Below are 72,089 nucleotides of genomic sequence, written 5' to 3'. Positions count from 1 at the left end.
GGGGAGTGTCAGCATGCTGGTGAGAAAGTGTGTTGATTCAGGAGTGAATCTATAAGCAGCAGCCTGGTGTGAGAAGTCAGAGTCTGAGAGGTGAGGAGGGCACCTGTGCAGAGTGGGGAAGTCACCCACACATAGCTAGGATGGCACCTGTCTAGAATGAAGAGGGAACCTTGCATGGTGAGGAGGGCACCCATGCATGATGTTGGCTCCATCGTGGGTTGGGATTCAGAGACACAGAGGTTGAAAGGAGTTTCCTTGGATAGAGTAGACCAGACAAGGGTAAAGTGTGTGTGTGTGTGTGTGTGTGTGTGTGTTTATGCATGTGCTGTTTGCATATTCGGTGCATGGAAACAGCTAAAGGAGCTTCCAAGAAGGGGAGTGTTTGGAAGAGTTGACAGCTGAGCATGTGGGTATGAGCTGGAAGTCTTCTGTGGGAGGGATTCGAATGATCCCATGTGTAGTAACTCATTTATTTCCCCTCTCCTATATTGTGATTCATTTTAATCCTCCCAACAGTTGACAACAGTGCTGTAAACCTGCAAAAATCATGCTGAGCAGGGCAGGGATCCAGGAAGAGAAGCACAAGAAGAGAGAGAGAGAGAGAGAGAGCCTCCTCCCATAGCTGCTAACCATAGTCCTTTCAGGATGTGGCCAGGGGCACAGTGAGTGGAGTGGCCCATGCAGTGAGCTATGAACTGCATGAGGAAGCAGAGGGCTCAGAGGAGCAGCTTTAGAAGCAACAGGCTGCACCCACAAAAACACAGGCAACAGATAACCTCACACCTCACATCAGCAGACCCCAAAGAAAGGAAACACACAAACACTACCACCAAAAAAATAACAGGAATTAGCAATCATTAGTCATTGATATCTCTCAATATTAATGGACTCAATTCCCCAATAAAAAGACACAGGTTAACAGAATGGACATTAAAATAGGATCCATCCTTCTGCTGCATACAAGAAACACACCTCAACCTCAAAGACAGACATCACCTCAGATTAAAGAGTTGAGAAAAGGTTTTTCAACCAAATGGACCTACGAAACAGCGGGTGTAGCTATACTAATATTTAACAAAGTAGACTTCAATCTAAAATCAGTCAAAAGAGATGGAGAAGGACACTTCATACTCATCACAGGAAAAATCCATCAAGATGAAGTCTCAATCCTGAACATATATGCCCCAAATACAAGAGCACTTACATATATAAAAGAAATATTACTAAAGCTTAAATCTTACACCAATACCCACTCATTAATAGTAGGAGAATTCAACACCCCACTCTCACCAATGGACAGGTCTGCTACACAGAAACTTAACAGAGAAATAAGAGAGCTAACATATGTCACGATTCAAATGGACTTAACAGACATCTATAGAACATTTAATCCTAACACAAAGGAATATACTTTCTTCTCAGAACCTCAATGAACCTTCTCTGAAATTGACCACATACTCGGAAACAAAGCTAACCTCAACAAATAAAAAAAAAATTGGAGTAATCCTCTGTATCTTATCAGATCACTATGGTTTAAAGTTAGACTTCAACAAAAACACTAATTGCCTACAAACTCATGGAAATTGATAATTCACATATGAGTCACCAATGAATCAAGGAAGAAATAATGAAATTAAAGACTTCCTAGAATTAAAAAAAATAAATGCACACCATACTCAAACCTATGGGATACTATAAAAACAGTCCTAAGAGGAAAATTCATAGCACTAAATGGCTACATAATGAAAATGGAGAAATCTCACACTAGTAATTTAACAGCACACCTGAAAACTCTAGAACAAAAAGAAGCAAACTCACCCAGGAGGAGTAGATGACAGGAAATTATCAAACTGAGAGCTGAAATCAATAAAATAGAAACAAAGAAAACAATACAAAGAATCAATGAAACAGAGCTGGTTCACTGAGAAAATCACTAAAATAGACAATCTCTTATCCAAAATAACCAAAGGCAGAGAGAGAATATCCAAATTAAAAATATCAAAAATGAAAAGGGGGACAAAACAATAAACACTGAGGAAATCCAAAGACTCATTAGGTCATACTTTGAAAACCTGTACCCCACAAAAATAGAAACTATAAAAGAAATGTATAATTTTCTGGATAGGTACAACATACCAAAATTAAATCAAGACCAGATGAAAATTTAAACAGACCTATAGCCACTAGGGAAATAGAAGTCATCAAAAGTCTCCCAACCAAAAAAGACCAAGGCCAGATGGTTTCAGTGTAGAATTCTACCAGAACTTCAAAGAAGAGCTAATATTTATACTCCTCAAATTGTTCCATACAATAGAAACAGAAGAAACATTGCCAAACTCTTTTTTTTGAAGAGGACATAGTCACCCTGATAACAAAATCACAAGACTCATCTAAGAAAGAAAATTTCAGACCAATTTTACTCATGAACATTGATGCAAAAATACTAAATAAAATACTGGCAAATCGAATCCAAGAACATATCAGAACCATCATCCACCATGATCAAGTTGGCTTCATCCCAGAGATGCAGGGATGGTTCAACATATGAAAACCTGTCAACATAATCCACCATATAAACAAACTGAAAAATAAAAAACCATATAATCATCTCATTAGATGCCAAAAAAGCTTTTGACAAAATACAACATCCCTTCATGATAAAGGTCTTGGAGAGAACAGGGATACAAGGAACATACATAAACATAATAAATATACAGCAAGTCAACAGCCAACATCAAACTAAATGGAGAAAAACTCCCAATGATTCCACTAAAATCAGAAACAAGACAAGGTTGACCACTCTCTCCATGTCTATTCAATATAGTTCCTGAGGTTCTAGTTAGAGCAATAAGACACCAAGAGGAGATTAAGGGAATACATACCAGAAAAGAAGTCAAACTCTCACTGTTTGCTGATGATATGACAGTTTACATAAGTGATCCCAAAAATTCTCCCAAGGAACTTCTACAACTCACAGACACTTTCAGTAATGTAGCAGGATACAAAATTAAGTAAAAAAAATCAGTATCCTTCCTGTACACAGATCACAGATGCTAAAAGGGCTGGGAAAGAAATCAGAGAAACATCACCCTTCACAGTAGTCACAAATAGCATAAAATATCTTGGAATAACTCTTACCAAACAAGTGGAAGACTTGTATGACAAGAATATCAAATTTTTGAAGAAAGAAATTGAAGGAGACACCAAAAAGTAGAAAGATCTCCCATGCCCTTAGGTAGGCAGAACTAACATGGTAAAAATGGAAATCTTACCAAAATCAATCTACAGATTCAATGTAATGCCTATCAAAATCCCAGAAAAATTCTTCACAGACCTTGAAAAAATGGGACTCAACTTCATATGGAGAAGCAAAAAAAAAATCCTGTACAACAAAAGAACTTCTGGAAGCATCACAATCCCTGATTTCAAACTCTACCACAGAGCTACAGTACTGAAAACAGCCTGGTATCGGCATAAGAACAGACAGGAGGACCAATGGAACTGAATAGAAGACCCAGATATTAACCCACACAACTTCAGGCACCTGATTTTTGACAAAGAAGAAGCAAAAAAAAATCAAATGAAAAAAGAAAGCATATTTAACAAATGGTGCTGGAACAACTGGATATCAACATATATAAGAATGAAAATAGACCCATATCTATCACCATGCACAAAACTCAAGTCCAAATGCATCAAAGACCTCAACATAAAGACAGCCACACTGAACCGTATAGAAGAGAAAGTGGGAAGTACACTTGAATGCATTGGCACAGGAGACCACTTCCTAAACATAAACCCAGCAGCATAGACACTGAAGGAAACAATTAATAAATGGGACTTCCTGAAACTGAAAAGCTTCTGTAGAGCAAAGGACATAGTCAACAAGACAAAATGACAGCCTACAGAATGGGAAAAGATCTTCACAATATACAAAGAACTCAAGAAATTGGTCACCAAAAGAACACATAATCCAATAAAAAATTGAGCTCTAGCTTCTTATTGGCTAACTCTTACATATTAAAATAACCCATTTCTATTAATCTGCGTATCACCACGTGGCTGTGGCTTACCGGCTAAAGTTCTGGCATTATCTCCGGCAGGGCTACATAGTGTCTCCCTGACTCCACCCTTCTTTCTCTCAGCATTTACTTTAGTTTTCCCTGCCTAACTAAGTTTTGCCCTGCTATAGGTCCAAGGCAGTTTCTTTATTCATTAATGCTAATCACAGCATACAGAGGGAAATCCCACATCACATCCCCTTTTCTGTTTAACATAGTAAAATTACATATAACAAACAAGTATCAAGCAAGAATTACAACCACAACATTTAATCTACTTCATTATCTATCAAAACTAAGGAAAACTGTAATTATTATTATCTACTCTTCAACTCCATCAAAGACTCCAGAAGGATATAATATTACCTAAGTAAACAGGAAATGTATTGTAAGCAGCTTCCCAAACTTCACAATTGACAGAGACATCTTGCCACCTGGACACTCACCCAAAGATCTTCTGTACCATTGGGGCATCCATCTTCAGCCTACTGGTTCATAGTATCCGGAATACTTTTCCATGAAGAAGGAAATTTCAGTCACTTTCTTCTGTGTCCTGCAGAATGTCTCACAGACTCTTTCATGAGGCAGGAACCCCAAAGGATCTTCTCACCTTTAGGCAAGTTCAGCAGTCATTTCTCTGTGGATCCTGCATGTTCAGTTAAGCAGTTCAGGCAAGAGCAGTTAATTGCCCAAATGGCTAACAAACTTCATAAGGAGCCTCTTTGATGCTCATCTTCCTCTTGAAGTAAGATTGGTGTTGCCAGGATCTCAATGTATCTCACTGTCATGAAAAGTCCTAAATTCTTAAACATTTTAAATGTTATATTCTGTAGTCTTTGAAAGGTTTGAAAAATATCTATCTGAAGTATATTTCTGTACATCTAGATAATCTAACTAACATGGCTACAAGCTTGATTAATATAGATAACTCTCTATTAAGTTGTATTTCTTAATTATACATTACATTTTTAATTGAACTGCACAAACACAATACCTTAATCTTGATATATATCAAGATTGGCCTTAAATTTGTATCAATAAACCAAGATCCATACCAATGCAAAGCTCTATAGCATATCCCCCTTTAAATGTAAGCAAACATTTATAAACAATATCTGTGAGTATGAGCATAGTTTTTAAACTCTTTCAGGTGTTACATGGGTTTAGTCTACCACATTGGCTCATGAATTTGTAGTAGGAAAGCGCCACTTCTTGGTTCCCACTGTCCTGAACCAAAATAATCACACAGAAACCACATTATTTAAATCACTACTTGGCCCATTAGCTCTTGTTTCTTATTGACTAACTCTTACATATTAGTTTAACCATCTCCATTAATCTGAGTATCGCCATGTGGCAGCAGCTTACTGGAGATTCTAACCCGTGTCTGTCTCAGGTGGAGGACCCATGGTTTCTCCCTGACTCTGCTTTCTTCCTCCCAGAATTCAGTTCTGTTTTTTTCTGCCTACCTAAGTTCTGCCTTATCAAAAGGCCAAGGCAGTTTTCTATATTCATTAACCAATGAAAGCAACACATAAACAGAAGAACCTCCTACACCAGTAACTCAGACCCTGAAAGACAGCCATAGTATGCACTCACTCAGTGGTGGATATTAGACTCGAAGCAAAGGATAGGCAGCCTGTAGTCCATGACCCCAGAGAAGCTAGGTAACAAGGAGAACCCTAAGAGAAATATACATGGATCCCCCTGGAAAGGGGAAATCGAAAAGATCTTCTGAGAAAATTTGGAGTGTGGGAGGGAGGAAGAGGAAAGGGAGGAGAGAAGGGGAGGGGGAGGAGAACCGAGGAAACAGGATGGTCGAGATGGGGAAGGACAGAAAGGGAGAGCAAGGAAAGAGATATCTTGATTTTGGGAGCCATTATGGGGCTAGAGTGAAACCTTGCACTACGGAAATTCCCAGGAATTCACAAGGATGACCCCAGCTAAGATCCTAAGCAATAGTGGAGAGAGTGCCTGAACTGGCCTTCCCCTGTAATCAGATTGATGACTACCTTAATTGTCATCATAGAACCTTTATCTAGCAACTGAAGGAAGCAGATGCAGAGATCCACAGCTAAGCACTGGGCTGAGCTTCTGGAGACCAGTCAAAGAGAGGGAGGAGCAGTAATATGAGCAAAGGGGACACCCTCAGAAACTAGTGGGAACTAGTAGGAGCTCACTGACTCTGGACTGATAGTGGGAGAACCTGCATAGGACCAAACTAGGCCTTCTGAATGTGGGTGACAGTTGTGTGACTTGGGCAGTCTGTGGGGCCACTGGCAGTGGGAGCAGGTTTTATCTCTAATGTTTTAACTGGCTTTTTTGAGCCCATTCTTTCAGGAGGGATACCTTTCTCAGCCTAAATAAGGGGGAAGTGCATTCATTGGTCTTGCCTCAAAGTGATGTGTCAGACTTTGTTGAGTCCCCATGGAAAGCCTTACCCCCTGAGGAGTGGATGGGTGGTGGAGTAGGGGAAAGGTGAGAGGAGCTGAAAGAGGGGAGGGAGTGGGAACTGGGATAGGTATATAAAATGAGAAAAGATAATTTTTGAAAACACCATCCTGAGTGAGGTAACCCAGGCCCAAAAAGATGAACATGGGATGTACTCACTCATAATTGGTTTCTAGCCATAAATAAAGGACATCGAGCCTATAATTCGTAATAAATCCTAGAGAAGCTAAATAAGAAGGTGAATCCAAAGAAAAACATATAGTTATCCTCCTGGATATTGGAAGTAGACAAGATTGCTGGACAAAAAATGGGAACTTGGGGGGGTGGGATGGGGAGATGGGGGGATGGGGAGAGAAAAGTGTGAAGTGGAGGATGGGAAGAGCTTGGGGAAATAGGATGGTTGGGATATAGGAAGGGTGGATATGGGAACAAGGAATTATATATCTTACTTAAGGGAGCCATTCTAGAGTTGGCAGAGACTTGAATCTAGAGGGGTCCCAGGTGTCCAGGAAGACGCCCCCAGCTAGTTCCTTGGGCAGCTGAAGAGAGGGTGCCAGAAATGTCCAGATCCTATTGCCATACTCATGAATATCTTGCATATCACCATAGAGCCTTCACCTGGCATTGGATGGAGAAAATGACAGAGCCCCACACAGGAGCACCGGACTGAGCTCCCATGGTCCTGATGAGTAGCAAAAGGAGGGAGATCATGAGCAAGGAAGTCAGGACCATGAGGGGTGCGTTCACCTATTGAGACGGTGGGACAGATCTAACAGGAGACCACCAAGTCCAGTTGGAATGGGACTGATGGATCAGGGGACCAAACCGGGCTCTCTGAATGTGGCTGACAGTGGAGGAGGACTGAGAAACCAAGGACAACGGCGATGAGCTTGAACTCTACAGCATGGATGGGCTCACTGTGAGCCTTGTCAGTTTGGTTGCTTACCTTCCTGGACTTAGGGGGAGTTGGGAGGACCTTTGACTTAACATAGTGAAGGGAACCCTGATGGCTCTTTGGCTTGGAGAGGGAGGGAGTGAGGGTATGGGTGGAAGGGAGGGGAGGGAAGGGGGAGGAGGAGGGGAGGAGATGGAAATTTTTAATAAAAAAATGAGGAAAAAAAGACAGTGTAAATAAAGTTTTCGCACACAGCAAAAAAAAATTAATTAAAAAAGAAACCCACAAAATAATGTGCCTAATGACTTTGAAAACATATAATGATGTTCAATGACAAATTATATATCCCCCCAAGGCTCATAGGCAAATAAACATTTTGGTACTGCAAACATGGTCTGTTATCAGATTCTGGATAAACGACAGAGGAACTTTATAAAATTGGACAGGGGCCTGATGAACCATATCAAACTTTTGTTTCTCATTTTTCATGTGTGGTCAGTCACCACAAGGGTTGATGGAGACACAAAAATGATTATTGCCAAGCAACTGGCATAAAATATTATTGCTGCATGTCAGACTGCTATCCATCCCTTTAGAAAGAAAGGAGATATTAATGATTGCGTCTGCTTCTGTGCTGATATTGGGCCTTTATCTACTTAAGGGTTAAGTAGGAACTAACAACCTAAAGAAAAAATACTAAAATCTTACACACACTTTCATCAAAACACTTTAGTATAAAAAATAAAAACAGAAACAAAAACAAAACCCTCATAAAAACAAAATAATGGTTTTCACTAACTAAAGAACAGGCTTACTTAATAGTTATGGAATGCCCTTCAAACATAAAAGTTAGTATCACACCTCTTCTCTCTTATGTTATAGCTTCCAGGGAATTATTGCCAAATTGCATTTGGCACATAAAATCACTTATGTCTCCAGTTTTGCAAAGGTCGAATATGTGCATGGCATTGTATATACCTGTACATTGCTTATTTTAGCTGTTTGCTTATCATGAGAATCAATTAATGATGTCAGCCCCTTTTACACAGAGCTTTTTCTGTTTCAGGCCTCTGCAAAGTATTAAAAACTGACAATGTTCCTTGATGGAGGAGTGTCTATGTGTTACTTTCATTGTTAATAAAGATACTGCCTTGGCCCTTTAAGAGACAGAAAATTAGGTAGGCGGAGTAGACAGAACAGAATTGTGGGACAAAGAAAGCCAAGTCTGGCAGACAATTCAGGCAGTCGCCATAGTGAGTCACCATGATTCTCCTCTTTGAGATGGACACAGGTTAAGATCTCTCCTGGTAAGCCACACCTCGTGGTGCTACACGGATTACTAAATATGGGTTAAAGGAAGATGTGAGAATTAACCAATAAGAGGCTACAGATAATGGGCCAGGCAGTGTTTAAAAGAATACGGTTTCCGTGTAATTATTTCGGGTGTAAAGCTAGCCGGCGGCCGGGTGGCGGGACGCAGCCCCGCTGTTCCTTCTACAGTTCCTGTATACACTTGACAAGGCTTTTCAGAGATTTTGCCAATAGTAAGCTGTGGCCAACATCATTACAGGCATTCCATGTAAGACTCAGGGTTAATCTTTAGTGGAAAGAGCTATTGGACAACTTAAATGTGATTTTTTTAAAAAAGGAGGGGGCTATAGGCATTATGGCTCCTCCTCAAAATATTTTCTCTTCTACTTTATATACTTTAATTTTTAAAAAAATTTGAGCAAAGATGGGTATACTGCTGCAGAATGTTTTGGGGCCCCTTTGAAACGATTCAGGGCTATAGTTCTGTGAAGAGATATGTCTGATCAACAGAACAGCCTGGACCCAGCAGTTCACTGGAGCCAAGGCTGTGTTTCTGTCTTTCCTCAGGGTGCTGAAAAACTTGTATGGATCCCTGAAAGATGGACTTGACCTGGGGAAGATGAACGAAGGAGCTCTAAAGCATCGACAGGGGCTTCTCCTGGAGAAAAGAAAGTGACCAGAACAACAAAATTATCAAGCAAAGAACAGAGTCTCTCTACTAACAGTGGCTCAGATGAAGAAACTAGTGACTGGGGGAGAAGGTTGGGTGAAATCTACGTGGGAAGCTGTGGCTGCAGAGTTGCAGTTTCTTATATGTTGTCTGTGTTACATGCATCTGTTCCTGCAGAGATATATTTGGCTTCTGTACCTGATGCTTTTGTATCTTACTTTGTTAACGGGGAAGAGAATAACATCCCTGTTTATGTCAATGATTCTCAGGTCTTGGATAGCTCCACTGCTGATCATATTGTTCCCCAGGCAAGGAAGGTCACATGACAATCTGGGTATTGATGTTCAGGACTTACATGAAGAAATATTAGCTATTCAGTATTCAAAGTTAGATCCATTACCCTGAACAAACAAGCAAAGATTTTTGGTCATTTCTTTTGTCTCTAATTGAACATCTAAACTGTGGTCCATAGGAGTGCTTCTGGAAATTTTGTTATTGGTTATAGTGGGAGGCATTATAGCCTTAAGATAAATTCCCTATTCCATGTCTACTTTAAATATTGACTCACATTATTATAAAGAGTTGTAATATTGACTTGCATAGCCTGAAATTAAAAAATAAAAAGAGGAACCATGAGGAGTCATGGAGTTGGCTTTGCCTAGCTACCTGGGAAGACAAGTGTTATATGTTTTTCAGGTTAGAGTCCATGGCTCCAGGGGAACTGTGTGCCTTTCTGTTCCTGAGAACCCAAGGCACTTCCTCAGACAGCAACACATTCAGGCCACCTGTGTTTCTCCGTGTTCCCTAGAAGTCAGTGAGGCATATAGCAGTGTGACAGACAATTAGTTTTAGACATTAATCTCGAATACTTCTAAATGTCATTGTATTCCTACAGGGAAAATTATATTTTTCTTGGCCCCTGGCATTATATTCTGTTTCAGATAAGGGTATAATAAGTCTGATTGCTTGTAATAAACCTGTCACAGCCTCAGTCTTGCTGTGACCCCTCTGACCTGTGCCTGATAGATGACATTTCCTCCGACTATAATTAGGTAACCCTGGCTCCGTAAGTAAGGGCTGGAGCTTACAATTATGGTCCTGGGTGCATTTTTGGTCTGCAATGTTCCCTTTGCATGTCATGGGACTGGACTTCATGGCCTCATGCTTAGGACAGCTCTCTATGAAGAGCTTCTTATCCTGCAGCTTCTGTGTAACCTTTGGCGGGAGCACAGACCCCAGCTGTGGTAGGACCATGGACCCAGACATGGTTCTTGGAGGCAGCTGGGTCTAGATGTCATCATTGCTCCAGGTGGCAGTACAGGTCACTCAGATGTGCAAGGCCCCAGCAGCGGCATGGCCCTTGGACAATAACATGGCCCAGATCTCAGGTATCATATGACCTTCAGTGGTAATAGGAACTTCAGACATCAAAGCAGACTCTGGCTGTAGTAGGGCCATGGACCCAAACATGGCCCCCAATTGCAACCCTGGCTGTGTCAACACTATGGTAACACCAACCTTGAAGATCAGCATGGCTCTGGTGGTGGCACAGCTTTGAACCCCTACATGGCCACTGGTGACAGTCCCAGACACTAGGCATCCTTATGGCATTTGGTGGCAACATAGGCCATAAATGACCAAATAGACGTTGGCTGTGGTAGGTCTACAACCCAGACATGACCCTTGGAAGCATCCCAGGCTTGAAAATCATCATAGCCCATGCAGTATAAATGTCTCCCACCTCAGCCCACTCCCCGCTCCACGTTCACATTTTTCCATTCTGTCTCTTTCTACAGCATACGAACCATTCAACTTCTCTTTCACTCTCATTCCTCCATCACGGACTTGCTCTTCATGATGGGACCCACCTGACTGGCTCCATGAGGGCCTGGGTGGGCCAGTGGGCATCTTCTCTCCACCCAAGATGGCCTCTGGGTGGCTTGCAGCTGCCTGAGCCAGATGGCCAACAACAATTCTTCTTTTTTATCTTTATTATTATTATTATTATTATTATTATTATTATTATTTTATTAAAAAGTTCTGCCTCCTCCCTGCCTCCCATTTCCCCCCTCCCCCCACTCCTCTCCTCCTCCCTCTCCAGTCCAAAGAGCAGTCAGGGTTCCCTGCCCTGTGGGAAGTCCAAGGTCCTCCCCACCCCATCCAGGTCTAGGAAGGTGAGCATCCAAACAGGCTAGGCCCCCTCAAAGCCAGTACATGCAGTAGGATCAAACCCCAGTGCCTTTGTCCTTGGCTTCTCAGCAGCCCTCATTGTCCGCCATGTTCAGGGAGTCCGGTTTTATCCCGTGCTTTTTCAGTCCCAGTCCAGCTGGCCTTGGTGAGCTCCCATTAGATCAGCCAAAGGTTTTTGACATTTTATTTTTTTCTTTTATTGAAAAGAGATTCTGTTCTTATACAATAGACCCTGATTGCTATTCCCCTCACTCTCCTCCTCCCAGTTCCTCCCTACTTCACCTCCTGTCTTGATCCACTCCCTTCCTGTCTCATTAGAAAAGAACAGGCTTCTAAGAGCTAGCAACCAAATAAGACAAAGTAAAGTATAATAAGATAAAACAAAAATCAAGATATCGAAGCTGGGCAATGCACTCAACAGGAGGAAAAGAACTCAAGAGCAGGAAGAAGAGTCAACGCCCCACTCATTCTCACATTCAGGAGTGCCGTATTAATACTAAGATGAAAGCTACCATACACATGCCGAGGGCCTGGGGCAGACTCTGCTGGTCCTGTGCATGCTGCTTAAGTCTCTGTGACTTCATATGAACCTTGATCATTTGATTAAGAGGGCCTTGATTTCCTGGTGTCTGCATCCCCTCAGGTGCTTAAACTCTTTCTTCTGTGGGGTTTTCTGAGGGCAATGGGTATTCTTAATATCAGGAATGAATGATTTTATATATTGTAATATTTCTATAATAAACATGAGTTTTTCCTATTTGCATTTTCTGATTATTTCAAGCATCATGTTACTAGTGTTTATTGTGTACAAAAAAAGGAGAAAGAAGAGGAAATGGGAACAGAACTCAAGACATGAATTTAGTTTGTCTTTCAGCTCTCCAAAAGAAGACCATGTCCAATGAAAGGTGTCATATATTATCCAGAGTGCTCCTCCCCTCATTCACAATATGTTTCCTGCTGCTGAAAATCTTACTCTTTATTGTTCTGATAGTAAGTATGACTGTGGGAAAAGTAGCAATGAGAAGGAAAGGACCGATTAATGAGACAACTACCCAGAAACCTGAGACAGGAAGATGGGTGATATTGGGAATTTTGTTCTATTTCAGAACAACTCTTCTGTAAAAGTCATTCATTCTCACTAGAGAAGCAAGTGCTATTTTTGGAGATACAAAGTGAAATCCTGGGCATCTGGGTTAGACTCCAGTACTGAGGGTGAAACTGTATTTGCCCAGCAGCATTTAGAAGCCAGCCCCATTGGACACATAAACATTTATATATTGGAAAGAGCAGGGTGACAGGGATGACAGAGCTACTCCAGGCACAGAGCTCCAGGGGATTTCCTTCTAATCATTCATTCTTTGTTCTAGACTGTGTGAGACCTGAAAGCTAATTTAGAAAAACAGTGGATTTCTCTTTAGATAGACTTTCAAATTAGTTATAATAAAAAGCATAAGCTATGTTTTATGTAGGTGTTATATTAATTCATTCAATAATTATTACTATCCATTTCCTATATACTGGGCAGCATGTCAGAGTCCAGAAAGAGCTACAGCCCCAGTCTCAGGAAACGTAGAGAATAGTCATGTGAAGCAGCGCTTAAAAGCTCGCATGGGAAATGCTGTGCAGGTGAGAAGTGAGCCCAGGAGGCTAAGGAAAGCTTGGAGCAGATGACACCTAGACCTGTGTGCCAGCAATGCCATAGACATGAGGGAGCATGAGGAATACAGGCAAATATAGGTGTGCATTACTGTACCGTGTAGTGCTGCATGGAGAACTGAGCATGAAACTGTAAGGGGCATACAAAACTGGACTCAGATCATAAAGTTGTACATATCATATTTCACAGATATTTTATTTAAAAGTTATTTTATTTAGCAGCTGTGGCTGAACCCTTAGCCAACTTAAAACTTACTAGGTTAGTTGAGCTATTTATTTAATTCTTCCTTCTTGGCGTCACCAAGCCTGGTCTCTCTTGGGAGATTCCCAGGGTCTGAGGTGAACTTACTCATCCTCATGGAGTCATGAATCAGTTCAACTCAGCTTCCTGTGACAACCTCAGACTTGCAGGACAGATGGTGGCAGTAAGCTAATCTCAATATGGAGCAAACACACATTTGCTTTTGTGTATTTTAGTGGCCAAAGAACATCTTAAAGGCAGCTCATATCAGGTGGTCTAGAAATAGACCCAGTTTTTTTGAGTACGGAACTGGGAAGGCATAGTCCAAGTGGATATTCATATCAGGAACGTTGAAAAGTGTGTGCAGATTTGCAATGTGCCACAGTCATGGAGACCCACTGAAGAATCTGCAGCAGGACATGATAAAATTAAAACTGTCCTAGAGAAGCATCCTCTTACAGAGGTGTGAAAATGAAGGGAGGGAGAAATTAGGAAGCTAGCCCAGAATCCATTCAAGCAGCACTGGAGGCTTGATCCAAGGATCCTGCTAGTGATGCACAGGAAAGAATGGAGCTTTGGCTGTAAAGGGGGTGATGTTTTGATGAACACTAACAGCTGGGAAACAGAGGACACAGAGGAGTCAGGTGTTGGGGTCATATGAGAGGAATAGCAAGCAGCTTTGGAACCCATGGAAAATGGCCCACACCACAGGTCAGCATAAACATGATAGGTGAGCCTTTGAGAGGCAGAGCCCCAAGGGCTACCTTTTCTGAAGACCTTATGCTGTTATTGAGCTTAGCTCTGATTGTTGCCCTTGCATTTCCCTCATAATCTAAGAGTTGTATAAAAAGTCTAAGGGGGCTTCTAGCTCCTCACTGGACAGCATCACTGGAACAGATTAATGAATCAGCCACCATCCTCAGAAAGAATTTAGAGATGTAGATTATTGATAAAGTTAGGTTAAGATGTTGATAATGGCTTTGATGTAGAAAATCTTGGGGGGGGGGATTTAAACTTTAGAAAAACCTACTTTTGATAGTTGAGCAAGGGACTTATTGAGGTCAGGGAACAAGAACAACGGCAGCCTGGCTGTTGCTTGCTGACGTACCTTTCTTGCTAAGGAAGGGCTGGTTATCAAAGGTGACGATTCATTTCTTGTACCCATTTTGTCCTCGGCTTCCTGTTATGACCTCATAAAAATCATTGATCAGTGGGTATGCAATCTGAGGATTTAAAGTAGAAATGTCTGATTTTTTTAAATATATAAATGTTTAGTTTTGTCATTCTTTTAAGAAAAATATTAAAAGAATTAATAAAAATAAATTACCTTTTGAGATAAATAATAAAATAATAAAATGATTTCTTTGTAACTTGAAATGCAGCCTTCCAGTAAAAGAACTGGCTGAGGGGAGTGGACCTGGGGAAACAAATTCCACAGGAGTGGGACTGAGCCAGCTACCTAAGCTGGAGTGGGCCTGAGGAAGCAAGCTCCATGGGAGCAGGAGCAGATCCACTTCAGGGACATTGGTGAACCAGGACTGAGCCAGGGACCTGGGACAGAGCAGACCTGAGACAGGGAACTCCACAGGAATAGGTACAGGAGAGCAACCACTGAGTGAATTATCCAGAGACAGAGACTGCTGAGGATCTGAATGTGAATCTGGGACCTTCAAGGGAGTAGACCTAAGCCAGGATCCCTGTAGGCCTGGGCATGAGCCTAGGACTTCTGAGGAACTAGGCCTAAGCCAGGTCCCCTGCAGGTCTGGGTGTGAATCTGGGAACTCCAAGGGAGTAGACAGGAACCAGAGATCTCTGCAGGGCCAGGCATGAGTCTGGGATCTCTGAGGAAGTAAGCCTGAGCCAGATCCTCTGTGGGTCTGGGAGCACCTGAGCCTGGGAACTTTAAGGCAGTAGACTGTAGCCAGAGACCTTTGCAGGACCAATTCCAAGCCAGGGACCTCTGCAGGAGCTGATCCAGACCAGGATTTAGAGAAACAGGTCAAAGCCGACAATTTAGACTAGAGAAGGCCTGAGACAGCAAACTCCAAGGGAGTGGAACAAAGCCTGGGAACACTGAGTAACCTCTAGGAACACAAAGTGACCAAAGGGGTAACTAGAACAGTGGCACTAACTGTACTATGAGGAACAACCATCTGATCCTTGGATTTATTGGCACCAAGAAGATTAATCAACAGAATCTCAACAGTCCCAAACACACCTATTAGAGGAAAAGATGAGTAGAAAAGGTAAGAACACATGCAACACCACAAGGAGCAACACAACACCAGTAAAACCTAAAGACCCTACAACAGCAAGACTTGAACAACCAAATATAGATGAAGTAGAAGAAAATGACCTAAAAAATAACTTCGGGAGAATGTTTGAAACTCTTAAAGAGGAAATGAGAATTTCCCTCAAAGAAATGGAGGAAAAGACAAACAAAAAATTGGAAGACATCATGCCTATGAAGATACAAGAAGCTTACAGAACACCAAATAGACTGGATCCAAAAAAAGTCCTCTTGCCACATAATAATCAAAACAGTAAACATATAGAGTAAAGAAGGAATATTAATAGCTGCAAAGGAAAAAGACCAAGTAACATATGAAGGCAGACCTATCAAAATTATACCTGACTATTCACTGGAGACAATGAAAGCCAGAAAGTCATGGTGAAGAGTTATGCAGACATTAAGAGATCATGGATGCAAGCCCAGAATACTATACCCAGCAAAACTTTCAATCACCTTAGAAGGACAAAACAAAATATTCCATGACAAAACCAGTTTTAACCAATACCTAGCCACAAACCCAGCCCTACACAAAATACTAGAAGGAAAACTCCAACTCAAGGAAGTTGACTACATTAACAAAATGAAGATAATTGATGGTCTCATAGCAGCAAATCCCAAAGAAGGGAAAAACACACAACTTAGTATCCCCAACAATGAAAACTAAATTAACAGGACATAACAATCACTGGTCATTAATATCCCTTAACATAAAAGGACTCAACTCACCTATAAAAAGGCACAAGCTAACAGATTGGATATGAAAACATAATCCATCCTTCTTCTGCATACAAGAAACACATCTCAATCTCAAAGGCAGACATAGTCTCAGAGTAAAGGGTTGGGAAAAATATTCCAATCAAATGGACCTAAGCAGTTGTAGCTATCCTAATATCTAACAAAATAGACTTCAAACTAAAATCAATCAAACAAGACAAAGAAAGACATTTCATATTAGTCATATTAATCTATTAAGAGGAAATCTCAATACTGAACATCTATGCCCCAAATACAAGTACACCCTTATATGTAAAAGAAACACTTCTAAAGCTTAAATGATACATTAAACCCCACACACTAACTGTGGGAGACTCCAACACTCCACTCTCACCACTGGACAGGTCAGTCAGACGAAAAATGAACATAGAAATAAAGGAACTAACAGATGTTATAACTCAAATGGACTAAACAGCAATCTATAGAATATTTTATCCAAACAAAAAGAATATACCTTCTTCTTAGCACCTCATGGAACCTTCTCGAAAATTGACCACATACTCAGAAACAAAACAAACCTCAACAAATACAAAAAAATTGGAATAACCCAATGTATCTTATCAGATCACACCATGGTTTAAAAGTAGAAGCCAACAGCAATACTAATTTTCAGAAAGCCCACAAACAATTAAACAATGCTCACCTGAATCATGAATGTGGCAAGGAAGAAATAAAGAGAGAAATTAAAGACTTCCTGAAATTCAATGAAAGTGATTACACAGCATACCCAAATTTATGGGACACAATGAAAACAGTGTTAAGAGGAAAGTTCATAGCACTAAATTCCTACATAAAGAAGCTGGAAAAATCCCACACTAGTGAATTAATGGAACATTTGAAAACTTAAGAACAAACAGAAGCAAACTCACCCAAGAGAACTAGATAGTAGGAAATAATCAAATTGAGAACTGAAATCAACAAGATAGAAACAAAGAAAACAATACAATGAATCAATGAGACAAAGAGTTGGTTCTTCAAGAAAATCAACAAAATAGACAAACCTTTATCCAAACTAACCAAAAGGCAGAGAGAGAAAACCCAAATTAACAAAATCAGAGCCGGGCAGTGGTGGCGCACGCCTTTAATCCCAGCACTTGGGAGGCAGAGGCAGGCGGATCTCTGTGAGTTCGAGGCCAGCCTGGTCTACAAGAGCTAGTTCCAGGACAGGCTCTAGAAACTACAGGGAAACCCTGTCTCAAAAAACCAAAAAAAAAAAAACCCCCAAAAACAAAATCAGAAATGAAAAAAGGGACATAACAACACACACGGAGAAATACAGAGACTCATCAGGTCATATTCTGAAAACCTGTACTCCACAAAATTGGAAAACTTAAAGGAAATGGACAACTTTCTGGATAAGTATCACTTACCAAAATTAAATCAAGACCAGATGAGTAAATTAGACAGACCTATAACTGCTGAAGAAATAGAAATAGTCATCAAAAGTCTAGCAACCAAAAAAAAAAAAAAAAAGCCCAGGACCAGGTGGTTCCAGCTCAGAATTCTACAAGATTTCCAGAGAAGAACTAATACCAACACCCCTCAAATTATTTCACACAATAGAAACATAAGGAACATTGCCAAAATCTTTTTATGAGGCTACAATTACCCTGATACCCAAATCACAGAAAGACATTACAAAAAGAGAATTACAGTCCAATCTCACTCATGAAAATTGATGCAAAAATACTCAATAAAATAATGGTAAATTACATTCAAGAATACATCTGAACTATCATCCACTATGACTGAGTTGCCTTTATCCCAGAGATGCAGGGATGGTTCAACATATGAAAATCTGTCAACGTAATCCAACATATAAACAAACTGAAAAATAAAAACCATATGATCATCTTATTAGATGCCATAAAAGCTTTTGACAAAATACAACATCCCTTCATGATAAAGGTCTTGGAGAGAACAGGGATACAAGGAACATACCTAAACATAATAAAGGCAACACAGAGCAAGCCAACAGCCAACATCAAACTAATTGGAGAAAATTTTCCAGTGATCCCACTGAAATCAGGAACAGGACAAGGTTGTCCACTCTCTCCATATCTTTTCAATTATAGATCTTGAGGTCTTAGCTAAGGCAATAAGACACTAAGAGGAGGTCAAGGGGATACAAATCAGAAAAAAGAAGTCAAACTCTCACTATTTGCTGATGATATGATAGTTTACATAAGCTACCCCAAAAATTCTACCAAAGAACTTCTACAACTCATAAACACTTTCCGTAATATAGCAGGATACAATATTAACTAAAAAAAAATCAGTAACCCTCCTGTACTCAATGATAAAAAGACTGAGAAAGAAATCAGAGAAACAACACCCTTCACAGTAGTCACAAATAGCATAAAATATCTTGGAGTAACTCTAGCCAAAGAAGTGGAAGACTTGTATGACAAGAACTTTAAATCTTTGAAGAAAGAAACTGAAGAAGACACCAGAAAGTAGAAAGATCTCTCATGTTCTTGGGTAGGTAGAATTAACATAATAAAAATGGCAATCTTACCAAAAAGCAATCTATGGATTCAATACAATGCCTATCAAAATCCAGCAAAATTTTTCACAGACCTCAAAAGAATGGTATTCAACTTCATATGAAAAAGCAAAAAAACCCAGGATAACCAAAACAATCCTGTACAATAAAAGAACTTCTGGAGGCATCACAATCTCTGACTTCAAACTCTACTACAGAGCCATAGTACTAAAAACAGTCTGCTAGTGGCATAAAAACAGACAGGAGGAAAAATGTAACCGAATCGAAGACCCAGGAATTAATCCACACACCTTCGAATGCCTGATTTCTGACAAAGGAGAAAAACATATCATATGGAAAAAAGAAAGTATATTTAACAAATTGTGCTGGCATAACTGGATATCAACATGTAAAAGAATGAAAATAGACCCATATCTATCCCCATGCACAAAACCCAGGTCCAAATCGATCAAAGACCTCAACATAAAGCCAGCCACATTGAACCTTACAGAAGAGAAAGTGGGAAGTACACTTGATCGCATTGACACAGGAGACCACTTCCTAAATAGAACCCCAGCAGCACAGACACTGAGAGAAACAATTAATAAATGGGACCTCTTGAAACTGAAAAGCTTCTGTAGACCAAAGGACACGGTCAGCAAAACAAAATGACAGCTTACAGAATGGAAAAAGATCTTTACTAACCCCACATCAGACAGAGGTCTGATGTCCAAATTATACAAAGAACTCAAGAAATTGGACACCAAAAGAACACATAATCCAATAAAAAATGGAGTAAAGACGTAAACAGAGAACTCTCAGCAGAGGAATCTAAAATGGCTGAAAGACACTTAAGGAAATGTTCAATATTTTTAGTAATCAGAGAAATCCAAATCAACTCTAAGATTCATCTTACACCTGTAAGAGTGGCCAAGATAAAAAACCCTGATGGCAACTTATGCTGGAGAGGTTGTGGGGGAAAGGACACTTCTGCATTGCTGGTGGAAATACAAACTGGAACAGCCCCTTTGGATGTCAGTGTGGTGATTTCTCAGAAAATTAGGAAACAACCTTCCTCAAGACCCAGTAATAACACTTTTGGGTATATATCCAAAGGATGCTCAATCATGTCACAAAGACATGTGCTCAACTATGTTCAAAGAAGCATTGTTTGTCATAGCCAGAACCTGGAAACAACCTAAATGACCAAAGAATGGATAAGGAAAATGTGGTACATTTACACAATGGAGTACTACACAGCATAAAGAAATAACTACATCTTGAATTTTTCAGGACAATGGATGGAGCTAGAAAACATTATTTTGAGGGAGGTAACCAGAAAGACAATTATCACATGTATTCACTCATAAGTGGTTTTTAAACATAAAGCAAAGAAAACCAGCCCACAAATAACAAGCCCAGAGCACCTAGACAACAATAGGGACCCTAAGAGACATACATAAATCTAATCTACATGTGAAGTAGAAAAAGACAAGATCTCCTGAGTAAATTGGTAGCATGGGACCTTGGGGGAGGGTTGAAGGGAAAGAGAGTGGTAGGGAGGGGAGCAGAGAAAAATGTAGAGCTCAATAAAAATAACTATAATAAAAAAGAACTGGCTGAGAAAAATACATTTCTTGCTTGCACTTTGTTAATCTATGACAAGTTTTTAGACATGAATGTATGCACTTCCTTGGTAATAATTTGTTTTAACCTGTAATATGTAAAATGTTTAATCATGCAAAGGTAATGGGGAACATGCTGCTTTTCATTGTAATCATTCACTTGAAGAAAAATTGAATGTAACCACATTGCCATTTTTATTTTGCTTGAAAGATTTTTTTGAGGGGGCATAAAAGCTAAAAAGAGAAAAATAAAGGAGGTAGAAGGAAAACAACAGGGTAGATTAACAGAACAAAGAAAGAGCAGATTCGGAGCAGCAGAAAGAGAAAAATAAAATAAAGAATGAAGTTTTGACCCCTCAGATAGTCTCCTGTGGGGGGGGGGCAGTTTCACAGATTCCACATCTCCTCCTCAGTACCTGATCTACTAAGGTTCCCTGGGCAGTGAGGTATGACTTTAACATTCTGACTGCATAAAGTCAGCAGCCAAGAAGTTATTGGAAATGAACAGGTGTGTAGGAGTTTCTTTTGGTTGGAACACGATGGTTTAAGTTTGTTTCTATACATCGAAAGCTCAGATGCATAGATTTATTTGGGTTCATATAACATATTTTAGGAAAGGGTGTTCATTTTAGAGGAACTTTGCAGCAGATAAAATAAAAACAGACTAAAAAACAAAACAACTACTCCCGCCCCCAACAACCCAGGAAAATGTAATATCATCAAGGAAGAGGAATTTGGAGGCAAAAGAGGAATAAAGAGAGAACTGAGTGATTGTTCCATTGGAGGAGAGGTGGGTGCAGAACGAAACAGGTAGCAAAGTGCACAGGAAACAGCAGCAAGCAGGGCCAGGCAAAACTGAGGAAGCCATCATCTCCCAACAGTTAGGAGGAAAAGAACCAGCAGGTTTGGGTAATATGCCAAGTCTCATCAAAGATGACTGATACATGGACAGAAGGAGCCGTTCATATCCATTTCAAGAACACTTTGGTAAGTTAGCAGAAGTGAAAGCCAGCATCTATTGATTCTAGGAACTAGTGGAGATGAGGAAGAGAAAAAAGGGAAATTCAATTTCTAGAGGCAAGGTGAGTTAGTTTTAAGTTAGGGACACCATGAAAGTGTGGGGACACCGAGAAGTCAGAGCTTGCTGGGGTTGAGGGAAAGGAAAGGAAAGAACGAAAGCAATGTCCTTCTGATCAGTGTCGGGCTCTTTTATGACTTCCATGCTCGGGGAAACCTGGAACTGCTCTGAATTAGCTCACTTCTCCCTCCCCGTTCCTGGGCTATGCACATATTTCATCAAATTTATCACCTAAGATGTAGTCTTTAGTGTGTCCTCCATTAAATGCTGGAGAGTCCCCAGGGTCATGGATCTGTCCTGTCATCCAGCTCTTCCTGGGGATATCTGTGGTCATAAAATCACTAGAAGTGGGATTATATTGGTTGTTGGGTGATGGATTGTGTGCGTGTGTGTGTGTGTGTGTGTGTGTGGTGGGGGTAGGGTCTCATATAGCCCAGGTCAACCATGAACTAACTAACAAACCAACTACACTAACTTGTATAGTTAAGGATGACCTAAAACTTCTGATCTTCCTCATCCTAATTTTCAAGTACTAGGGCCACAGCCACCACACCTTATGGTGATGGAGAATCTTTTCTAGGCAGCCTCTAACTACTCAGGTAGTTGAACATTAATAGACTTGGTTTCTGCAAAGAATGTAAGAAGGTAAAATAAAATTGAGTCTTAGTACTATCAGGAAAATGAATGGTTTTTATTCTGTGTTACATCTTTGTTTACAAAATATTTTTAGCTTCTTGAAGAAAAAGCAATCATAAAAGAATTGATCTTTACAGGATTGGAGTGTACAAAATGGCATTCACTCTTGAAAGGTAAAACTTAGCATGCCTCAAGTCATCATTTCCAACAAGATTCTTGGGTAGATCCATCAGCAATGTGAGGACACAACATCACACCACATGCTCAGTACCAGCTGCCTGGGGAATCCTTTTCAGAGGTCTCCAGTCAGGCAGGATTGGGATGTGTGGACCCCTAGTGTCAATGAAGAAGAGTTTCAGGGAGAGAGAGCCAATGTCAGCATAAATAGATGTTAATTAGAAACAGAAAGGAGCTTCAGACAGTACAAAGCAGATTTGATGGTGTGAATGTGAGCATCTCCAGGGAGTCATCGCAAGTGTGTGTTTAAGATTTTACTTTTTAATTAAAACACACATATATGCCTGTGCGTGTGTGTGGGTTTGGGTACGCGAATGTAGTGCCTGCGGAGTGCAGAAGAGGATGTGGGATCACTGGAGCTGGAGTTATACGTGGTTGTGAGTGAGTGATAGGAACTGAACTCCAGTCCTCTGCGAGAGCAGTGCACACTCTTAACCACTGAGCCTTTTCTGCAGTCCCTCGAGTGTTTTCATTGTGTGTGTGTGTGTGTGATCTTTCTCAGTTACAGTGTTTACAGAGCATAATTTACTCAATGTTTTGGTTTTTGTTGTGTTTGTCAAGACAGGGTTTCACTGTGTAATAGTCTTGGCTGTCCTGGAAGACACTGTAGACCAGGCTGGTCTTGAACGCACAGAGATCCACCTGTACCTCTGCCTCCCAGGTACTGGGATTAAAGCCCGTGTCACCACTGCCTGGCAATATATAAAGCATGTTTTCAATCCCAATTGGCAGATGTGTTCAGGTGATTTTCATTGGTCAATAAAATGAGAATGAATCTGATTCTCTAAATACAGGAGGCTACTATGTGTTCATCTTACAAGGAGCTGTTACTTTCTATGACCTGGCTCCAAAATGATAAATTTGGCAAAAGTTGAACAGAATTATTGTGACCCATGGCCAGACTCTTAGGATATGTACAAATGAGAAATATTTGTTGTTGTAAATTACTTGAATATTGTGCATGGCTTCTTCTAGTGTACATGAGATATGATAACTTTAGAAATATATTTTGGTGGGAGAGTAAAACCTCTGAGTATCTGTGACTGGAATCAAGTGGTATGTAGGAATATTTATCACCATGGAAATACTCAATAGGTTTAACAATTACACAGGATTGTATATACTCCATCATATCTGGTTTCCTTTCTTGAAGTACTCAGGAAGTTACTGAATAAAGAATGATGTGGGAAGGGGAAGGGCTGTGGAAGGGTCAGGCATGGGGCAGCAATGGTCTCTTTGAGGGTGTGAAAATCCAAGCTGGGTGACCGTGCAGAGCGCTGTCTTGACAACAGAACTGGAGCCCAGGTATTGAGGGGAATGCCAGCTTGCTGGAGAGAAAGTGTCTGGATTCAGGAGTGAGTCCATAAGCAGCAGCCTGGTGTGAGACATCAGAGCCTGAGAGGTGAGGAGGGCAGCTCTGCTATGGAATTGTCACTTGGAGGGAGTCTGTGCTCAAGCATAGCGAGGAAAGTAGCAACCCATATGTCCCATCCTGTGGGGAGTCAGAACTCCAAATAGGTGGGGGCGGGTACTGATGGTGGAACTGGGCATTTGAAAGGATGAGGAGGGCACCCGTCAGAGTGTGGAGGGTACCTGTGTGTGATGAGGAGGGTACCTGTGTGTGGTGAGGAGGGCACCCGTGCATGGTGAGGAGGGCACCTGTGCATGGTCAGGAGGGCATGCAGGCATTGGTGTTAGCTCCATTGTGGGTTGGGATTCAGAGACGTAGAGTTGAAAGGAGCTTCCTTGCACAGGGTAGACCAGGTGTGGGTAAAGAGGACGTCAGTGTGGGACCTTAGTGTCTAGTATGGTAAGAGAATACTTGTCTGGTAGGGGATATCCAGGGATTGGGTCTTGGTGGTTAGATAGGCCAAGGACGGTGTCTGTGCAGAAGGCAGAGCTGGTATGGGTTTCAGAGACTGGTAAGGTAAGGATGCTGTCTACCTGGGGTATAGCTCTGTTTGGCCCCTCAATACCTTCCAGGGTGATGGGGGCTTCTGCCTATGGAGGTGACCTTGGCGGAGTGCTAAAGCCTCAGAGGGAAGTGGAGACTCCTCAGGGATTAGCACCAGGAGTCAGAGGACAAGCCTGATGAAGGAGGCTTTCCTCAGCCATGGGGTGAGAACTTCAGCAAAGGTGTCTGGTCCTGAGAGGGAACATCCAGCTTAAGGAGGAAGACATCAGTGCGGGGGACATAGGCTTGACCTGAGGCTGGAGCCCATCCTGCAGACGCAGGCGTAGTGGAGGATGTGGGAGGGGGATGGACAACATCCTAAAGATTACAGCTTGAGAGCCAGCAATCTAGATAATGTACATAGTTTTGGTTTTTTTTTAGCCACAGATCTAAGTTAGAAATGCAGAAATTTGGGAAATAAAATGGAACCTGTGGCATCACATTAAAATGGGGGTAATAGTGTCAACTCATGGTTTTTAGTATGTTTGGATACAAACTGGAGAGAAAACCTAGAAATACAAACTAAGTGAATGTGTGTGTGTGTGTGTGTGCATGCACACACACACACACACACACACACACACACACACGCGTATGCACCTGCTGTTTTCTTGCTATGTATGTGAACATGGGAGTAGCTAGAGGAAATCCCAAGAAGGGGAGTGTTTGGAAGAGCTGAAGGCTGCGCATGCGGGTCCGAGCTAGAGGTTTTCTGCAGGAGGAACTCAAGTGATCCCAATTTTAGCAACTAGTTTGTTTCCCCTCCCATGTATTGTGATCCATTAATTCTCACAATCCATTAATTGTCCCAACAGTTCAGTGAACCCGCGAAGCTCCTGCCGAGCAGGGCAGGGAGCCAGACAAGAGAGGCACCAGGAGAGAGACCGCTTCCTCCCACAGCTGCTACCCAGAGCTCTTTCAGGATGTGGCCAGTGGCATGGTGGGTGGAGCGGCCCATGCAGTGAGTTATAACTCACTTAGGTGCTCAGGTGCAGCTTCAGAGGCAACCGGACTGAGCCTTGCCTTCCCACTGCTGGAGGCAGCTGAGGGGGAAGTGGGAGCCCACATAATGGTGAGGAGACCAAGAATGTGGTATCAGAATTTGCCTGTTCCGTCAAAATGGATGTCTTTGTGCCTTAAGCATTTGCTCATGCTGTCTGGTTTCGTCCGAAATCATTTTTTGCTTATAGTCGGGCATGAATTTATGTTTGCTGCAGAGCGTTTTAGGACAGAGTTCTCTGAGGGCATGGTTCCTCTTCTCCCCTCCTTCCTGTTTCTTTCCTTCCCCCTTTGAGTTCCCACTCTATAGATTTGCATAGTGTGCTGAGTAGGTTTGAACGCTGCAATTCTTATTTTCTTGTTTTAAGATGTTTCGTCTCTGCGTGTGTGGCCCAAGTGATTCTGTGTTGGGGTTTCTCATCCTCACGTGATATATCCCAGCGGGAAATACCTCTTCTCTTATACAATTGTGTAATATGACAACTTATCACCGTGTTCGGTTCTCACATACCACAAGTTTTTGGGAGGAGACGAGGTGCGTTACCTGAGGGAGGCAGGTCTTTTCTTGATATGGCTTCAGAAATCACGTATGCAGAAGTGAGATTCAAGAATGAATCCAACTCCTCAGGCCCCTACTCAGATTCTGCTACAGGTAAAAAATATTCTGGACTTAATGGAGGGGGAAAGATGAAGGAAGGGTGATGTTGGTTACTGATTCTCTGAGTGCTCTTGACTGGGATTTGTCTGGAGTCGCAGTGGGTTGAATTGTTTGCGGAGTGACTTTTAAGGACGGTAGAGCTGTCTACTAGGAAAGAAAAGTTTTTTTGGCATTTGTTTTGCTCTTTCTGTTTACAGAAATTATTCCTTGCATCTCGCTGCCTTTCCAGCTATATAAAAATGAACAGAAAGCGAAATAATACTTTTCAATATTGAGCTCTCCCCTCTATGCTTGACAGGATATTACAACTTTATGTAAACTGTTTCTCTGTTTGGAGCTTTTTTTTTTTTCTTGAAGGAATTTTATTATTTTATACTGTGGATCAAAGCAGAGCTTCTCCCTCGGTAGGCAATTGCTCTGCCACTAAACTGTACCTTCATCTAGCAACTGTTTTCCAGCCACAAGACTGGACTAGCAGACTAACCTTATGCTAAAGAAGTAGAATACAATTAGAAATATTCAGCCCTTATTGTACATGTGTCTTTAACGTTTGGGCAGTCTAGAAGTTATTTGAATACATAGTGCTGCAACCACAGGAAAGAACTCCAAGAAAACATGATAACACGAAAATTCACTTATGCTGGGTGGTGGTGGCGCACACCTTTAATCCCAGCACTCGGGAGGCAGGCAGATCTCTGTGAGTTCGAGGCCAGCAAGGTCTACAGACGAGTTCCAAGACAGCTCATACTGTTACCCAGAGAAACCCTGTCTTAAAAAAATGTACTTATGATACTGTGTAAAAGAGAAATTGTCGGCCAGACGGCGGTATTGATGTTGTGTTGCCATGTGCGACAACACAGTATGTGTGCATCCTTTCACATCTGCTGAAAGGACCAGTGTGGTGTAATTCCAGCACTCCTGAGGCAGAGGCAGGAGGATCACTGCGGACTTGAGGCCAGCCTGGACTACATATGAGTTCTAGACCAGCCTGGTCTACGTAGTGGGAGCCTAGCTCATTACACCTCCCACCGCCAAAGGAAAAAAAAAAAAAGAAAAAAGAAAGAAACCCATCAAAGTGTTTTTGTGAATATATTTGTATTCAAATTATAAAATAATTTCAGATCTCAAAATACTAATATTGGTTATTTCAATAGGGTGTGTGGATTTATTCTTTGTAATGTTTTTACAATGGACATTATTTTTCTATTATTTAAATAGCCACACTTTAGTAATTGTGAGATGTGGAGGAGAAGGGAAATGAGGAGGGAGGATGGAACTTATTACTCATGAAATGAATGTGGTTCTCTTTCCAGCTCCCAAAGTGAAGCCCACCCTGCATCTAAGTAAGCCCGGTTTTCCTTCACTGCTTTTTACATCGCTGATGGCCCTTTTCCTGCTGCTGGCCGTCGCATTCTTAGCTGCTTTTCTTTGTAAGTATCCCAAGCAAACCACTGGGCGATGTCCGCCTCAGATGAAGGGAGGCTCCGCTGTAGCACTTGACATTTAACAGAATACGAAGAAGAGGTATTCTCCGAGGAAAAAAATAATTCAAGGGATTGAATTGTGACTTTTACTTTGCCCTTGGATTTAGCTACTGTCTTGGGATAAAAGGTATTCTTTCTCACTAGGGAAACTGAAGGGTATTTATGAGTGTATGTGGGGTTGTGGAGTGAACTCTGCGGAGTGTTGTCTTTGTTAGGCTGGGAGATCAAATCTATATTTTCTCATTGGCATTGAGAAGTCGAAGTTAAGCTGTGTGTGCAGACAAGCTGTGTGTGCAGACAAGCTGTGTGTGTAGACAAGCTGTGTGTGTAGACAAGCTGTGTGTGCAGCAGACGAGCTGTATGTGCAGACAAGATGTATGTGACGAGGTCTCCTTCATCTTGGGATGAGCTTGGGGACAAGAAGGAGCCAAGAAGTAATTAACCAAGAAATGTTCTTCAGCTAATTCCTAATTGCTTCTGTCCTGTGCAGGATGAGTAAAATCTACAAGCCAGCCGAGCAAATGTGTGAATTTCTGCTCATCAAAGATTAGAGACTCTCCGAAAAGTTTAAATGCATGCAAACTAGTTTATTTAGGATGTTTTACTCACTCATTTCATCAGTCAGTATCAAGTAGTAGCCGTTTACTGTGTGTCACACAGCGAGTCAGACAGAGTCCAGGAAGAACCCGGACTCTGATCTCCAGAATCAGTGGCAATCAGGTGCAGTCACACATTCGTACCAGCTACTCGGGATGTTGAGATAGGAGGACAGCAAGTGCGGGGCTAGCCAGGACTGCGTAGAAACTCTGTCTCAAAAAAAAATAATGAAGCAAAACTGGGCTAGTGTCTGCAGCACTGTCCAGGAAGTCTTGTGGAGACATAGATTTCCTAGAAGAGGCGACATCTAGAGCTGTATATCAAGAATGTCACAGAACTGTGTGAGACAGAAGATTGAATAGCTGAAGCACACAGTGCTAAGTGAAGAAACGACATTTCCCTAGGTAGACAAAGTAGGATCAGAGCATGTGCGGTGCTCCTTTATGAAAGACTTAGTTTTTACTCCTAATAATATATTTTTATTATGTTTTTTGCTAAATAAATTGGCATAAAATTAATGAGCTAAGATGACTTATTTATCTTATACTTTTATGGTATGGCAATTTAGGCCGATCTCCACTGAGTGACTCTTCTGGTCCTAGCTGAACTTAGGCATCTATATGTGGTCAGTTACAGGTCCGGGCACCTTTATATGAGTCCTTGGGATGGCCTGGGCTTGTTTACATAGCAGATTGCAGACTTCCAAGATTGAAAGTGACCATGAGCCAGGCCTCTCAAAAATTTTAATGTGTAGGCTAGAGAAATAGCTCAGTGGTTAAGAGCACTGGCTGCTCTTCCAGAGGTCCTGAGTTCAATTCCCAGCAACTACATGGTGGCTCACACTCATCTATAATGAGATCTGGCCTCTCCTCTTCTGGCTGCATGTAGACAGAACACTGTATATATATAATAAATGAATAAATCTTTAAAAAATAACTTACAAGTAGATCAGAGTGGACTTTGCAATTCTCTTGGCTAAAGAAAGTCTGTGTGAGGCAGCTCACACAGAAGACTTTACCTTTTTTCACATTTTCTTCTTTCTTTCTTTCTTTCTTTCTTTCTTTCTTTCTTTCTTTCTTTCTTTCTTTCTTCACCGGGAAAATTTCAAAATCATATTGCAATGGTGTGTAAATACAGAAGTTAAAAGTTGTGGTCTTTTTTTTCAAAGCCTCATAGTCATAGAGAACCATTGCAACATTCCAAATATAGAACCGATGCAGCTAAATTTAGATTATCGATGGTATTGATGGCACTTTTGCAGAAATCTGAAAATGGAGCCATTAGAAGAGAGAAATGGGAAGGGCGTTTGTAACCTGATAATGCAATGTGTCTGAAGGACACAAGAGGAGGTGGCATGAATGGTAAAGGGCACAGGACCAAGGAAATAGGTTCTTAATGAATATTGGGATCCAGGGATTAAGAGGTCCAAGAAGTGCAGTGTGACTTCGATATTCTGATGATGTGAACTCTGCAACAGCAACCATGAAGTCATTCAAAGAGGTAGACAGTAAACAATAAGTCACAGGTTTAAGTTGGTAGGTGCTGATTTGCATTTTGGGCATACTGAGTCAAACCTAATATGTTTGTGTTTAGTGAACACAGGATTCTGCCCACATAGGTAGCAGGTAAAACCATAGCAATACATGACATCACTTAGGAAGATTCTGCACGAAGAGAAGGCACAATAACAAGACTGAAAGAAGTGTGACATTTTATAGGGGTGGATGGAGGGAGAAGAGAATATAAGAAACAAGAAGTGATGGTAAAAATGGTGAGCCAAAACCAAGACAGAGCAATGGCGTTAAGAGCTGAGAAGGAAGAGAAGTGGGGTCAAGTCCAATAGCAAGATGGCTCATAAGTGCCCTGGGACATTATTGAAGATTCATTTCAAACTTGTTAGTGAAATGGAGAAGGCAAATGTGGCAGGGTGAGGAGGATGAGGACACAGGAAGGAAAGTGAAGAAATTCAGCTCTAGAGAAGCCAGTCCAGCTTCAAACCAGGAGAGAGCAAGAATGTGTGCACAGAAGAGTGAGTCTGTCGAGATGAAGGAGGTTTAAGAAGAAAAACATGGATCCATAGATACATGCTGGGTTAGTCTTTATTTTACATTCTAAAATACCTAGAGTTACCCAGAATTAGCTAACCCCCTTTCCTCCCAAAGCAAAGGCAGTTTACATCCTTAAATATGAGTATCTATGTCTGCTTCCCCTCCCCCAAGAGTTTGCATTTTCATCTTACATTAAGCACTGAAGCGTATGGGTCACTCCCTTTAGAGCCATGACAACAGACCTGTCCTGCCTTTTAAATCACTTGTCTTTCTATGAGCCCTGGAAGGACCTGTGATTTCTAAATAGGAGGCTGAGGACTCCACTGACAGTGGGGTTATGGGGATTGTAGTCAAGCCCTGTCTACTTAGGTAATCAGGACTTAATAGATCTGTGTGCCAGTAAGTAGAAAGTAGAGAGTCACAATTCTTTCATGAAAATGAGACATATTTGTTCTGTTTTTGTTTGTTTGTTTTACAGTTTATTTTCAAAAGTACTCTCAACTTCTTGAAGAAAAAAAAGCCATAAAAGATCTAACTTACACAGGATTGAATTGCACAAAAGATGGTTCACACATAGAAGGTAAGAATTAATGTGCCTAAGAGTTTGGTTTCTGGCTATAAAGTGTAATGGTTCCATATAGATCTTCCTTCCTTCCTTCCTTCCTTCCTTCCTTCCTTCCTTCCTTCCTTCCTTCCTTCTTTCCCTCCCTCTCTCCCTCCCTCCCTTCCTCCCTCCCTCCCTCCCTCCCTCCCTCCCTCCCTCCCTCCCTCCCTCCCTTCCTTCCTTCCTTCCTTCCTTCCTTCCTTCCTTCTCATCTCTCTCTCCCTTTCTTTCTTTCTTTCCCCCTCTTTCTTTCCATTTATTCTTCTCTCATCCATTACATCACAGTTCTCCTTCTCTCCACTCCTGTCAGTTCTTTTCTCCACCTCCACTCTACCTTAGATCCACTCCTCCTCCATTTCCCTCCAAAAAGGAGCAGGTCTCTTAGAGATATCAACGGAACATGGCATAACAAGTAAGACTAGGTACATACCTTCATATCAAGGCTGACTGACCAACACAAGCCAGTAGGATGGAAAGATTCCCAGGAACAGTGAAAGAATCAGAGACAGCCCTTTTCCACCCTTAGAAGTCCCACAAGAACACCAAGATACACAACCATAACAAATGTGTGCAGCCTGGTATCCTTAACCTCTCTGGCTCCTACAAACTTTTCTCCTTCTCTTCTGCAGGGTTTTCCAAGCTCCATCTAAAGTTTGGCTGCAGGTCTCTGCATCTGCTCCCATCAGTTGCTAGATGAAACCTCTCTGATGACAACTGGGCTAGCTACCAGCCTATGAATATAGCAGAATATCATTAGGAATAATTTCCTTGACTTTTGCTTTTATTTTGTATTATTTTTGTGTTTGGTTCTACCATAGGTCTCTGAACCATTCAGTTTCAGGTTCCTGATCATCTAGGCAGTGTTGGGCATGGGCTCCCTTTTGTGGCTTGGGCCTCAAGTTGGTCCAGTCACTGGTTGGTTACTCCTACAAGTTCTGTCACACTTTTACCCCAACACATCTTACAGGTAGGGTAAATTATAGGTCAAAGGTTTTGTGGCTATGTTGGAGTCCCAGTTCCACCACTGAAAGTCTTAGCCTGGTTACAGAAAAATGGCAAGTTCAGGCTTCATATCACCCATTATTAGAAATCTTTACTAGGGTCACCCGCATAGATTCCAGAAGTTTCTCTCGGTACTCCCTCTCTCCACCCTCATACTTTGATCCCTCTTGTTCCTATCCCCATTCACCCTCAGTCTACCTACAAATTTATTCTATTTCCCCTTCCCAGGGAGATGCCCCTTGGTACTTAGCTTCTTTGGGTCTATGGATTGTAGTAGCATGATTATCCTTGAAACAATAGCTAATATTCACTTATAAGTGAGTAATGTCATGTTTGTCTTTCTGGTCAGGGTTAGCTAACTCAGGATAATTTTTCTCTAGTTCCATGCATTTGCCTCTAAATTTCACAGCATCATTTTTTAAACAGCTCTACTGTGTACATGCACCACATTTTCTTTAGCCATTCTTCTGAGAAACATCTAGGTTGTTTCTAGTTTCTTGTTATTATGAATAAAGCTGCACAAACATAGTTTAGCAAGTATCTTTGTGGTAGGATGGAAAAAGGTGTTTTGCCTTTTTTATGTTTTATTGATCACAAACTTTTAACCTATAAATTTAGTCATACTTAAGAAATGTAGAATAGTACATGAATTCTTTGCCTCCTCCTTATATTTCTCTTTGCTTTAGTTTCTCCTCTTTGTGACCCCTTCCCCTTTATGAGAAGCTGAAGCTTTTTCCAGCCACAGCTGCAACCCTGGGCCATAAAAAAGCTGACAAGTTATTGCTCTGTGTGTCTCTTATTGTATCTACAAAGAATGTTTTATGACCCTGAGAAATAGCCTGGTGACCTCTCTATTGCCAAAGAATTGCTGTTGTATGTGTATTTAAATTGTAGATCTTTGAAACTCAAGGAAGAACAATAAAGGACATGACCAGAATAGCATGTGTGAGTTTATTCTGTATTCCTCAGTTATAAAACCCTCAATCTCAGTTTTGCTTTGCTATGGATCGCTTCCTTGAACCCCGGAGGTAGCGTTGAAGAGGTAGACTCTCAAGCTATCATTAAATTTACTTGTATTTGAGTTTTGTGCAGGCTTTTAGATATGGATCTATTTGCATTCTTCTGCATGCAGACATTCAGTTAGACCAGCATCATTAGTTGAAGATGCTTCCCCCCCCCATTGTTTATTTCTGGCTTCTTTTTTTTTTTTTTTAAAAAATCAGGTGACCATAGGTGTGTGGATTTATGCCTGGGTCTTCTATTGAATTCCATTGATCAATGTGTCTGTAGTTATGCCAATACCATGCAGCTTTTATTACTACACCTCTGTAGTACACCTTGAAATGAGGGATGGTGATACCTCTGGAAGTTCTTTTATTGTATAGGATTGTTTTAACTATCTTGTTTTTTTTCCATATGAAGTTGAGAATTGTCTTTCCAAGGTCTGTAAAGAATTGTTTTGAAACTTTGATGGTGATTGCATTGAATCTGTATATTGCTTTCGGTAAGCTGGCCATTTATACTCTATTATCCTACTGATCCATGAGCACGGGAGACCTTTTCATTTTCTGATATCTTCTTCAATTTCTTTCTTCAAAGACTTGAAATTTTTTTTTTCCTGAAGGAGTTTTTTTTTTAAATTTCTTTTTTTCCCTCATTTTTTTGGGTTTTTATTATTTTTTTTCCATTTTATTTATTTTTTATTAAAAATTGCCATCTCCTCCCCTCCTCCTCCCCCTTCCCTCCCCTTCCCTCCACCCATACCCCCACTCCCTCCCTCTCCAGGCCAAAGAGCCATCAGGGTTCTCTACACTATGTTGAGTCCAAGGTCCTCCCAACTCCCTCCAGGTCCAGGCAGGTGAGCAACCAAACTGACAAGGCTCACACAGAGCCCATCCATGTCGTAGAGACCAAGCCCTTCGCCATTGTCCTTGGCTCCTCGGTCAGCCTCCACCATCAGCCACTTTCAGAGAGTCCGATTTGGTCGCATGTTCCATCAGTCCCATTCCAAGTGGACTTGGTGGTCTCCCATTAGTTCTGTCCTGCCGTCTCAGTGGGTGAACGCATCACTCATGGTTCTGACTTTCTTTCTCATGATCTCTCTCCTTCTGCTCCTCATCAGAACTTTGGGAGCTCAGTCCGGTGCTCCAATGTGGGGCTCTGTCTCTATCTCCATCCATCGCCAGGTGAAGGTTAAGGCTCACAGTGAGCCCGTCCATGCTGTAGAGTTCACATTCATTGCCGTTGTCCTTGGTTTCTCAGTCCTCCTCCACCGTCAGCCACATTCAGAGAGCCCGGTTTGGTCCCCTGTTCCATCAGTTCCATTCCAACTGGACTTGGTGGTCTCCCGTTAGATCTGTCCCACCGTCTCAATGGGTAAACGCACTCCTCATGGTCCTGACTTCCTTGCTCATGATCTCCCTCCTTTTGCTCCTCATCGGGACCTTGGGAGCTCAGTCCGGTGCTCCTATGTGGGGCTCTGTCATTTTCTCCATCCAATGCCAGGTGAAGGTTCTATGGTGATATGCAATATTCATGAGTATGGCAATAGGATCTGGACATTTCTGGCACCCTCTCCTCAGCTGCCCAAGGACCTAGCTGGGGCGTCTTCCTGGACACCTGGGAACCCCTCTAGAGTCAAGTCTCTGCCAACCCTAGAATGGCTCCCTTAAGTAAGATATATAATTCCTTGTTCCCATATCCACCCTTCCTATATCCCAACCATCCTATTCCCCCAAGCTCTTCCCATCCTCCACTTCACACTTTTCTCTCCCCATCCCCCCTCCCCCCATCCCACCCCACCCCTATGTTCCCATTTTTTGTCCGGCAATCTTGTCTACTTCCAGCATCCAGGAGGATAACTATATGTTTTTCTTTGGGTTCACCTTCTTATATAGCTTCTCTAGGATTTTCCTCATTTTTTTTTATTAAAGATTTCCATCTCCTTCCCGCCTCCTTCCCCTTCCCTCCCCTCCCTTCCACCCATACCCCCACTTCACCCCTCTCCAAGACAAAGAGCCATCAGGGTTCCCTTCACTATGTTAAGTTCAAGGTCCTGCCAGCTCCCCCTAAGTCCAGGAAGGTGAGTAACCAAACTGACAAGGCTCACAGTGAGCCCGTCCATGCTGTAGAGTTCACATTCATTGCCGTTGTCCTTGGTTTCTCAGTCCTCCTCCACCGTCAGCCACATTCAGAGAGCCCGGTTTGGTCCCCTGTTCCATCAGTTCCATTCCAACTGGACTTGGTGGTCTCCCGTTAGATCTGTCCCACCGTCTCAATGGGTAAACGCACTCCTCATGGTCCTGACTTCCTTGCTCATGATCTCCCTCCTTTTGCTCCTCATCGGGACCTTGGGAGCTCAGTCCGGTGCTCCTATGTGGGGCTCTGTCATTTTCTCCATCCAATGCCAGGTGAAGGTTCTATGGTGATATGCAATATTCATGAGTATGGCAATAGGATCTGGACATTTCTGGCACCCTCTCCTCAGCTGCCCAAGGACCTAGCTGGGGCGTCTTCCTGGACACCTGGGAACCCCTCTAGAGTCAAGTCTCTGCTAACCCTAGAATGGCTCCCTTAAGTAAGATATATAATTCCTTGTTCCCATATCCACCCTTCCTATATCCCAACCATCCTATTCCCCCAAGCTCTTCCCATCCTCCACTTCACACTTTTCTCTCCCCATCCCCCCCCCCCCCCATCCCACCCCACCCCTATGTTCCTATTTTTTGTCTGGCAATCTTGTCTACTTCCAGTATCCAGGAGGATAACTATATGTTTTTCTTTGGGTTCACCTTCTTATATAGCTTCTCTAGGATTTTTTAAGAATTATAGGCTCGATGTCCTTTATTTATGGCTAGAACCCAATTATGAGTGAGTACATCCCATGTTCATCTTTTTGGGCCTGGGTTACCTCACTCAGGATGGTGTTTTCTATTTCCCTCCATTTGCATGCAAAATTCAAGATGTCATTGTTTTTTACCGCCGAGTAGTACTCTAATATGTATATATTCCACACTTTCTTCATCCATTCTTCCACTGAAGGGCATCTAGGTTGTTTCTAGGTTCTGGCTATTACAAATAATGCTGCTATAAACATAGTTGAACAGATGCTTTTGTAATATGATTGGGCATCTCTTGGGTAAATTCCCAAGAGTGGGATTGCTGGGTCCTGGGGTAGGTTGATCCCAAATTTCCTGAGAAACCTCCACACTGCTTTCCAAAGCGGTTGCACAAGTTTGCATTCCCACCAGCAATGGATGAGTGTACCCCTTACTCCACATCCTCTCCAGCAAAGGCTATCATTGTTGTTTTTGTTTTTAGCCATTCTGACAGGTGTAAGATGGTATCTCAACGTTGTTTTGATTTGCATTTCCCTGATTGTTAAGGAGGTTGAGCATGCCCTTAAGTGTCTTTTGGCCATTCGAACTTCTTCTGTTGAGAATTCTCTGTTGAGTTCAGTGCCCCATTTTTTAATTGGGTTCATTAGCATTTTAAAGTCTAGTCTCTTGAGTTCCTTATATATTTTGGAGATCAGACCTTTGTCTGTTGCGGGGTTGGTGAAGATCTTTTCCCAGTTAGTAGGCTGCCTTTTTGTCTTAGTGACAGTGTCCTTTGCTTTACAGAAGCTACTCTGCTTCAGGAGGTCCCATTTATTCAATGTTGCCCTTAATGTCTGTCCTGCTGGGGCTATACATAGGAAGCGGTCTCCTGTGCCCAAATGTTGTAGAGTACTTCCCACTTTCTCCTCTAACAGGTTCAGTGTGATCAGATTGATATTGAGGTCTTTAATCCATTTGGACTTGAGTTTTGTGCATGGTGATAGACACGGATCTACTTTCATTCTTCTACAGGTTGACATCCCGTTATGCCAGCACCATTTGTTGAAGATGCTTTCTTTCTTCCATTGTGTGCTTTTAGCTCCTTTATCAAAAATCAGGTGTTCATAGGTTTGTGGGTTAAGATCTGGGTCTTCTATTCGATTCCATTGGTTGACTTCTCTATTTTTATGCCAATACCAAGCTGTTTTCAATACTGTAGCTCTGTAATAGAGTTTGAAGTCAGGGATGGTAATGCCTCCAGAAGTTCCTTTATTGTATAAGATTGTTTTGGCTATCCTGGGTTTCTTGTTCTTCCATATACAGTTGATTATTGTCCTCTCAAGATCTGTGAAGAATTTTGATGGGATCTTTAAGGGGATTGCATTAAATCTATAGATTGCCTTTGGTAGTATTGCCATTTTTACTATGTTGATCCTCCCAATCCAAGAACAAGGGAGATCCTTCCATTTTCTGGTGTCCTCATCAATTTCTTTCTTCAAAGACTTAAAGTTCTTGTCAAATAGGTCTTTCACTTCCTTGGTTAGAGTTACCCCAAGATATTTTATGCTATTTGTGGCTATCGTGAAAGGTGACACTTCTCTGATTTCTTTCTCTGCTTCCTTATCCTTTGTATATAAGAGGGCAACTGATTTTTTGGAGTTGATCTTATATCCTGCCACGCTACTAAAGGAGTTTATCAGCTATAGGAGTTCTTTGGTGGAGTTTTTCGGGTCGCTTATGTACACTATCATATCATCAGCAAATAACGAAAGTTCAACTTCTTCCTTTCCAATTCGAATCCCCTTGATCCCCTTGTTTTGTCTTATTGCTATTGCTAGAACTTCAAGCACTATATTGAAGAGATAAGGAGAGAGTGGACAGCCTTGTCGCGTTCCTGAATTGAGTGGGATGGCCTTGCGTTTCTCTCCATTTAATTTGATGTTAGCTGTCGGCTTGCTGTAAATAGCCTTTATTATATTTAGGAATGACCCCTGTATCCCTAATCTCTAAGACTTGAAATTTTTGTCATACAAGTCTTTCACTTGCTTGGCTAGAGTTACCCCCAAGATATTTTATATTCTTTTTTGCCTATTGTGAAAAGTGTTGTTGACCTGATTTCTTTCTCAGCCTGTTTGCCATTTGTAGGAGTGCTACTGATTTTATTGAAGGTGTTTATCAGCTGTAAAAGTTTCCTGGTAGAATTTTTGGGGTCACTTATGTATACCATCATATCATCTGCACATCAATACTTTGACTTCTTTCTAATTTGTTTCTTTCCAATCTTCTTTAGTTGTCTTATTTCTGTAGCTAAAACTTCAAGTACTGTATTGAATAGATATGGAGAAAGTGCACAGCCTTGTTTTGTTCCTGATTTTAGATGAATTGTTTTGAGTTTTTCTCCATTTACTTTGATGTTGGCTATAGGCTTGTTGCAAATTGCCTTTATTATGTTCAGGTATGTCTCTTATTTCCCTAAACATTCTAAGACTTTTAACATGAAAGGACATAGGATTTTGTCAAAGGTTTTTTCAGTGTCTAATGAGATAATTGATGGAGGAGTGTCTATGTGTTACTTTCATTATTAATAAAGAAAACTGCCTTGGCCCTTTAAGAGACAGAAAATTAGGTAGGTGGAGTAGACAGAACAGAGTTGTGGGAACAAGGAGGGAGAGTTGGGGAGACGCTTCAGGCATTCACCATAGTGAGTCTCCATGATTCTCCTCTCTGAGATGGACATAGGTTAAGCTCTCTCCTGGTAAGCCACACCTCATGGTGCTACACGGATTACTAAATATGGGTTAAAGAAAGATGTGAGAATTAACCAATAAGAGGCTACAGATAATGGGCCAGGCAGTGTTTTAAAAGAATACAGTGTAATTATTTCGGGTGTAAAGCTAGCTGGCGGCCAAAAATACAGTGTAATTATTTCGGGTGTAAAGCTAGCGGGCGGCTGGGTGGCGGGACGCAGCCCGCCGTTCCTTCTACAGATTGGCGCCCAACGTGGTGACTAAATCCACTTAAAAACTTGAGAGGGCTTTAAATAAAGGAGAGAGAGAGTTTAACACAGCTGTTTGCTGTTTGCTAGGACGTGCTGTAGAGAGATTTCCTGTTTCGGCAATTGCGGCAGAGAAAAAGCTGAGTCATTTTAAAACCTGGCTTCCTGGTGCTGTGCCGCCAGTGCAACCTCTGGTTATAAAGCATTTCATTGGCTTTTATGGGCCTGGATATTTGTGTTCCCGCTTGGGATAGGAAGGAGAGTGCACTGAGACTGGGCCAATGGCTCCCTGCTCCTTGCCTGCACCTGGGCAGATGGCGGAATCAGGCTTAGGAGAGCGGGAGAACATGGCGGATTTCTGCCGCCATACAGAGATGTTTCCAGGCTGCGCAGTGCTCTGCGCCTCAGATTTGGCTGTAACTTGGGTGAAAAGAGTTTCTGTGCTGCACGCTCAGTCTCAGAATTAAACTGCTGAGTGTGGCTCCAATGTGGACTGCTGTGTGCCTGGAACTGTGTGCAGCTTAGGGGCACCAAATAACTGAGGCAGGAGTAGCTCTGGCTCTGCTCCACCATGCTGAACTGTGCTGACCTCAGGCAGGAACTATCTATTGTAATTACCATGATAACAGTGCAGTTAAGGTTTAGAGTTGGCTGGAAACAGGCGGTACCGTATTACCTCTACATGGCGCAACTTAAGTTTTTAAGTGCTTAACCTTTTAAGAAGTGCTCCTGCATAGTAAAGAATTACAGATTCACAATAGGACAGATTCAGACAGAAAAGACTTTTAAATGGGTCACAATGTTGGATGACTGTACGTAGGCTTGAGAGAGGAAAAAATAAATATATAGAGAATAAAGTTAATGCCTTTAAAAAGGGGTAAAGTCTTTAAAGAGACAGAATAAAGTAAAGTGATAGAGTAAAAATAAGCCACGTAAAAATGGGAAATTCACAGAGAGTCTGGATTATGTATTTTATTGTGTTTTCTTTGAAATTTTTGACTGTAAAGGAGCTAAATACAGAGAGACATTTCATTATATGGGCTGCCAGGCTAGACCAGAATGGACATCTTAATGGCATGACTTCAGGATTTGGATCTAAGAACATGATGCTTTGGAAAAGAGTTTCTTCTTTTGTTTTCACAGAGGATGAGGCTCTCTGGATTGCTTCTATCCCAATATGGTATGATAGATCACGCCCTCCTGAAAGGTTGCTGTGAACACCCTCAAAAAATTACTTCGCTCAACTGCCGACTGAGATGAACCTAGCAGACAGGTTATACCATAAAAGATCTGATTAACAGCGCCCCCATTCAGCAGGAAGCAGTTTGGAGAGAAAAAACTGCGCCCACTTTCCCAAATATTGTTTATAAATGTTCTTTTACATTTAAAGGGGAGATGATATAGAGATGAATAATTTGCAATGGTATGGATTTTAAGGTCAATTTGTTATATGTATATGTATTTCTGATCTTGATTAAGATATTGTAATTGTGTAATTCATTTAAAAAAGTAATGTATAATTAGGAAATATAGGTTGTTAATGGATAATCATCGATAATAGTCAAGCTTGTAGTCATGTTAGTTAGATTTTCTAGATGTGCATAGATATATTTCAGATAGGCATTCTTCATATCTTTCAAAGACTGCAGAATATGGCATTTAATGTTTTAATAACTTAGGGTTTTCATGACAATGAGACACGTCTGCTCCTGGCAGCACCAATCTACTTCAAGAGGATGGGCATCAAAGAGGCTACTTATGGAGTTTGATAGCCATTTGGGCAAGAAACTGCTCTTGGCTGGACTGTTGCATAAACTGGACACCAAGAACCCGCAGAGAGAGGACTGCTGAACTTGCCTAAGGGTGAGACGGTCTTTTGGGGTTCCTGATTCATGAAAGAGTCTGCGAGACGTTCTGCAGGACACAGCAGAAAGTGACTGAACTGTCTTTGGAATTTCCTGGTTCATGGAAATGTCTGCTGGATACTTATGGGCCTGTAGGCTGAAGATGGATGCCCCAACGGTACAGAGGAACTTTGGGTGACTGTCCAGGCAGCGAGTTGTCTCTGTCATTTCTAGAGTTTGAAAGCTGCATATTTCTTGTTTACTTAAGTAATATTATATCCTTCTGTAGTCTTTGATGGAGTTAAAGAATAAATAGATAGTTATAGCTTTCCTTAGTTATGATAAAAGATAAAATAGATTAAATATTGTAACTGTAATACTTGCTTGATAACTGTTTTGTTACATGTAATTTTACTATGTTAAAGTTAAAGCCTTTCTTTTTTGTTTAAACAGAAAAAGGGGAAATGATGGAGAAGTGTCTATGTGTTACTTTCATTATTAATAAAGAAAACTGCCTTGGCCCTTTAAGAGACAGAAAATTAGGTAGGTGGAGTAGACAGAACAGAATTGTGGGAACAAGGAAGTAGAGTTGGGGAGACGCTTCAGGCAGTCGCCATAGTGAGTCTCCATGATTCTCCTCTCCAAGATGGACGCAGGTTAAGATCTCTCCTGGTAAGCCACACCTCGTGGTGCTACACCGAATACTAAATATGGGTTAAAGGAAGATGTGAGAATTAGCCAATAAGAGGCTGAAACTATGGGCCAGGCAGTGTTTAAAAGAATACAGTTTCCATGTAATTATTTTGGGTAAAGCTTGCCGGGTGGCCGGACGCATTCACTTTGTTGATATGGTGGTTAATACTGATTGATTTTCATATCTTGAATGATCCCTGCATCTCTGGGATGAAGCTGACTTGATCACAGTACATAATGTTTTTTTGATGAGTTCCTGGATATGGTTTGGGAGTATTTCATTGAGTATTTTTACATGTATGCTCATGAGGGAAATTGGTATGTAATTATCTTTCTTTGCTAAATCTTTGTGTAGTTTGGCTATCAGGGAGTTTGTGGTCTCATAAAAAGAATTTGACAATGTTCCTTATGTTTCTATTTTGTGGAATAATTGGAGGAGTATTGACATTAGCTGTTTGAAAGTTTGGTAGAATTCCATGCTAAAACTGTCTGGTCCTGGGCTTTTTTTTGTCAGGAGACTTTTAATGACTGCTTTTATTTCTGTAAGGGTTATAGGTCATTTAAATTGTTTATTAGATTTTTACTTAACTTTGGTAAGTGGTATCTATAGAGAAAATTATCCATTTCTTTTTGATTTTCCAGTTTTGTGGAGTATAGATTTTTTTTAAAGCATAACCTAATGATTCTTTGGGTTTCCTCAGTGTCTTTCTTATGCCCACCTTTTTTTGTTTCTGATTTTGTTAATTTGGATATTCTCTCTCCACCTTTTAGTTAGTCTGGATAAGAGTTTGTCTATCTTGTTAATTTTCTCAAAGAAGTGACTCTTTGTATTGTTCTCTTTGTTTCTGTTTTGATGATTTCAGCCCCTGGATTGATTATTTCCTGCCATCTCCTCCTCTTGGGTGGATTTGTTTCTTTTTATTCTAGAGATTTCACGTGTGCTGTTAAGTTGCTGGCATGAGAACTCTCCATTTTCTTTTTGTGGGCATATGTAGTGCTATGACATTTCCTCTCAGCAGCACTTTCTTTCTGTCCCTTAGACTTGGGCATGCTGTGCATTCATTATCATTGAATTCTAGGAAGTCTTCTGTTTCTTTCTTTATTCTGCCTTGACACAACAGTCATTCAGTAGAGAGTTGTTCAGCTTCAGTGAGTCTGTAGGCTTTCTGTTGTTTCTGTAGCTGTTGAAACCCAGCTTTAATTAGTGGTAGTCTGATAGGATTCAGAGTTATTTAAATTTTCTTATATCTGTTGAGACTTGCTTTGTGACTGATGATGTGGTTGATTTTGGAGAAGATTATGTGATGTGCTGAGAAGAAAGTAAATTCTTTTGTGTTTGGGCAAAATGTTCTGTAGCCATCTATTGGGTTCATTTGGTTCATAATGTCTGTAAGCTCCAGTATTTCTCTGTTTAGATTTGTCTGGATGACCCATTCATTGGTGAGAGTGGAGTATCACAGCCTTTCACTATTAATGTGTGAGGGAAGATATGGAAGTTAAGCTTCAGTAGTGTTTCTTTTACAAACTTGGGTGCCCTTGCATTTGGTCATCTTGATGGAATTTTTCTTTGATGAGTATAAAGTGTCCTTTCTCATCTCTTAGTAAATTTTGGTTTGAAGTTGAGTTTTTAGATGTTAGAATGCCTACTCCAGGTTGCTTCTTAATTCCATCTGCTTGGAACAGCTTTTCTCAACTCTTTGCTCTGAGGTAATGCATACCTTTGATATTGAGGTGTGTTTCTTGTATTCTGAAGGATGGATCATATTTTTGAATCCATTCTTACAGTCTGTGTCTTTTTATTGGCAAATTAAGTCCATCGATATTTAGAGATATCAATGACAAATGATTCTTAATTCCTGTTATTTTGATGTTGCTGTTATTTTTGGTATGTGTGTGTATGGGTGTGCTTCCCTTCTTTCATTTTTGCTGGTGTGAGAGTATTTATTGCCTGTGTTTTCATAGGTATAGTTAACTTCCTTGGGTTAAAATTTTCTTTCTAGTGTCTTCTGTAGGACTGGAATTGTGAATAGACATTGTTTGAATTTGACTTCATGATGAAATATCTTGTTTTCTCCATCTATGGTGATTGAAAGTTTTGCTAGGTATAGTATTCTGGGCTGACATTAATAGTCTCTTAGAGCATGCAGTGCATCTGTTCTGGCCCTTCTGGTTTTTAGAGTCTCCCTTGTGAAAACAGGTGTAATTCTGATAGATCTGCCTTTATATGTGGCTTGCTCTTTTTCCATTGCAGTTTTTAGTATTCTTTCTTTGTTCTGTATGTTTAGTGTTTTCATTATTATGTGGTGAGGGGACTTCCTTTTCTGGTTCAATATATTTGGTATTCTGTATGCTTCTGTATCTTTATAGGCAACTCCCTTATTTAAAAAAAGATTTATTTATTGTGTATACAGTGTTCTTCCTGCATGTACGACTGCAGAGCAGAAGACGGCACCAGATCTCATTATGGATGATTGTGAGTCACCATGTGGTTGCTAGAAATTGAACTCAAGACCTCTGGAACATCAGACAGTGCTCTTAACCATCTTCTCCAGCCCAAGAACTCCTTTTTTAGATTAAAATTTTTTTCTAGTGTTTTTGTTTCTCCTGGTTCCTCTGTCACCTCCATTCTACTATAACCACTGCATTTAAAAAAGATAACTATATCAATTTTTTCAATTATAAAATAGAAAAACACGTTATGACAGATATAAAGAGTTATACTTACAACATGTTTGATGATGAACAAGGGGCCCTGATGTTAATGCAGATGGATGGAGACCGGGGTAGCCTGGCACCCGAGTGGGGGTGCTCCTTGTTGCATCTGAGGAAGTGGGATGTCCTGGCACCTATGTAGTCTCAGCATACAGTAGCTTTTAAATGACTTCATGACATCTCACTTACATCTCCTTCCTCCCCATAGACAAAGTCTGGAGCTGTTGCCCAAAGGACTGGAAGCCATTTAGTTCCCAGTGCTACTTCATTCCCGCTGACTCTGCATCTTGGAGCGAGAGTGAGGAGAAGTGCTCCAGCATGGGTGCTCATCTGATGGTGGTCCACAGCAAGGAAGAGCAGGTGCATGCTGGGAGCGAGTAGGGACTGGGCCCAGCTTGCTGTCTGCCCTTTTTACTAAGAGGGAGTTTTGTTGACATGGGTGTTGGTGCTGTGGCAGAAGGCTTGCCATCAGGTAGCCTTGGTATTCTACACCTTGCTCCCGCTGCAGTGAACTAAACAACCCACAGGAACAATAGCAACAGAAATGCAGTGCCTGAGGGTGGAGGGAAGGATGGAATGTTTCTGTTTGAAAGACCAGTTTGTGATTTCAGCACTCTGTAGTACCAGCTGCCTAACAGAGGAGGGCGCAGAGCTGACTAGGGAAAGGGGATCCAATCAGGAGAGTCACAGCCAACCATCAGAAATGAAATATCTACAGTTACGAATGGAGAATGATTAAATTTATAAAATCCTCTCATGCGCAACCTTCAAAAATGGTGTTGGGGAAGAAAAGAAGGGAGTGAGTCTGAGACGAGAATTCATTATGACCATGGACAGAGATCGTTTCTGGTGTCATGGAAATCAGGTCAATGAGTGATGACTTTGTGTCCTGGTCAGCAGGGGAAGATGGCACTTCCTGGGGGTGGGGGCTCTTCCAGTCCTTGATCCTCTTTGTCTTCTCATCTCTGTGTGACCAGAAAAATGTCAGTCGAACCATCACAGTGTACCTCTGAAATGTACAATTATTGTGTATTAATCCAAAATTTGAAAACTAGAGAGATGAACTAGGATTTGATTATTATGTATTTGCATATGTGCATCTAAAATAATTTTTAAGAGGTCTTAACAGATCTACAACAGAAAAAGAAGCACTCAATATAGGATGAATGCTGTGTTTTTCTTTCCTCTTAGGATTTCATCACTAAGATCCTGAACCGTAAAACTGCTTATTTTATCGGACTTTCAGATCCAGGACATCGACAGTGGCGATGGATTGATCAGACACCATACAATGAAAGCACCACGTGAGTCTAGAGTTACTTAGAGAAGTCCCAGGTCCTGTGCCATGAGAAGGCTTTAGGGTGTTCCAGCTGTTGATTATAAAACCAAAACAGCCCAGTCCTGGTGTGAGTGCTGGGGGTGGAGTTGCCTTCATCCCCGTTTACTCATCGCAGGAGTCCTGTGAGACACGTGTTGCTGACACTCCCAGGAGAGATGAGGAACTGAGTTAGAAGAGTGTAGGATGATGAGAACCCAGGTGCCCGACCAGGTGCTTACAGATGGGGGGTTTTATTGTGCTTTCAGTCACTCATCTATATTTGAAAAAGTTGGATCTATTTTTATTTTTATTTGTGTGTGTATATGTGTCTCTCTGTGAGTGTGTGCCATGTGTATGTGGGTGCTCATGGAGCCCATAAGAGTGTGTTGGGTTCACTGGAGCTGGGGTCACAGGTGGTATGACTGTACCAATAGGAGTGTTGGGAACAGAACTCTCACATGGTACTCTTACGTGTTCTGGAAAAACAGTAAGCATTCTTAATGTCTGAGCCATCTCTTCAACTTTCATTTATATCTTTATGAAGCACAATTAATAAAAACTCAGAGAGAGAAACTGGGGTTCAACCTGAAGATCCAAAAAGCAAAGCAGCCAGCCACTGGCTCTTACCTCAACCTCAATCTGAAATGGCGATCCTGCCTCCAGGAATCTCAGAATGAGACTGAGACTGAGAGCTGTCTCCTCCCATTTTATAATCCTCTCTAGTTCTGGGATTAATGGCACACATCACTACCACCTGATTTTTATGGCAAACTAGTGTGGCTACTGGGATTAAAGGTGTGTGTTATTGCTGTCTGGTCTGTAAGACTGGCCAGTGTAGCTGTTTTACTTTTCTGATCCTCAGGCAAGCTTTATTTATTAAAATACAAATGAAATGCCACTACATCTTTATAATAAAATTTAATGTCAAGACCATAACTGATTATTTCTCATAAATCAAAAGCCCTCAATCTGATATTTTTATGTGTCATATTTATGTAATTATTTAAAAACTCCAATATCTTAGCATGCACCCATATTCTATCAGATGTCTGTTGTGAGGAATAGGTAGTGATGTTACTGTCATTCTCAGTTTTCAGAGAAGAAAATAGGAATCTAGGATTTTAAATTACTTGTTCTACTTGACAGAAATAAGTAGATTTTCTAGATATTTTAACTAGCTCTCCAGTCTGTAAAATAAGAGTGTTGTAAAATTAAAAATATTAAAATATGAGAATAAGGAGAGACCTCAATATATAAATAAGCACATGGATTGACAGTCTCTGGGTACCAAGACCTAGGGATGAAGTAGCCTTGGGATGTGTGCTGGGAGAACAGTTAAGTAACAAGCTGAGAGAATATTAAATGCGGCGGGCCCTGTTTTCCAGGAAGGTCAGATACGGGTGGTGGGGAACAGTTGATTTGTCCACACTAGAATCTGATTTCACAGATTCCAACCTCATCCCCAGGCTTGCTTGCTTACTCTTGCTTTCACTTTCCCGGCATTACTGTAGAAACACCTGATGCTCTTTCCTCCCTTGCAGGTTCTGGCACCGAGGTGAGCCCAACAATGACCATGAACAATGTGTTATATTAAGTCATCCATATTCTAGCTGGGGCTGGAATGACATCCCTTGCAGTGCTAAACAGAAATCAGTTTGTCAGATGAAGAAAATATACTTGTGAAAAAGCAGTCTCCATGGACATGGGGCAGCATTTTTATCCACCATTACACAGACACCTGGAAAGTTTCTCATGTGGAGGAGATGTCCACAGAATTTTATTAGGCAGCAAATGATTGTTTATTCATGTATACTTGTCTATTCATCCACCCACTCCCTCATAAATAACCTTTTATTTAGAATTTTCCATGAACCAGATCACTATACATTGATCCTTTTGTCCACACCATTTATTCTCACAATTGTATGATATGTTCTCTCCACCTATCTCTTTTTTTCTCTGATTTAATCTGCCTTTGGCTTTGTTGACATGTACTTGAGAAATAAAATTCTATATATTTAAATTATAATGTCTGGATTTATATATACATATATAGTGAAATAGTTATACAAAGCTGGTTAACACCATTCATTTCTCAACATAGTTGCCATCGTGTGTGTGTGTGTGTGTGTGTGTGTGTGTGTGTTAGGAACACTTAAGAACTTTCTAAGAAAGTTCAGATACACAGGATGGTGCTAATTGTCATCACTATATTGTATATCGGACCCTCAGATTTTATTTGGCAGTTTATGTCCTTTCCTCAACATGTCAAAGATCCCGACATCTGACCCCTTACCACCGAGATTCTTCTCTCTAATTCCTGTGGTTTACATTTTCAGACATTGTTTGTAAGTGCTGTCATACACTGATCCATCTTTGATTGTTTCCTGTAGATGAACACCCTCCACAGTCATCCACTGTTACACATTAGCGGATGTTCATTTTATCGTGGACTAGTATCTAATACACACAGATAGGTATTAAAAACTGACTATCCATTCATCTACTGACATACAAGTTGTTTGCAAGTTTTCACTTTTGTGAGCAATACCGCAAAGAACATAAACATGGGCATATTTAGGTGATGGTATTCTTACGTTTCAGTCTATGTATCCCAAAACAAGATGGCTACATCGTGTGTAATCCCATAGCCAGTGTTTGGAGGCGCTTCTGTACTGGGTTATGCAACAGTTGTATCAGTTCAGTTTCCTGGCAATAGTGCATCAGAATTTTACCCTTAAATATTTTGTGTTTTAGTATTCTTAGACATAGATTTTCTTCTATTTATATGGAATTGAAAAGGACTTTTCTTCTTTACCACTTATCCATCCAGTGTACAAAGCTCATTTATGAAGTCTAATGTGTGTGTGAGCTATGTATGCATTATGTAGAGATTTTAGGGTTTTCTCTGTAGATGATCATAGTATCATTAAAGAGAGATAGTTACACTTCCATTCCGTGTGGAAATGTGAACAGTATGGACAGAAAATGTCCGCTGTTGCTTTCTCCCACTGGAGGGTTGCTGCCTGAAGACTACTCCCCTGTAGACACCGCTCCTGTGAGAGTAGCTAAACCTGCCTCTGTGTTCAGCTGTATGTAACAAACACTCTGAGCTTCTGGGGTGTTGCAGCTTCCCATCAGCGAGCCCAACGCACCTGATCCCAGCTTCTCTGCATCTGTGTCTTTGTCCAGCCTTCAGTGTCTGTCCTTTCTTCATTCCATCTTCTCCCCCAGCCATGGCTCCAGAACCCAAGCCATGCATGATGCAGCACATTGCAAACTGGAGACCTTCTGAATCCTTTTCCTTGGCTGCTTTTCCTTGTCAGGTCTTCCAGGGAATAGGAGTTAGGAGTGGTGGGAGAGGGCATCGTTGTTCCTGATGAAGGAGCTATTTCAACTTTTCGGTGTTGAATGCGGTGCTAGCTGTGAATTTTGTCATTAACGTATAGTTCCTTTTATGGTGATTTGTGTTTCAGTTAGTTGTGTTGTCATCAAATATCTTACAGATCGTCTCCCTGTGTAATAATTCTATCTAATGAGTTGCAAAAAGCACCAGCCCTAGACACCCACACGCAGTAATTTCTGTTTTGCGTGTTGCTCAATTGATGTTTGAGGACAATCTTGAATTATAATTTAATCTAAAGAATGAGAAAATAAGACCCAACTTGTAATGTAACTTAGGTACTGCTTTAAAAAAACATGAACTTACATACCTACTATAAATATGAGAAATATTAAATATTCTTTATTTGTTATTTCATGAAAACCACACTAGAATGCCTTTCAGCAAGTGAAAGGTTGCATCTTTTGACACAGGAATCCTGACTAAATTGTCATAGAAAAGAATACTGTATTCAATGGCTTCCCTCTTCAAACATCTCCCGTAGCAGCATAACAATGACAAAAGGAAACAGGCAAGTCTTGCTCAGCCCCGAGCCAGTGGGGCACAGGTTTCTCAGCGTTCACATAACCAGTTACATAAGTCCACCTGTAAAACAGAACCGCCGTGGCTCCTGAGGTGGTGTTTCCATCTTTGTGGGGAGCTGGACGTTAATAATCTAACCAAATCTGCTCAGAAAAGGAAAGCAGGGGTAGCATTCAGTCAGCTGGACCTGCTGCTTTTAGAAAGGTCATATTCACTTCACCATTAGCCAACTTCACTTAAACCCAACAAAAATATTCTGCTAGCCCTTCACGATCACGTATGAATGAAATCATGGGGGCAAGTTAAAAGCCACAAAACAACTGGTTTACAGTAAGTAGGCAATGGATATTTGTCGCCAGTAGCCTCTTTAGCTCAAATCTCCCTCTTCTCCTGCCTTCTTAATCCCTGTCAAAGATCAGCTTTGTTCCGGAAAAGTTCAGATCTTCTATCAGTGTACTCCTCCAGAAGATGTCTTTGTGCCTGTTGACATTTGTGTAAGAGAACCCAGTGACCTGACAAAAGTCTTGTCTTTCTCAATAAAACCCATATCTATTTATTATTTTATTTCTGGTTTCGAGATACAGTTTTACTATGTAGGGCAGCCCTGGCTGACCTCAAACTCACAGAGATCCACCTGTCTCCGCCTCTCAGGTGCCAGGATTAAAGCTGTGCACCACAGTGCCTGGCCGAATCCCATTTTTCACTGAACATGACCCATTGGAAGCTGGGCTGCCTCTATGGTCCATTGATGTTGATGTACATTCCCACTGTACCCATTTTGTTGAGAGTCTTTAAAATTATGGATTGCACTAAGTTTTTCAGATACATTTGATAATTTATTGAATTTGCCAAGATTTCTTTTCTTTTTCATCCAGTTAATGTGGTTCATTGTGTTGACTGGTTTTCATGTGCAATACATTTGTCTGTTATTGATAAATCCAATCTGATCATGGTGTAATCCTTTCAATTTCTGCTAAACTCATTTGCTAGGTTTTGTTTGTTTCTTTTGTTTGGTCTGCAGCAAGGAGATCTGCCAGCCTGAATTATGTCTTCTTCTTCTTCTTCTTCTTCTTCTTCTTCTTCTTCTTCTTCTTCTTCTTCTTCTTCTTCTTCTTCTTCTTCTTCTTCTTCTTCTTCTTCTTCTTCCTCTTTGTTTGTTTGCTTGTTTTTTTGAGACAAGGTTTCTCTGTAGCTTTGGTGCCTGTCCTAGAACTAGCTCTTGTAGACCTGGCTGACCTCAAACTCATAGAGATCCACCTGCATTTGCCTCCCAAGTGCTGGGATTAAAGGCGTGTGCCACCTCTGCCTGGCAAATTATGTCTTCTTATCACATGATCTTGTCTCACTTTGGTATTTGTGCCATATAAGCCTTATCAAATGACTTTGAAAATGTGTCATTTCCTTAATGTTTTTGCTTTATTTATTTACTATTTGCCATTTATTTATTTATGGATTATTGAGCTTCTTTACTAAGCATTAGAAGAGAAAAGGTGTTTTTTAGGAGTACAGAGAAGTAAAGGTTGGAATTGCACCGTGAGAAGAGCCCTGCCTTCCAGCCCAGCCCCCTCTATTAGGAAAGCAGACTCAGTCCAAGATATTTATGTTGAGTACAGCTTACTGCTTTCTAGAAGATAGAATTTCTGCCTCAAGTGTCCTAGAGTTTGAAAAACTCTTCTTAAAGTTTTGAAACCTGAAAATGAGTGATACTAGTCTTCTAGAAAACATTTGTTTTAATTTATCTGTGAGACCGTGTTTTAAGGCTTCTCTTTTTAATAGTTATTTGTTTAATGGTTATATTGTATGAATTATAATTGTTCTTACTAATAAAAATTCAGAGTCAGCTATCAGTGGGTGAAAGCTGAAGGATTAGAGAAGCAGAGCAGCCAGCCATTAGAGTTCTTACCTCTTCCCAATGCTCAGAAGGGGGCGATCCTGACCTCAGACTGCCTCCTCAGACTGCGTCCTCAGACTGACTGCTTGAGATTGCTGCCTCAGACTGCACTAAGTTCCTGTCTCCTTCCATCTTATATTCCTCTCTCCACCCAGCCATATTACTCCTGTCTTCACCTCCCTAATGCTGGGATTAAAGGCATGGGATCCCAAGTGCTGGGATCACCTTTGTGTGAGCTCTGTTTATTTTTTAGACTGAATCAATTTTGTGTAGCCCATGATGGCTTGAACTAACAGAGATCCCTTTGCTTCTCTCTCCTGATTCCTGGGATTTAAAGAATGTGCCACCATTGCCTGGCCTGTAGTGACTTAGCTCTGCACTCTGATCTTCAGGAAAGCTTTATTTGTTAAAACACAAGCAAAATATCACCACATTAACGAATTCAAACTCCTTATTCATTGATTTGTTCAGAGTTTCTACCTATTCTTGATTCAGTCTTGGAAGTTGTCCTTCCTTCCTTCCTTCTTTCCTTCCTTCCTTCCTTCCTTCCTTCCTTCCTTCCTTCCTTCCTTCCTTCCTTCTTCTCTCTCTCTCTCTCTCTCTCTCTCTCTCTCTCTCCTCTCTCTTCTCTCTCTCTCCTCTCTCTTTCTCTCTCTCTCTCTCTCTCTCTCTCTCTCTCTCTCTCTCTCTCTCTCTCTCTATCTTTCATAGCATCTCATGTGATCCAGGCTGGTTTTGAACATACAACGTAGCCAAGGATAATTTTAAATTCCTGAGCTTCTTGTACATCTTCCACATGCTGGAATTACAGGTATGTCCCGTATCATCCACATTGGGTTATATATGTACATTTTTAATGAATTATCATTTTGTTGATAGATAATTATTCATAGTATTTCCTTATGTTTTTCTATTTTATTATATCTATTATAATATGACTTTTGTTTATAGTTTTAAAAGTTACCTCTTCTCTTTTCTCAATTATTTAATTAAAACTTTCAGCCCTTTCCCCATGCTTCCAGGTAGGCTGGCTCTTTGCTATCCCATAGGCTTGGAAAGATTAACAAGACCGACAAATCTTTAACCAAACTGAGGGTGCATGTGAGGGGATCCAAATTTACAAAATTAGACATTAGAATAGACACTAGAGACTTTCAAAGAGTCAATAAACTATTAAATCCAAGAGAAATAGAAGTTATATCAGAATCAAGTAAACAATTTAATCAGTTTCATGACAACTGACAAGATAGAAGCAGTAATTAAAAACATCCCAATTTAAAAAGTACAAGCACCATTAGCCAACTCTCTAGGGCAAATAAAGTTAGAGATATTGGAGGAGAGCCTGGCACTCTGCTAAACCAGCATAGTCCCTAACTGTGTTCTAAATATTTGTCTTTAGACTCATAGATAAGTGCAGTCCTTGTCCCCCATCGAGGAAACATCTCTTTGCAACCAATGAAAATGTAGAGTTTGAGAACCCAGTCTACAAAGATCCATCTGTAACTCCTGCACCCACGGCCCAGGGAGCCTGAGGAAGAGGGGGCTTCTACAGAGTGTAAGAGGAAGAACAGGGAGTTTGCTGTAAGACTGTTTCTACTAGGCATGTCAGAAGCTACACCCCATGACTGCTTAAACATGAGCTGAACAAGGACAGCATCAATAGATATGCTAGTGTGCATAGGGAAAAGTCCAGAAAACTTCAACCTGACATAAAGAACTACAGACAACTAAGAACACTGAGAGAGGGAAAAAGAGTCTTCCCTAGTGAAGATTAATTGGTTATCCAACACCAAATGGTCACCCTGAAGATATACATACAAATAACATTATACAGACTGAGCAGGTTGTACTTAACATATTTAGGTGTGTGTGTGTGTGTGTGTGTGTGTGTGTGTGTGTGTATCAACAGTTAATGAAAAAGAGACAGTGAATTTGAAAAAGAGCAAGGAGGAGCATTTGGAAGGAGAAAAGGGAAAAGTCATGTAATTATATTATAATCTCCAGTTGTTCTCAACCCCTTTGACTCCTACAACATTCCCTTCTCCTCTTCTGTGGGGTTCCTGAGCTCTGATTATGTCTGGCTGTGAGTCTTTGTATCTGCTCTCTCATCCTCTTCTGGAGGAAGTTCCTCTGATGACAATTGGGCTAGGCACCAATCTATGACTATAGCAGAATATTATTAGGAATCAGCCATTTTTGGTTCTACCTTAGGTCTCTGAGTGAGGGTCGGGGTATCTCTGAGTCTTTTGCCTGTTCTTGTAATCCTTTTCCTCCTACTGGGTTGCCTCAGCAAATCTTGATATAGGGGTTTATGCCCAGTCTTATTGCATCTTGTTATGCCATGTTCAGTTAATATCATTGGAAAGTCTGCTCTTTTCTGAAGGAAGAGTAGTAGACGTGGGAGAGAGGGTAGGTGTGGAGGAGACTGGGAGGAGAAGGGGAGGCTCTGTTTGTGATTGTATGAAAGAAGAGTAAAGAAGAAAAGTATATTATAATCTCAAAAAATAAAATAAATAATAAAAACCCCAGGCCTAGATGGATTCAGCACAGAATTCTACCAGGTCTTCAAAGAACTAACACAAATATCCTTCAAATTATTTTGTAAAATAGAAAAGGAAAAAAAAAAACCCTTCCAAATTATTTTTATAAAGCTAGTATTCTCCTCATAACAAAACCAGAGAGGCTTGGAGAGGGAGGGAGTGGGGGTATGGGTGGAAGGGAGGGGAGGGAAGGGGGAGGAGGAGGGGAGGAGTTGGAAATTTTTAATAAAAAAACCAGAGAAAGACCCAGAGAGAGAGAGAGAGAGAGAGAGAGAGAGAGAGAGAGAGAGAGAAGCCGTGAGAACTGTTTTTCCTGATGAACACACAGATTCAAAATTTCTCAATAAGGTGAATCCATTTTTAACTCCATCCATCCATCCATCCATCCATCCACCCATTTATCCATCTATCTATTCATCCATCCATCTGTCCATCCGTCTGTCCGTCCGTCCATCCATCCATCCATCCATCCATCCATCCATCCATCCACCCATTTATCCATCTATCTATTCATCCATCCATCTGTCCATCCGTCTGTCCGTCTGTCCATCCATCCATCCATCCATCCACCCATTTATCCATCTATCTATTCATCCATCCATCTGTCTGTCCATCTGTCTGTCCGTCCATCCATCCATCCATCCATCCATCCATCCATCCATCCATCCAACCATCCATCCACCCATTTATCCATCTATCTATTCATCCATCCATCTGTCTGTCCATCCGTCTGTCCATCCATCCATCCGTCCGTCCGTCCGTCCGTCCGTCCGTCCGTTCGTCCATCCGTCCGTCCATCCGTCCATCCGTCCATGTTTGTGAGCTTCTACAGCAACACATCCCCACACAACTCTTTTGGAAAGCCTTCATTATTTTATCCCTCCCTGTACTTCCTTCTCTATCCTACCCTCCCATCCCATGTGCCAGGTTAACCTTTCTAGTTCCATTACTCCTCTTTAGCCCTTTCGCTCTTATCCCACTGCATACGATGTCTCTTTTGCTAAGAGCCTGATCACTGCTCTAGAGTTGGTGGGACCTGGAGAATGGAGTCAAAAATGAGGCAGACCAAAGTCTTCTGCAATAGCCAGCTTTATTCAGCATATCAGACAATTTATGCTCTGAGGTTAAAAGGAGTCACTTGAGTAAAATGTACAATCAGAACAAAAAGGCAAACTGCTTGCAGCAGACAAGTCACACAAGGCAAAAACATGTTTTTTTTTTCCATAGAAGCACATTAACAAATGACAATAGGCAGTTGTAATGAAGTAACTCACTCCTATCCAGTACACCTGGGAGGGGCATGGAAACACTATACAAGAACAATGTGGTGTTTTTTGCAGAAACTGAGGTCACAGAACCCTTATCTTGGTTTCTTGGACTTCTATCATAAGCACTCAGAAGTCTCCTCACATGACTCATCCTGGACTCATTGGACTGTGTTCTGATAAGAGGCACACCCTATGATCCCTTTCTAATTTCATGACCTTTATGTGTATTATAAACAAACACATATCTGAAGATTCAAAACTAACATCCACAAGTGAGCAAAAAGATGCAAGATTTGTCTTCCTAGGTCTGCACAAATATACCACACTTTCATTATCCATTTATTATTTGATGGACATCTAGGATGTTTCTATTTCCTGGATATTGTGAATAGAGCAGCAATGAACATGGATGATCTGAGTTAAAATGGACTTACCCTGCAACAGGGTGAAAATAACTCTACTGGACACCACAGGCTAACAAATAAAAACTCTGTGCCAGGAATGGGTTTACCTCTTTTAGGGTTGTTGGCCAATGAGGCCCTGTAGACTACCCCCAAAATGACAGGCTGTTGCAATTCTCTTCGTTACTCCCCAAAACTTGACCATGAGACTCTATTGCTTAAGGCACCACACACTTTAATCATATCTCATTGGGAAATCAAGCTGGTACTCATTTAGAAGCTTTATCCTTTCTAGATAGCTTTCATAGTGCAGGAAGGTGTTTTTCACAGTACTGAGAGAGAGAGAGAGAGAGAGAGAGAGAGAGAGAGAGAGAGAGAGAGAGAGAGAGAGAGAGAGAATCATCAATTGTTTCAGGTGTGAACCCAGCAAGCAGCAGTAATAATCAACCTGGAAAGACATGCCCACTTGTACAATGGTGGCTTAAATATCATGGAAGTAGTCAACCATTTTCTTCTTGGTTTTAAGAGCTAATCCAGAAGTTGAAATCCAGACCTGGATCATATCAGGGCCAAGAACACATGACTGTGGAAGAATGGATGAAGAAAGTGTGGAATATATACATATTAGAGTACTACTCGGCGGTAAAAAACAATGACATCTTGAATTTTGCATGCAAATGGATGGAAATAGAAAACACCATCCTGAGCGAGGTAACCCAGGCCCAAAAAGATGAACATGGGATGTACTCACTCATAATTGGTTTCTAGCCATAAATAAAGGACATTGAGCCTATAATTCATAAAAAATCCTAGAGAAGCTATATAAGAAGGTGAACCCAAAGAAAAACATATAGTTATCCTCCTGGATACTGGAAGTAGACAAGATTGCCGGACAAAAAATGGGAATATGGGGGTGGGGGGGATGGAGGGATGGGAGGATGGGGAGAGAAAAATGTGAAGTGGAGGATGGGAAGAGCTTGGGGGAATAGGATGGTTGGGATATAGGAAGGGTGGATATGGGAACAAGGAATTATATATCTTAGTTAAGGGAGCCATTCTAGGGTTGGCAGAGGCTTGACTCTAGAGGGGTTCCCAGGTGTCCAGGAAGACGCCCCCAGCTAGGTCCTTGGGCAGCTGAGGAGAGGGTGCCAGAAATGTTCAGATCCTATTGTCATACTCATGAATATCTTGCATATCACCATAGAACCTTCACCTGGCATTGGATGGAGAAAATGACAGAGCCCCACATAGGAGCACCAGACTGAGCTCTCAAGGTCCTGATGAGGAGCAAAAGGAGGGAGATCATGAGCAAGGAAGCCAGGACCGCGAGGAGTGCTTTTACCCATTGAGACGGTGGGACAGATCTAACGGGAGACCACCAAGTCCAGTTGGAATGGGACTGATGGAACAGGGGACCAAACCGGGCTCTCTGAATGTGGCTGACGGTGGAGGAGGACTGAGAAACCAAGGACAATGGCAATGAACATGAACTCTACAGCATGGACGGGCTCACTGTGAGCCTTGTCAGTTTGGTTGCTCACCTTCCTGGACTTAGGGGGAGCTGGGAGGACTTTGGACTAAACATAGTGAAGGGAACCCTGATGGCTCTTTGTCTTTGGAGAGGGGTGGAGTGGGGGTATGGGTGGAAGGGAGGGGAGGGAAGGGGGAGGAGAAGGGGAGGAGATGGAAATCTTGAATAAAAAAATGAGGAAAAAAAATCCATTGTATGCTAAAAAAAACACACTGTTCTGGATGATGGAATAAACATGGAGGATGAATCAAAAATTCCAATAGGAAATCTATATGTAGGCAGACTTCTATAAATGACCAAAGATCAAAGCTAAGAGTGTGTATAAATAACATTGTAATTGAAGGATTACTAGATAAGGGTGTAGACATGAGTATCATTACTCCAGAATCTTGGCATTTAAATTGGTCTCTTCAAGATATAGATGTTCAATTCCTAGAAACTGGAACCCTTTCTCAAGTGAAACAAAGCATGAGATGGGTTGAATGCATAGGGATAGAATGAAGGAGAGAAAGGCTGAGGCCATATGTGACTAATATCACAGTGAAAATATGGGGTCATGACCTGTTGCAGCAATGCAATACCCAGATTAACATTCCTGCAGTCCAAGAAACTCGTGTTTCTGGGATGGATGTTATAAGGTACTATACACAAAAGTCACCAGCTATTCAGGATGTACAAGAACACAAAGGAAATAGCAAACCTTTAGAGGTACCAATGACTCTACCTTTAAAATGGTTAGCTGAGAAACCAACATGGGTTAAACAATGGCCTTTAACCAAAGAGAAACTTCAGGCTTTAGAACAGTTGGTACAGGAGCAATTAGATGCTCACCACATTAAGGAATCAACCAGCCTTTGGAATTACCCTGTATTTGTTGTTAAAAAGAAATCTGGAAAATGGAGAATGGTGATGGATCTAAGAGCTGTCAACAAGGTAATTCAACCTATGGGGACTCTACAATCTGGAATTCTTTTACTTTCTCCATTGCCTAAAGGATGGCCTCTTATAGTTATTGATTTATAAGATTGTTTCTTCACTATACCCTTACAAGAAAAGGACAGAAGAAATTGTCTTCACAGTGCCTACTTAAAATAATTCTTAGGCTAATAGGAGATATCAATGGACTATCCTCCCACAGAAAATGCTCCATAGCCCCACCCTGTGCCAATACTTTATAAGTCAGCCATTGGAAATAATGTATAAACAATTTTCTAAATCTACAATTTACATTGATGACATTCTGCTATCTGATTCAGACATAGATACTTTAGATAGAATGTTTGAAGAAGGAAAGAAAGTTTTGCCTAAATAGGGATCACAAATTACTCCTGAAAAAAACACAAAGAGGGATTCTGTTAATAACCTAGGAAATAAAATACGTAGGAAATAAAATACATTTACAGAAAATCAGAACACAAAAGGCACAGATTAGGAGAGATGGATTGCAGGCTCTTAATGACTTTCAAAGACTGTTAGGAGACATTTCCAGTCAACGACCAGCTGTTTGGATAACACCGGATCTAACACTTTACTTAAACAAAATCTTAGATGGTGACAAAGATTGAGATAGTCCCAGGAAATTAATGGTTGAAGCTTAGAAAGAATTAACTGTGGTTAAAGAGAAATTACAGGAGGCACATGTGGATCAGGGAATCCAAATTTTAATTTCATTCTAGTCATATTGCCTTCCAGAAATTCCCCTACAGGAATTTTAATGTAGAGGGCAAATACTGTCTTAGAATGGATCTTTTTAACATGTATAACCAAGTAAAAAATTAAAAACTTATGTGAAAAAGGTCTCTGAATAAGTATAAAAGGAAAATTGAGACTGTGTCAACTAGCAGGAATAGACCAAGCAGAAATTATAGTGCCTGCCGGGCGGTGGTGGCGCACGCCTTTAATCCCAGCACTCGGGAGGCAGAGGCAGGCGGATCTCTGTGAGTTCGAGACCAGCCTGGTCTACAAGAGCTAGTTCCAGGACAGGCTCCAAAGCCACAGAGAAACCCTGTCTCGAAAAACCAAAAAAAAAAAAAAAAAAAAAGCAATTATAGTGCCTTTTACTACTGATGCAATTAAAATATTATGGGAGGACAATAGACCTTGGCAAAGAGCGTGTGCTATTTTTTTAAGGAGAGATTAATAGCAGTCCTCCCAAAAGAGATAGAATTAACCTTATAAAGAGAACTACTTGAATCCTTCCCCATAATGTCCATGACACACATGGATTCTGTACATTCTATACTGATGCGAATAAATCAGGAAAGGTGGGTTACAAACAGAAGATTTAAGTAAGGTGGAACAAAGTCCTTATAGTTTTGTCCAAATGACAGAGCTATATGCTATTTTCATGATACTAAGGGATTTTAAAGAACCTCTCAATATAGTTACTAATTTGCAATATTCAGAAAGAGTTGCCTTAAATATTGAAATCATGGAATTTATACCAGATACAGAATTGATTTTATTATTCATTCGGGTTCAAGATATAATCAGGAATAGGCTTTATCCCATATACATAACACACATCTGATCCCATATGGGTCTGCCAGGACCTCTAGCAAAAGGTAATGCAGAAATTGACTGATTATTGATTGGAAATGTGCTGAAAGCCTCAGAATTTCATAAAAACCATGTCAATAGCAAAGGTTAAATTAAGAGTTTTCTATTACATGGCAACAATCTAAGGAGATTATAAAGAGATGCCCTACTTGCTCTTTCTATAACCAAACACTGCTAATTGCAGGTACTAACCTAAAGGGTACTCAAAGGAATGAAATCTGGCAGATGGATGTGTTCCACTTTGCAGATTTTGGAAAATTAAAACATGTACTTCACACCATTGACACTTATTCAGATTCTCAACAGGCAACTGTTTTGAGCTCAGAAAAGGTTGATTCACTAATCACATACTTATTTGAAGTTATAGTCTTCATGGATATACCTGCACAAATAAAGACAGATAATGGTTTGGTATATGTCTCTAAGAGAATGAAACAGTTTTTTGTTTATTATAATATAAAGCATATTACAGGTATACCAAATAATCCTACAGGTCAGGCAGTTGTAGAAAGATCAAATCAAACTGTAAAAGATTATGTTAAAGAAACAGAAATGGATGGAAAATACCTCATAAATAGATTGCATAATGCTTTATTAACCTTGAATTTTCTTAACACTAATGAGAAAGGGACAACAGCAGCAGAGAGACATTGGATAATAGAAAATCATCTGAATTAAGTCAGCCAGTGTATTTCAAGGATGTGTTGACCTCAGAATGGAAACCAGGAGATGAGTTATGATGGGGAATGGGTTTTGTTCTTGTTTCCACAGGAGAAGAAAAACCATGGATAACATCCATAAAAATTAATAAAGATTCAGTTTGTAAAGGAGAGACCTCTTGAGAAAAAGAAATAACAACTCTTCCAAAGAGGTAACAATCGTACAGGTGGTAAGAAAACCTCATACGTGTGGGGGCAGGGTTCTGTTCTCGTCTTTGCAGGGAAATACACATTTTCAAAATTCAAGAGACCCTGGACATTTAGATGCCTGAAGAGGAAAAAAATCCACGCAAAGAGAAATACAATTATAAGGATATTTCATCTGCAGGGTAAAATTTTGTAGGAGGAGGGGACCACTTATTAATTCCAGCCTCCCAGAACCAAAATAACCATACAGAAACTGTATTCATTAAAAACACTGCTTGGCCCATTAGCTCTAGTTTCTTATTGGCTAACTCTTATACTAATTTAACCCATTTCTATTAATCTGTATATAACCATGTGGCAGTGGCTTACCAGCAAAGATTCAGCATTTCTGACTCTGGTGGCTCCATGGTGTCTCTCTGACTCTGCTTTCTTCTTCCCAGAATTTAGTTCTGTCTTCCTTGTCTACCTAGTTCTGCCCTATCAACAGGCCAAGGCAGTTTCTTTATTAACCAATGAAAGCAACACATAGACAGAAGGACCTCCTACACAAAAATTTAATTACCTGAACATGTATATATCGCTACTTAAAAATCAAAGTTGGCTTTGGAGTTGGACAATGGCTAACCTTCTCTAAGTCCAAGCATGTCATTAGAAGAAAAATTCAGAGTTTCTGTCTCATGTCAGGAGTTATCTGGTATGGGACAGAAAGAAGAAAAAAATAAGAAAAAAATTTACTTTTTTCCCTACCTATTTTTATCTCTTTCATACTTTTCATTGAATGTATGTTTATCTGAATAATGCTTAAGTTTTTCATAATGAATAATAAATTTTCTTGCAGTAATCTTTGAAGTTTCTAGGAAGAAGACGGGGCCCCACAACAAACATTCCACCTGGTTGATATGATATCATTGATGGAGGAGAGTTATCTGTCTATGTTTCTTTCATTGGTTAATTAATAAAGAAAACTGCCTTGGCCCTTTAAGAGAACAGAAAATTAGGTAGGTGGAGTAGACAGAACAGAATTGTGGGAACAAGGAAGTAGAGTTGGAGAGACGCTTCAGGCAGTCACGATAGTGAGTCTCCATGCTGCTGCTCTCCGAGATGGACACAGGTTAAGATCTCTCCTGGTAAGCCACAACTCGTGGTGCTACCCAGACTACTAAATATGGGTTAAAGAAAGATGTGAGAATTAATCAATAAGAGGCTGAAACTATGGGCCAGGCAGTGATTTAAAAGAATACAGTTTCCGTGTAATTATTTCCGGGGGTAAAGCTAGCCCGGGCCGGGTGGCGGAACACAGCCCCGCCGCTTCACACTACAGATTGGCGCTCCAACGTGGTCACTAAATCCACTTAAAAACCTTGCCGGCTTGGTATCGGAAAGAAAGTACTCTGAGACCATGCCAATGGCTCACTGCTCCCTGCCTGCACCTGGGCAGATGGCGGAATCAGGCTTAGGCGAGCGGGACAGCGTTTGCGGATTCCTGCCGCCATAGAGAGAGAGGTGTTTTCAGTCTGCGCAGTGCTCTGCGCATCTGATTTGGCTGTAACTTGGATTAAAAGAGTTTCTGTGCTGCACGCTCAGTATCAAATTAAACTGCTGAGTGCAGCTCCAATGTGGACTGCTGTGTACCTGTAACTGTGTGCAGCTCAGGGACACCAAATGACTGAGGCTATAGCAGCTCTGGCTCTGCTCCGCCATGCTAAACTGTGCTGACCTCAGGCAGGAACTATCGTAATTACCATGATAACAGCGCAGTTAAGGTTTAGACTTGGCTGTAAACAGGCAGTACCGTATTATTTTAAGAAGTGGTTAACCTTTTAAGAAATGCTCCTGGATAGTAAAAAATTACAGATTCACAATAGAAAAGATTCAGACATAGAAGGCCTTTAAATGGCTCACGTAGGCTTAAAAGAGAGAAAAAGAAAATATAGAGAATAAAGTTAATGCCTTAAAAAAAAAAGTTAAAGTCTTTAAAGAGACAGAGTACAGATAGTTATAGATTAAAAGAAGTAAAGTGATAGAGTAAAAATAAGCCACGTAAAAATGGAAAATTCACAGAGAGTCTGGATTATGTATTTTGTTGTGTTTTCTTTGATTTTTTTGACTGTAAAGGAGCTAAGTACAGAGAGACATTTCATTATATGGGCTGCCAGGCTAGACCAGAATGGACATCTTAACGGTATGACTTCAGGATTTGGATCTAAGAACATGATGCTTTGGAAAAGAGTTTCTTCTTTTGTTTTCACAGAGGACGAGACTCTGTGGATTGCTTCTATCCCAATATGGTATGATAGACCACGCCCTCCTGAAAGGTTGCTGTGAACATCTTCAAAAAATTACTTCACTCAACTGCCAACTGAGAGGAACCTAGCACACAGGTTACACCATAAAAGACCTAAATAACAGCGCCCCCATTCAGCAGGAAGCAGTTTGGAGAGAAAAAAACTGCGCCCATTTTCCCAAATATTGCTTATAAATGTTCTTTTACATTTAAAGGGGGAGATGATATAGATATGAATTTGCATTGGTATAGATTTTAAGGTCAATTTTGTTATATGTATATGTATTTCTGATCTTGATTAAGCTATTGTGATTGTAGTTCATTTTAAAAACTGTAATGTATAATTAGGAAATATAGGTTGTTAATGGATAATCATCGATTAATAGTCAAGCTTGTAGTCATGTTAGTCATTTTCTAGATGTGCATAGATATATTTCAGATAGGCATTCTTCATATCTTTCAAAGACTGCAGAATATGGCATTTAATGTTTTAATAACTTAGGGTTTTTCATGACAATGAGACACGTCTGCTCCTGGCAGCACCAATCTACTTCGAGAGGAAGATGGGCATCGAAGAGGCTACTTATGGAGTTTGTTAGCCATTTGGGCAAGAAACTGCTCTTGGCTGGACTGTTGCATAAACTGGACACAAAGAACCCATAGAAGGAGGACTGCTGAATTTGCCTAAAGGTGAGATGATCCTTCGGGGTTCCTGATTCATGAAAGAGTCTGCGAGACGTTCTGCAGGACACAGCAGAAAGTGACTGAACTGTCTTTGGAATTTTTCTGCTTCATGGAAATGTCTGCTGGATACTGTGGGCCTGAAGCCCGAAGATGGATGCCCCAACGGTACAGAGGAACTTTGGGTGACTGTCCAGGCAGCGAGTTGTCTCTGTCATTTCTAGAGTTTTATAAGTTACTTATTTCTTGTTTACTTAGGTAGCATTGTATCCTTCTGGAGTCTTTGATGGAGTTGAAGAATAAATAGATAGTTATAGCTTTCCTTAGTTATGATAAAAGATAAAATAGATTTAAATATTGTAACTGTAATACTTGCTTGATAACTGTTTTGTTATATGTAATTTTGTTATGTTAAAGTTGAAGCCTTTCTTTTTTGTTTAAACAGAAAAAGGGGAAATGATGGAGGAGAGTTATCTGTCTATGTTTCTTTCATTGGTTAATTAATAAAGAAAACTGCCTTGGCCCTTTAAGAGAACAGAAAATTAGGTAGGTGGAGTAGACAGAACAGAATTGTGGGAACAAGGAAGTAGAGTTGGAGAGACGCTTCAGGCAGTCACGATAGTGAGTCTCCATGCTGCTGCTCTCCGAGATGGACACAGGTTAAGATCTCTCCTGGTAAGCCACAACTCGTGGTGCTACCCAGACTACTAAATATGGGTTAAAGAAAGATGTGAGAATTAATCAATAAGAGGCTGAAACTATGGGCCAGGCAGTGATTTAAAAGAATACAGTTTCCGTGTAATTATTTCCGGGGGTAAAGCTAGCCCGGGCCGGGTGGCGGAACACAGCCCCGCCGCTTCACACTACATGTCATGATGCTGATAGCACTACTTTAAGATCAGTTTGGGGTGCCAGCTGCTCAAAATGATTCCACCTTAAGCTAACTGAAACAGTATACCTTCTTACAGTGCTCTGGCCCGAACTTCAAATAAGAACTTCAGATAAATCCTACCAAATACTCAGAGACTATTTACAATTATATGAGATAGTAATCTTGAAATTTAACCATCATTTTAGTTTTACAGAATCCTATAGAAAGAACATTACCCCCATGACAGCTAGACGCAATTCTAGAAGACAATGCCCTCTCTCACAACAAAGCTTGTCCTCAGGGTTAGGGACGTCAATTAGCAGCTGATTATCACTGGTAAAGGGTTGGGGGTTGGGGTGGGAATTGTGTAGGCTCAGGAATCTTCTTTGAAGAAAAAAAGGGAAATTGGATGAGATAATAGGTAGATTAGTGTTAGTGTTCTCACACTAATAAAAATAGTAAATAATAGAGTCAATACTTGTGAGCTATTATTTATAGACAATTTACATTGGTATAGATTCTTTTGTATTGATGCAAATTCAAATTATATTTGTTATATTGAATATACTCCTATTTCTGTTTGCAATATTTGTACACCTAGGCAAAGTTATTTTGTCATATTGTATGCATGCATGCATGCTTCTACCTTTGCTTAAGACATTTTGCATATTTATACAATTTTAGAATATATTTATTATATTGTACTATACATTTCTGATCAAGATACTTATACATTATTCACATTTTGAGATCATTTTTCCTCATTTGCTGCACAGTTGTTTAAAGATTGTTTAATATTCTAATGTGAGGCTGTAGTGGGAGCTGAAGGCTGCATTCCTGCTGCCGGGCTCCCAGTCGCCTGGCTAGCTTATGCCCCGAAATAACAACACACAAATTGTTTTAATTTAAACACTGCCTGGCCCATTATTTTCAGCCTCTTATTAGCTAATTCTTACATCTTGTTTTAACCCATGTCTAATAATCTATGTAGCACCATGAGGTGGTGGCTTACCAGGAAGATTCTAGCATATGTCCATCTTGGGCCAGAGCTTCATCATGTCTGACCCAGAGAGGAGAGGCATGGTGATTCACTAACTTCCCTTCTTCCCAGCATTCTGTTTTGACTACTCCACCCACCTAAGCGCTGGCCTATCAAATGGGCCAAGGCAGTTTCTTTATTAACCAATGAAATCAACACAAACAGAAGACTCTCCCACATCAATGAGGCCTTACTCTTTAAGCTATATAGGTTTTAAGAAATATAGGCCAATAGTCATACATGTTTGTCACATTTGTAGTTAGACTAATCAGGTTCTTTAGATATATAGAGATTATATTCTACATAGATACGTAATCTTGAACCACTCCAAAGAACTGTAGAATATGACATTCAAATGACTTAGGGTTCTGTTGATGTGAGACACAATTATTCCTGGCAGCACATATCCATTCCCAACAGAATGTTGATCACTGAAGACACTCCACTTGGAACTTGTTTTCTTCTTGGCAAAACTGACCTTTGGGCAAAGAACTGCCCATTTCTTGACTATTAACTAAATGCATGATGTCTGGACAGGACAAGCAGGATACAAAGAAAAAGCCTGCCAAACCTTGCTAAGACAGTGTAAGATGGTTCTGAAATTTTTCCTGCTTCTGAAAATGGTCTGTCAGTTATTTTAGGCCTTAACCAAATTTGGTTGCTCCCATGTTGCAAATGAGACTTTGGGTGATTGCCCAGGTAGCTAGTTGTCTCTGTCATTTATTGTACATTTTGGAAATTCCTTGATTGCACTTCCTGTTTACTGAAGTAATATTATTTCCCTTGTCAAGTCTTCAATGGGGTTGAAGACTAGATAGTCATAGTTACTTTACTCTCATGACATGGCCAAGCTGTTTCTATTATAAGACTTAGACTCCTTATATAGGATAACTATGGAAATATTTAGCATATGTTTCTTGTTTGATATTGTTTATGCTGGTTGTAATTTTAATTTTTATACTTGATATTTGTTTTTAATATGTATAGTTTTGTATTAGGCTTAGAAAAGCCTCCTATTTAGAAAAAAGGGGAGGTGCTGTGGGAACTCCTTCAGCCAATAGCCTTTGGGCATGGTCTCTTATACTATAAACGTAGCCATAAAGCTTGTGGTCTCTCTCTCTCAGCTGCTGGATTTGGGTCCAGTTCCTGATTTGTGCAGTGGACTGTGATCTGTGAGTCTATCCCCAAATAAATAACACTTTATTATACTCAATTCTTAGCTAGTGTGGGACTATTTTATTCACATTCTCTTACACATATTGTTATAGAATATTAAACACATGTTGCATTCATTTGTGCTGTGGGATATATTTTTAATGATGCAAAGATGTGTTGTATTCCCCTTTTTTTTCTGAGACAGGGCTTTTCTGTACTTTTGGAGCCTGTCCTGAAACTAGCTCTTGTAGGCCAGGCTGGCCTCAAACTCACAGAGATCTGCCTACTTCTGCCTTCCAAGTGCTGGGATTAAGGCATGTGCCACCACTGCCTGGCTGTGTTGTATTCTTTTATGTTGCATTGTTTAACTCTGTGAAGCTGTGTTACTTTGCCTGTCTAAAACATCTAATTGACCCTTTAAAGAGCTGAATGGCCAATAGCTGGGCTGGAGAGAAAAAATAGGCAGGTTTGGGGGGCTTTAAGAGTTAGCCTTAACCCCATCTTCAGGGTTCAAAAGAGACATTACAATAAATGAAGGAAAAGTATTCCCTACTATGTAATTTTCTGCATCTGGTTCTTTATTCTTCTGCCATCCTCCAAAGTTTCAAGTTTATATACACATACAGACACAATCAGTAAATCTCTGGCAATAGTAAGGATACCAGGCATTTATTTCTCAGGGCCATGAGAATAGATAAGGGTTAACAAAGCAGGCATCTGTATTTTTCTTATTGATTCAAGGGGGCATGACTTGTGAAACTCTGAGCATGTCTGAAGAGGATCAATAAAGGAAAGAGCTATGGTTTCTAAGAGGGGAGAGGCCAGTTTGTGTATAATTGCATTTGTATGTTTAGTTAAGGTAAAGGTTTGCGCTCCAATAACTGTAGAAAAAGGGAAGAAAACTGGCAGTGTTATGCACTTTCTAAGCACCTTCACTTCTGAGGTGGCTGGGAATACAGACAGCATTGTGGTAACCATGGTAACCGCTGTGTGCTGTTAGAGGAAGGTGAGTGGTACTTGATCTACATTAGCATTTTTGCCAAATGTTAACTGATTTAAGGGGACCTCTCAGCCTTAGAGATCACATCTACCATAGCTTAGATCAAAAGGAAATGCTATGGCTATGTAGTGTGAAATCTGGACCCTGATACATCAGCCTCAGGCTGAGGCAGGGAGCGCTTGTTCCCACAGATGCCCAGTGGGAAGGGATTTCTCTGGGGCTGATTAGGTGGTCCATAGCATTTTCCTGTATCTCTAGGGGTAAAGGCACAAACAGTTAATTTCCTAGACTAATATCTTGTATCAATAAAACAAAGGTGAAGGTAAGTACAGAATATTAATAGCTTGTTAGTGTAGAGCAGGGACCCATGGGTTGTGCTCTCCTCAGACAGCTCTTAGAGAAATCAGGGTGCCCAGTCCTCCTTCTTAGTGTCTGTTCTTTGATTTTCAAGGCTCCTCTCCTGGTTGGATGTCCTGCCATAAAAAATAATTGTGGGGAGTTAGCTTCTAAGTTTATATCAGGGAATGGGCATAGATTTAACTGTGAGAACAAAGGTTTCTTGATAGTGTGAATATTTTCACACCAGGGCTCCACAGTGTGCAGAAAGTTCATCTAGTATAACAGTACATGAGGGAGTTATGCCAATTAATTGATTAACACGCTGCTAGAGTGTTTTGGGGATGAGTCCCACTATGGAAAAGGGAGTGCTGTGACTTTATTTTCAGAAATGACAGCGACTATTCAAAAGGCAAATATCCCTAATGTCCTGCAATTTGTGTGTTCTGCACAGACATCCTGGTGAGTCAGTCCAGTGATTTTGTTAACTATATTCTCATTGTATAATTCTGTGAACTACAGCAGGCAGAGTTGGCAGGTAGAGAACAAATAGGAGAAATCTAGGAAGGAAAGATTAAGGATTAAGTAACAAGAAAAGGAGAGAAGAACATTAGGGGTCAGCCACCCCACTACACAGCTGGCCATGGAGTAAGAAATAAAGGTATATAGAATAGAGAAAGATAAAAGCACAGAGAAAAAAAGGTAGACAGGAAAAACTGTCTAGGAACAAGCCAAGATAAGTCTGGGCATTCTGAAGAAAGAATAAGCCTCCGTGTGGTTTATTTGGGACTTGGGTGGTGGGACCCCTAGAGAGTAAAGAATAAAAGCAACTAACTACAACAATAAATCAATGTATCTCTCAACCCCCATCAGAGAAGCTTTTATTAGCAGTAGATGTTGATTAGCACTGAGACCTACAACTGGCCAAGGTACAGAAAATAAGAGAATGAAATCTCAGTCCTAAATGGGACATGTATATTACATCCCCTCTTCCCAAAGCTCATTGCAGAAGAAGGGATAGGAAGAATGTAAGAGTCAGAAGCAGTGGATGATCACAAGGAAGCAGTTTCTTCTGGACACAGCAGGGCAGATGCAACATGAATTCAGTGGTTGTCACACCATGTGTAATAGCTCTATAATCCCCAAAAAGACTCATTCCAACACAGATAGGGGAGTTAGGCATGAAACACCACCCCTAGCCATGGTACTGCTGGCAATTAATAGTTGCTGAGAGAAGTAAGTCAGTTGTCTTTAAGAGTGTAGCTCTTGTTAATGTGACTATCCTCAGATGGATGGCCACACCTGGAAGAGTTTGGGGGTAGAGCAAATTGGGTTCATTGGATTTAAAACAAAAACAACACAAGGTTGGGTGGGTAGGAAAGTGAGAGGGGATTAGGGATGAGTTGGATGAGGAGAGAATATAATCAAAATATGAAATTCTCAAAGAACTAATAAATATTTCTCAAGGAAAGATTTTTTCCTCATTTTTTTTATTAAAGATTTCCATCTCCTCCCCCTTCCCTCCCCTCCCTTCCACCCATACCCCCACTCCACCCCTCTCCAAGACAAAGAGCCATCAGGGTTCCCTTCACTATGTTAAGTCCAAGGTCCTCCCAGCTCCCCCTAAGTCCAGGAAGGTGAGCAACCAAACTGACAAGGCTCACAGTGAGCCCGTCCATGCTGTAGAGTTCATGTTCATTGCCGTTGTCCTTGGTTTCTCAGTCCTCCTCCACCGTCAGCCACATTCAGAGAGTCCGGTTTGGTCCCCTGTTCCATCAGTCCCATTCCAACTGGACTTGGTGGTCTCCCGTTAGATCTGTCCCACCATCTCAATGGGTAAACGCACTCCTCGCGGTCCTGACTTCCTTGCTCATGATCTCCCTCCTTTTGCTCCTCATTGGGACCTTGGGAGCTCAGTCCAGTGCTCCTATGTGGGGCTCTGTCATTTTCTCCATCCAATGCCAGGTGAAGGTTCTATGGTGATATGCAAGATATTCATGAGTATGGCAATAGGATCTGGACATTTCTGGCACCCTCTCCTCAGCTGCCCAAGGACCTAGCTGGGGACATCTTCCTAATGAACCCAATTAAAAAATGGGGCACTGAACTGAATAGAGAATTCTCAACAGACGAAGTTCGAATGGCCAAAAGACACTTAAGGGCATGCTCAACCTCCTTAGCAATCAGGGAAATGCAAATCAAAACAACGTTGAGATACCATCAGAATGGCTAAAATCAAAAACAACAATGATAGCCTTTGCTGGAGAGGATGTGGAGTAAGGGGTACACTCATCCATTGCTGGTGGGAATGCAAACTTGTGCAACCTCTTTGGAAAGCAGTGTGGAGGTTTCTCAGGAAATTTGGGATCAACCTACCCCAGGACCCAGCAATCCCACTCTTGGGAATTTACCCAAGAAATGCCCAATCATATTACAAAAGCATTTGTTCAACTATGTTTATAGCAGCATTATTTGTAATAGCCAGAACCTGGAAACAACCTAGATGCCCTTCAGTGGAAGAATGGATGAAGAAAGTGTGGAATATATACATATTAGAGTACTACTCGGTGGTAAAAAACAATGACATCTTGAATTTTGCATGCAAATGGATGGAAATAGAAAATACCATCCTGAGTGAGGTAACCCAGGCCCAAAAAGATGAACATGGGATGTACTCACTCATAATTGGTTTCTAGCCATAAATAAAGGACATCGAGCCTATAATTCGTAAAAAATCCTAGAGAAGCTATATAAGAAGGTGAACCCAAAGAAAAACATATAGTTATCCTCCTGGATACTGGAAGTAGACAAGATTGCCAGACAAAAAATGGGAACATGGGGGTGGGGTGGGATGGGGGGAGGGAGGGATGGGGAGAGAAAAGTGTGAAGTGGAAGATGGGAAGAGCTTGGGGGAATAGGATGGTTGGGATATAGGAAAAGTGGATATGGGAACAAGGAATTATATATCTTAATTAAGGGAGCCATTCTAGGGTTGGCAGAGACTTGACTCTAGAGGGGTTCCCAGGTGTTCAAGGAAAGATTTTTAAACTGAATTCAACAACATATCAAAAGGATCAAGTCAGTTTCATTTAGAGATGCAGGGATAACTTGTCATGTGTAGGTGGATAAAGATAATCCACCATACAAACAGGCAAATAATGAAAGAAATGACATGAGTTAACAGAATTAACTTAGTGAGACCCTATCTCAAAATAAAAAGTAAAGAGAGGGAGGCTGGAGAGATGACCCAAAAGTTGAGAACACTTGCTGTACTGGTGGATAGAAGTAGGGACCTGAAGAAGCAGAGACCTGCAGTTAAACATTAGGCCAACCTTGGGATTGAATCCTGCTGAAGAGAGGGAGGAAGGAGTGTAGGAGCCAGAGGGCTCAATGACATCATAAGAAAACCCTCATAATCAACTAACCTGAGCTCAGAGTAGCTTACAGAGACTAAATCAACAACTAGGGAGCCTACATGGGACTGACCTAGGCCCTCTGCATATATGTGACAGTTGTGTAGCATGGTCTTCTTGTGGGACTCCTAATGGGCTGTCTCTGACTCTTCCTGGCCCTTTGAGACCCTATTCCTCACAGTGGCTGGGCTTCCCAGCCTTAATACATGGGGAGGTATAGCATGAATTCTAATTGGTCTTAATAATAAAAACCTGGAGTCAGATATAGGGGTTAATGCTGAAAGATCAGAGCAGCAGAGTGGTCAGCCACTAGAGAATTCTCTATTGATGCTCAGACCAAAGGAGCAATCCTATCTCTACAAATCCTCAGACTGCATCTGAGTTTTTGTCTCTTCCCACATTATATTCCTCTCTCTGCTCAGCCATATTCCTTTCTGTCTCCACCTCCCTAGTACTGGGATTAAAGGCATATCTTTGTGTGAGCTGTTTCTCTTTTAGACAGATTCAATCTCATGTATTCCAAGGTGGTCATGAACTCACAGAGATCTGTCCACCTCTGTCTCCCAATTTCTGAGATTAAAAGTGTGCACCACCACTGCCTGGCCTCTATGGCTAACTAGTGGCTTATCTCTGCACTCTGATCTTCAGACAAGCTTTATTTGTTAGTTTACAAACAAAATATCAAATATCAAAATATGGGGAGGTGCTTAATCTTACTACAACTTTATATGTCATGTTTTGTTGATATCCATGGAAGGCATGTCCTTTTCTGAATAGAAATGGAGGAGGAGTAGAGAGTGGAGCAAAGGAGAGGTTGAGAAGGGACTGGAAGACAGAAGAAGGGAAAACTGTGACCAGGATATAAAATAAATAAATAAATAAATAATAAATAAATAAATAAAATATATACACTAAAATAGAACTCTTACCATTTTCAGAGAGAACCTGGGTTTAGTTTCCCCACCTACATAATGGCTCACAACCATCTATAACTGTAGTT

General features: G+C 40.9%; 1 protein-coding gene across 1 annotated transcript; it reads left to right on the top strand.

Annotated features, from left to right (window-relative positions):
* Window positions 1-25,960: 25,960 nt before the first annotated feature.
* On the top strand, window positions 25,961-47,250 carry LOC119807776 (C-type lectin domain family 4 member A-like). The gene is made up of 6 exons (XM_038319925.1): window positions 25,961-26,208; window positions 27,528-27,644; window positions 30,822-30,923; window positions 44,220-44,371; window positions 45,203-45,315; window positions 46,871-47,250. The coding sequence occupies exons 1-6, from the start codon at window positions 26,127-26,129 to the stop codon at window positions 47,010-47,012; spliced, it is 708 nt and encodes a 235-aa protein (XP_038175853.1). The 5' UTR covers window positions 25,961-26,126; the 3' UTR covers window positions 47,013-47,250.
* The last annotated feature ends 24,839 nt before the right edge of the window (window positions 47,251-72,089 follow it).

This window comes from Arvicola amphibius, chromosome 2 (assembly GCF_903992535.2).
Source record: "Arvicola amphibius chromosome 2, mArvAmp1.2, whole genome shotgun sequence".
NCBI classification, from domain to species: domain Eukaryota; kingdom Metazoa; phylum Chordata; class Mammalia; order Rodentia; family Cricetidae; genus Arvicola; species Arvicola amphibius.
The sequence above is the reverse complement of the archived record's forward strand: the minus strand, read 5'-3'. Positions and strand labels throughout refer to the sequence as shown.

Excerpts from the sequence above, each read along its gene's own strand:
- LOC119807776 (XM_038319925.1), top strand. The coding sequence starts at position 26,127 with ATGGCTTCAGAAATCACGTATGCAGAAGTGAGATTCAAGAATGAATCC. Across the intron at positions 44,372-45,202 it reads TCCACAGCAAGGAAGAGCAG|GATTTCATCACTAAGATCCT; the intron begins GTGCATGCTGGG and ends CTTTCCTCTTAG. Across the intron at positions 45,316-46,870 it reads CCATACAATGAAAGCACCAC|GTTCTGGCACCGAGGTGAGC; the intron begins GTGAGTCTAGAG and ends CCTCCCTTGCAG.